General features: G+C 47.6%; 2 protein-coding genes across 4 annotated transcripts; one reads left to right on the top strand and one right to left on the bottom strand.

Annotated features, from left to right (window-relative positions):
• Positions 1 to 4,066: 4,066 nt before the first annotated feature.
• man2a1 (mannosidase, alpha, class 2A, member 1) lies at positions 4,067 to 35,792 on the bottom strand. 3 transcript variants are annotated; one of them, XM_055225634.1, is made up of 26 exons: positions 35,641 to 35,792; positions 34,218 to 34,333; positions 32,253 to 32,519; positions 31,879 to 32,023; positions 31,710 to 31,797; positions 31,058 to 31,141; positions 30,827 to 30,954; positions 30,229 to 30,402; positions 29,962 to 30,062; positions 29,395 to 29,483; positions 28,610 to 28,787; positions 28,325 to 28,387; positions 28,011 to 28,138; positions 25,254 to 25,436; positions 20,683 to 20,791; positions 20,253 to 20,320; positions 19,075 to 19,243; positions 14,714 to 14,929; positions 14,213 to 14,338; positions 13,562 to 13,676; positions 12,085 to 12,218; positions 10,591 to 10,753; positions 9,441 to 9,553; positions 7,598 to 7,795; positions 5,899 to 6,009; positions 4,067 to 5,345 (listed from the first exon to the last, which is right to left on the bottom strand). In XM_055225634.1, exons 2-26 carry the CDS (start codon positions 34,329 to 34,331, stop codon positions 5,181 to 5,183), a joined length of 3,429 nt encoding a protein of 1,142 aa, XP_055081609.1. In that variant the 5' UTR covers positions 34,332 to 34,333; positions 35,641 to 35,792; the 3' UTR covers positions 4,067 to 5,180. The 3 variants fall into 3 exon arrangements, with proteins under 3 accessions (XP_055081609.1, XP_055081610.1, XP_033832094.2); XM_055225635.1 differs by lacking the exon at positions 35,641 to 35,792 and having other exon boundaries at positions 34,218 to 34,356; XM_033976203.2 differs by lacking the exon at positions 34,218 to 34,333 and having other exon boundaries at positions 4,068 to 5,345.
• Positions 35,793 to 35,871: 79 nt separating this feature from the next.
• LOC129456689 (band 4.1-like protein 4) lies at positions 35,872 to 39,462 on the top strand. Its single transcript, XM_055225596.1, has 4 exons — positions 35,872 to 35,997; positions 36,865 to 36,965; positions 37,776 to 37,880; positions 39,376 to 39,462. Exons 1-4 carry the CDS (start codon positions 35,940 to 35,942, stop codon positions 39,460 to 39,462), a joined length of 351 nt encoding a protein of 116 aa, XP_055081571.1. The 5' UTR covers positions 35,872 to 35,939.
• Positions 39,463 to 64,568: the final 25,106 nt, after the last annotated feature.

Genomic DNA, 64,568 nt, shown 5'->3' with positions numbered 1-64,568 from the left:
GACAAAGGGCAGCCCTGGCGGAGTCCAACATGCACCGGGAACAGGTCTGACTTATTGCCGGCAATGCGAACACAGCTCCTGCTCTGGTCATACAGGGACCGGACAGCCCTTAGCAAAGGGCCCCGGACCCCATACTCCCGGAGCAGTCCCCAAAGGACACCACGAGGGACACGGTGGAATGCCTTCTCCAAATCTACAAAACACACGTGGACTGGTTGGGCAAACTCCCATGAACCCTCAAGGACCCGATGGAGAGTATAGAGCTGGTCCAGTGTTCCACGACCGGGACGAAAACCACACTTCTCCTCCTGAATCCGAGGTTCGACTATCGGTCAGATTCTCCTCTCCAGTACCCTGGAGTAGACCTTACCGGGAAGGCTGAGGAGTGTGATTCCCCTGTAATTGGAACACACCCTCCGGTCCCCCTTCTTATACAGAGGGACCACCACCCCGGTCTGCCACTCCAGTGGTACTGTCCCCGACCGCCACGCGATGTTGCAGAGACGTGTCAGCCAAAACAGTCCCACAACATCCAGAGACTTGAGGTACTCGGGACGGATCTCGTCCACCCCCGGAGCCTTGCCACTGAGGAGCTTGCTAATGTCTTAACGGGTGAGTGTAGCGGACCAAAGGATGCAGACTCGGGGAATATTTACAGGATTTATTGTAAGGATAGGACAAGTACAAACAGCGGGTGATCCGGAGGTGAGCAGGTGAGCAGGAACACAGGAAACACAGGGACCGGGGAACTGAAGGGACCACAGGACGACAGGCAGACCAGACGGGCGTAGGGCAGAGCAGGCAGGAGACATCCAGGACCGGAGCACGACAAAAACACAGGGACGACAGGAACGCAGGCAGGAAAGACGTGACATGACAAAGATCCCGCTCCGAGTCTCTTCTCCTTTTATGCACAGCAGGTGTGTTGATTGCACTGATGGGCTGCAGGTGCGCGCAGGAGGAGCCAGGAGCCCAGCCCAGATCTGGCAGGTGAGGGAGGGAAAGAGCAGGACAGGAGTAAAACCAGGAGCGGACAGTGCGGATCATGACAGCTAACCACCTCGGTGACTTCAGCCAGGGTGATGGACGAGTCCGCCTCCAGGTCCCCAGTCTCTGCTTCCTCCTCGGAAGACATGACGGGGGCATTGAGGAGATCCTCAAAGTATTCCTTCCACCGCCCGACAACATCCCCAGTCGAGGTCAGCAGCCTCTCCACCCGCACTGTAAACAGAGTTGGTGAAGCACTGCTTCCCCCTCCTGAGGCGTCTGACGGTTTGCCAGAATTACTTTGAGGCCGTCCGATAGTCCTTCTCCATGGCCTCCCTGAACTCCTCCCAACCCCGAGTTTTTGCCTCTGCGACCGCACGAGCCACGGCACACTTGGCCCACTTGGCCCGCCGGTACTCATCGGCTGCCTCAGGAGTCCCACGAGCCAACAAGGCTCGATAGGACTCCTTCTTCAGCTTGACGGCATCCCTTACTTCCGGTGTCCACCACCGGGTTCGGGGATTGCCGCCGCGACAAGCACCACAGACCTTACGACCACAGCTACGAGCAGCCGCATTGACAATAGAGGTAGAGAACATGGCCCACTCGGAGTCCATGTCTTCAGCCTCCCCCGGGATCAGGGAGAAGTTCTCCCGGAGGTGTGAGTTGAAGACCCCCCTGACAGAGGGCTCTGCCAGGTGTTCCCAACAGACCCTTACAATACACTTGGGTCTGCCAGGTCTGTCCGGCTTCCTCCTCCGCCAGCGGATCCAACTCACCACCAGGTGGTGATCGGTTGACAGCTCAGCCCCTCTCTTCACCCGAGTGTCCAAGACACGCGGTCGGAGGTCAGATGACACGACACGACGTCGATCATCGACCTCCGACCTAGAGTGTCCTGGTGCCACGTGCACTGATGGACCTTGTGCTCGAACATGGTGTTTGTTATGGACAAACTGTGACTAGCACAGAAGTCCAATAACAAAACAACGCTCGGGTTCAGATCAGGGAGGCTGTTCTTCCCAATCATGCCCCTCCAGGTGTCACTGTTGTTACCCACATGGGCGTTGAAGTCCCCCAGGAGAACAACGGAGTCCCCGGTTGGTGCACTGTCTAGTACCCCTCCCAGGGACTCCAAGAAGGCCGGGTACTTTGCACTGCTGCTTGGCCCGTAGGCCGACACAACAGTGAGAGACCTGTCCCCGACCTGAAGGCGCAGGGACGCGACCCTCTCGTTCACCGGAGTGAACCCCAACACGAAGCGGCTGAGCTGTGGGGCAATGAGCAAGCCCACACCAGCTCGCCGCCTCTTCCCACGGGCAATGCCAGAGAAATGGAGAGTCCAGCCCCTCTCAAGAAGTTGGGTTCCAAAGCCCAAGCTGTGCGTGGAGGCGAGGCCGACTATATCTAGTCGGTAACGCTCAACCTCCCACACAAGCTCCGGCTCCTTCCCCCCCAGTGAGGTGACATTCCATGTCCCCAGAGCTAGTCTCCATGTCCAGAGATCCGGTCATCGAGGCCCCCGCCTTCGACTGCCGCCCAGATCTTCAAGCACCGGCCCCTTACGGATCCTCTCGCGGGTGGTGGGTCCACATGAGGATGGCCCCACGTCACTCCTTCGGGCTGAGCCCGGCCAGGCCCCGTGGGGAAAGGCCCGGCCACCAGGCGCTCACTGTCGAACACCCACCCCAGGCCTGGCTCCAGGGTGGGGCCCCGGTGACGCCGGTCCGGGCGACGTAAACGGCCTTGTTTTTACACTCGTCATAAGGGGCTTCTGAACCGCTCTTCATCTGACCCGTCAGTATCCAAGTTATAGTTTCCCCAAATACTTAGTTTCTTTTTTTTTGCCATTATTTTGAGTATTATTATTTTAAAGTAACATTACATAGGCTTGTCACAATAGTTACTATATCACCTTATTGTTCATTACATCTAGAGCTGGAACCATCATTTTTGGGGGTCAGTCTATACTGTGGGTCCTCTTTCTTTGTAGTGTAGACTATTTATAATTTTTCTGTACTACGATTAGATTTGAACTGTTTAATAAATCACCTCTACGACTCATTATAGATACAAACTATTAAAGTGTTTCATTCTGCAATTTTCAGCATTTTTTAAACATATAATTTTGTTTTAGGGTTATTGAGTTAGTTTCAATATTATCATGTATCATCTATATTTATTTAAGCAATATATCACACTTGGATTTTTGTTATCATGACAGACCTAACTCTTACTTAATTCCCATTTTTGCCTGTTCTACCCCCCTCTGTTCATAGTACAGTACAGTCTGCCTTATCTGCAGCTGACATGTTTAACTCTCATGCCTGGTAGTGCCTTTTTCCTCCTAATACATTGGCCAAAATCAGCCAGTTTGATCCTGATTGGCTCGTTTCTACACACCCAGATACTTTCCAACATGACACGAGTGTGAATTATGCCTTTGAGCCCCAGAGCCTGTAAAGCTGTGGCCGTCTGTAAAAAATTTAAACAAGATTTAAAGAAAACATTCTGTCTCAGGATCTTTATGTGTTTTAACCAGTTCTCACCTGTTGGACCTCCTCCTTGCCTGGTCTTCCTCCTCCTCGCCTGGCCCTCCTCCGCCCCCCTCCCTCATCCTCGCCTGGCCGATTTTTCTTGTTTTGTCTGATTTTCCTGTTGTTTGATTTTCCTGTTTGTTTTTGTGTGTAGGCAGCACGGTGGCTGAGTGGCTCATGTCTCACAGCAGAAGGTTTGGTTGATCCCCGGGTCGCCCAGGCCTTTCTGTGTGGAGTTTTGCATGTTTCTCCTCGTGTCTGGATGGGTTTCCTCCGGGTACTCCGGTTTCCCCCATCAACCAAAACATGAACACCCTTCGAGACAACTGTTGTTGTGATTTTGGGCATTACAAAAATAAAATGAATTGAATTGAATTCACTCCTACAACGATTTGTCCAGTTGACAGATTTAAACTTTGTCTTTTGCTATGGATCAGACCTGGATGACTGACGGTTTACACACACATACATATATATATATATATACATTATTAATTATTTAAAAATTCTACAGAAAATCGAGGAGCCACAAATTAAAATCCTTTATTGAATTTAAAAAGAGCACAGTAGAAACATGTACAGAGATAAACAGAACGATTCCTTCACATTTAAACCTTCTCCTCATAGAAGAGGGCAGTGTAACAGTGGCTTCAACTCATCCGACACTGGGAGCTTTAGGCTCGGCTCAGGTTTTACTCCAGATGCCCTGGTCTGTCAGTTGGACTGACAGGGCTGTGTGAGGTTTGAAACGGTTATCCCCTGGTGAGAGGGGGTGTAGTGGCAAACCTTACAGGTTATGCCACTAAGAGAAGACAGTGGCTAAGGTGAACAAAGTCCCCGGGGAGCATTCAGGCCATAGACATATATATATATGTAAATATATATATATATTATATATATAAATATATATAAAAGGGACATAGCTAACCTGTTAGCCGTGTTTCTAAAAGGAAGTGAGCATGGGAGCAACTCAACTCTGGCCCCAATTCACTTTCTGTGTAAAAAACTGTAGACCTGACCTAAATATTTTGTTTTTAACCCACTCTACATGATCTTGAGGTTTTTATTTAACTATTTTGTCCTCCAAATCAAGATATGAATTAGTAACAGACCAATCGGGCACCTTTTTTCCCAGAGGTTGCTCCCGCTAGCATTAGCAACAGGTTTGATTGACAGTGTTGCTAAAGGAAGGGCAGGAAAGCACTGGCTTTCTTTGATATTTTCCTGTAGTGGTTTGTGAAAAAGATAATCACACAGTGAATATACTGTGTCCAGCTCAGTGCTCTCTGAAGCCCTCTCTGATTGGCTGTAGTGCTGAGGGACACTGCCCATTTCCACAGTGTAACAGAACGTCTCATTGGAAATGAATAGAGCAGCGACATCTCCTCCTTGTGTCCAGCCCATAACGGGAATGGACTAGAGACAGGTCAATATGAGATTCATTAACCCAAACCCGGTAATAAGAACACCCCACCCCACTCTTCATTTTAAAAACTTCTACATAAAAACATATTTTTATAAATACATTCTCTCAGGAGACATTCTCGTGTTAAAGCATTTAAAGTCTGAACTGTCTCACGTCACATTCATGCCTGTGGTCACCTCACACTCGCTTCTAATTGGTCCTCTCCCTGATACTGGTCTCTGATTGGTTGCTCACTGCAGCTGCACTCTGAAAGCGCGGATTTCCATTGGTGGGATTTTGTGCACATACTCCTGTTGCTGGGCAGATACTGGCTGGTCATCCAATTGCAGCAGAGTGAGTCCAGACTGACGCAGCGAGCGCAGATGGAGCGGCGCCAGGACCTGGGACAAGTTTATCTGAGAACAACAAAAAGGTTTTATAAAAAAATGTTTTATACTGACTTTAACGCTCCAGGTAAACCCCCTGTGAGACAGGTGTAAATGAAAGACAGGCTACAATCACTGCCCGATTTGCCCCTTTTTAATAACATGTGTAGCTATTTTAAGAGTGTTTGTCCCGTGTTCTGCAGTCACACATCTCGCCTGGCACTCCCTTTCCTCACCTGGCTGGATGACCCAGTGCCTGGCTGGAGTGGCTCTGGCCCTGCTGTGGACGGGCCTCCCTCTGGCTCTTAGTTAAGCGGCTCTGGCCCTTAGTTGAGCGGCTCTGGCCCTTTCTGGCCCTGTTCTGTGGTCACACATGTGTTTGTCCTGTGTTCTGTGGTCACACATGTGTTTGTCCTGTGTTCTGTGGTCACACATGTGTTTGGCCTGTGTTCTGTAGTCTCAGGTGTGTCAGATCTAAGTTTGACTCTTTCTAACTTAGACAACGACAGCTCCTATCACATCTCACTCAGCTTTGAGCTAAGCCAGATGCCCTAACCTAACCTTGCTAAAAGAGAAAAAGTACCTCCTCGTGCACACTCCATGTGCATTTGGGCTCCGGGTCCGGGGCAGAGCTGCAGTCAAAGCCCTTCCTGTGCAACAGCAGAGCTACTTCCTGCGACGGACTTCCTGCTTCCTGTGTCACATGATAAGAACAGTCAGGATCATAACCATAATGAAAGCATGAGAGCCTTAGAGAGTGAACATGAGAGCCTTATGGACACCCTGATGCCCGCAGGGTGTCCAGTTTACGTCTAAAGTCTATGGTGGACACGTGTCTAGGCCACCCTGTGTATCTGCTGCGCGTTTTCAAGCGTCAGAGTGGCGGCAACCTAATATTGATGCCGCACGTCTTGAGCGTTCATGCGGTGGACCCTCTGTTTGCTCATTGGATGCTCTGTTCATGGGCTGGACACTCTGTTCACACACTGGATGCTTGGTTATGGCATTGGATGCTCTGTTCTCTTGTTGGACGCTCTGTTTCTTTAGTTGGATGCTCTGTTCGCTCGTTGAGTGGCTCTGGCTCTTAATTGAGTGGCTCTGGCTCTTAACTGATGCACATTAGTCGTGGACACATCTGCAGCTGTTCCTCCATGGGAGTGGATCTCTCCTTCACTGTGGTTCTCCTCGAGGTTTCTCTTTTTCTCCACTGTTTTTTTTTTTTTTTTGGTTTTTCCTTGCTGAAAAGGAGGGTCTAAGGACAGGGGGCGCTCTGGGACAGTGGTTCCTGCAGGAGGAGGGTCTAAGGACAGGGGGCGCTCTAGGACACATCTCCATTTACTTGTTTTCTGTTGATTAATTTGCTTGTCTGTTTCTCTTTCATTGTTGATTTTCTAACTTTCTGTTGGTTAAATTAATTTTCATGTTCAGCCAAAAAGCGGCAACTGCTGTTGTGATTTTGGGCTTTACAAAAATTAATTGAGTTGAATTGAATTTTTTCATCCTTGTAGTTGCTGGAGTTATGATGTTTGAAGCCCTTAAAATGACACATTCTATAGGGGTATATTTAGACTCATTGACCTTGTTAAAAGAGGTACGTAAAGTATACATATACTATACTACTACACTATTATTATTATTATTATTATTATTCAAAAAATCTTATAAAACACATACAGGAAGGGTCGGCCTGGGCTTTCTAAAAAAAATGTATTAAAAATTTTGTCAAAAACACTAATGAGACAAAAGAGGACACATTGACTTTAGTGATGAAACTTTCAGATGAGACTTTTCTCATTGACATGTGACAGAGTTTCATCATAAAAATAAACATGGATCATGAACATGGATCATGAACATGGGTTTGATGAAAGAGCAGCTCAGCCCGCGCCGAATCCTCTATTTAAAAGGACACGTGATTAATACAGATCCAATCAGGCCGTAAATACGACGCCTTCGGTGCTCGCTGTGGTCGCTCTGTGCTTCCCTCGCGTTAAACGCCGCTCATTCTTCACACTTGTTGTTAATGCTTAAAAGCCCCTTCGCCGCGTTCGCACCGCTGTATCCGCTTTAAACGTGGAAAATGCTTCGCCCACTTGATGAAATGTGGACAACGCTTCACTCGCTCGATGAACCGTGGAGAATGTTCGCCTGTGCAATGAAACATGGAAAATGCTTGGCCTGCTCGATGAAACGTGGAAAACGCTTCACTCGCTCGATGAAACGTGGAAAACGTGGGAAGTACTAACCTTAAACATCTCATGTTCACGCTAAAAGGATCTCACCTGTTGATTCTCCAGGGTTCTCATGTTGAGGAGGTGCAAGTCACATGGGAGGGAGGAGTCAATGGCGATGAAGGGGCGGAGCTGGGGTGGGTGGGCAGAGATTCCAGGTGTTGCCATGGTCACGGCAGGGTGAGTGATTGACAGCGAGCTCAGGTGAGAGAGCAGCGACAGGTGAGACCCCCAGGGTACACCCACTTCCTGTAGGAGACAAGGAGAGAGGAGACAAGGACATAAGGGAAGAGGAGACATTGAGAAAGGAGATGAGGAGAGAGAAGAGGGGACGAGGAGACGAGGAGAGAGGAGACATGGTTAGGAGTCTTTATCTTCAGGTTTTCAGATGCTCTGACGTTTCAACAGGTTTAAACTCAAATGATCCAGAGTCACAGAGTCCCCCACACTTAGATCTAGTGTAGACCTAAACCAGGTCTAAACCAGGTCTAAACCAGGTCTACACCAGGTCTACACCAGGTCTAAACCAGGTCTACACCAGGTCTACACCAGGTCTACACCAGGTCTACACCAGGTCTACACCAGGTCTACACCAGGTCTACACCAGGTCTTAGACCCACTCTCAGACCTGGTGTAGACCTAGTTTAGACTTGGTTTAGTCCTGGTTTAGTCCACGTTTAGTCCACATTTAGTCCTGGTTTAGACTCATATTTAGACCTGTTTTAGACCTGGTTTAGCTCTAGTTTCAGCCTGGTTTAGACTCACATTTAGACCTAGTTTAGTCCTGGTTTAGTCCTGGTTTAGACCTGGTTTAGTCCTGGTTTAGTCCTGGTTTAGTCCTGGTTTAGTCCTGGTTTAGTCCTAGTTTAGACCTGGTGTAGACCTGGTGTAGACCTGGTTTAGTCCTGGTTTAGTCCTGGTTTAGACCTGGTGTAGACCTGGTTTAGTCCAGGTTTAGTCCAGGTTTAGTCCAGGTTTAGTCCAGGTTTAGACCGGGTTTAGACCTGGTTTAGACCTGGTTTAGACCTGGTTTAGACCTAGTTTAGTCCTGGTTTAGTTCTGGTTTAGTCCTTGTTTAGTCCTGGTTTAGTCCTGGTTTAGTCCTGGCTTAGACCTGGTTTAGATTTGGTGTAGACCTAGTTCAGTCCTGGTTTAGACCTGGTTTATTCCTGGTTTAGTCCTGGTTTAGACTTGGTGTAGACCTAGTTTAGTCCTGGTTTAGACCTGGTTTGGACCTAGTTTAGTCCTGGTTTGGTCCTGGTTTAGTCCTGGTTTAGTCCTGGTTTAGATCTGGTGTAGACCTGGTGTAGACCTGGTGTAGACCCAGTTTAGTCCTGGTTTAGTCCCGGTTTAGTCCCGGTTTAGTCCCGGTTTAGATCTGGTTTAGACTTGGTGTAGACCTAATTTAGTCCTGGTTTAGACCTGGTTTAGAGTTGGTGTAGACCTGGTTTAGTCCTGGTTTAGTCCTGGTTTAGACCTGATTTAGACTTGGTGTAGACCTAGTTTAGTCCTGGTTTAGACCTGGTTTAGAGTTGGTGTAGACCTGGTTTAGAGTTGGTGTAGACCTGCTTTAGTCCTGGTTTAGACTTGGTGTAGACCTAGTTTAGTCCTAGTTTAGTCCTGGTTTAGTTCTGGTTTAGTCCTGGTTTAGGCCCACACTTAGACGCAAAGCAGCAAAAGTCCAGACCAGGAAATAGTGTTAAAAAGAAAACACAGGCTGTGTCTGAAAGTCCCCACTCTCCCTACAGGGGGCGCTATTTTGGGCTCATACATTTTTAATGGTGACGGGGGATATGTGGTAGGGGGCGGAGGTAGGTGGTATCTACAGCAGCAGATGGAACAAACTCTGGGTTAGGGGTGGGGTTAGGTGGTAGGGGGCGGGGTTAGGTGGTACCTCTAGCAGCAGATGGAACAGACTCTGTGTGAGCTTGTTATCTGTCACGCCTTGGCCCAGTCCTCGATTATCGTCCTGCTGCAGCCTGCGGTCCAACACCACCTCCAGGACTCCTGCAGAGAAAGACCTGGTTTAGTCCTGGTTTAGACCTGGTTAAGACCTGTTTAAGACCTGGTTTAGACCTGGTTTAGTCCTGGTCAAGACCTGGTCTAGGCCTGGTCTAGGCCTGGTTTAGACTTGATTTACTCCTTTTAACTCCTGGTTTAGCCAGGAGCCCTAACCTTGGTTTAGTCCTGCTTTAGACCTGATTTAATCTTGGTTTAGTCCTGGTTTAGCCCTGATTTAGTCCTGGTTTAGATCTCATTTTGTCCTGGTTTAGTACTGGTTTAGTTCTGGTTTAGACCTGATTTAGTCCTGATTTAGTCCTGATTTAGCCCTGGTTAGGAGCTGGTTTAGAGCCGGTTTAGATCAGATTTAGTTCTGTTTAGTCCTGGTTTAGTCCTGATCTAGACCCAGTTTAGACCTGGTTTAGACCTGGTCTAGACCCAGTTTAGTCCTGGTTTAGAGCTGGTCTGTACCAAGTTAAGTCCTGGTTTAGACCTGGTTTAGTCCTGGTCTAGACCCAGTTTAGACCTGGTTTAGTCCTGGTCTAGACCCAGTTTAGTCCTGGTTTAGACCTGGTTTAGTACTGATCTAGACCCAGTTTAGTCCTGGTTTAGACCTGGTTTAGTACTGATCTAGACCCAGTTTAGTCCTGGTTTAGACCTGGTTTAGTCCTGGTCTAGACCCGGTTTAGTCCTGGTCTAGACCTGGTTTAGTCCTGGTTTAGACCTGGTTTAGTCCTGGTCTAGACCCAGTTTAGTCCTGGTCTAGACCTGGTTTAGTCCTGGTTTAGACCTGGTTTAGTCCTGGTCTAGACCCAGTTTAGTCCTGGTCTAGACCCAGTTTAGTCCTGGTTTAGACCTGGTTTAGTGCTGATCTAAACCCAGTTTAGTCCTGGTTTAGACCTGGTTTAGTCCTGGTCTAGACCCAGTTTAGTCCTGGTTTAGACCTGGTTTAGTGCTGATCTAGACCCAGTTTAGTCCTGGTTTAGACCTGGTTTAGTCCTGGTCTAGACCCAGTTTAGTCCTGGTTTAGACCTGGTCTGTACCTGGCTTTAGTGCAGCCACAGCTTGGCTCTGTGCTGACAGGAGGGTGAGTCTGCTCCGGCTCTGGTCTCTGGTCTGTTCCTCGTCTTGGAGAAAAGCTGCTGAGGTCATGGGGTAGAAATTCGCCTGAAGAGGAAGTTTACTGAGAGTCCGTCTCTGCAGCATCTGAAACACAAAAAGAAATCAGGTTTTCAGGAGTTTTATTTTAATTTACTTTGTTTGAAACACTATCAAAACACTGCCCTGACCCACTACCCCATTTAGGGTTAACTCTAACCTAAGGGAGGTCAGAGAGGAGGTCATAGAGGTCATGAAGGAGGTTAGAGAAGAGGTCATGGAGGTCACAGAGGAGGTTATAAAGGAGGTCAGAGAGGAGGTCAGAGAGGTCATAGAGGTCATGAAGGAGGTTAGAGAAGAGGTCATAGAGGAGGTCATAGAGGAGGTTATAAAGGAGGTCATAGAGGAGGTCATAAAGGAGGTCAGAGAGGTCATAGAGGTCATGAAGGAGGTTAGAGAAGAGGTCATGGAGGTCATAGAGGAGGTTATAAAGGAGGTCATAGAGGAGGTCATAAAGGAGGTCAGAGAGGTCATGGAGGTCATGAAGGAGGTTAGAGAAGAGGTCATGGCGGTCATAGAGGAGGTTATAAAGGAGGTCATAGAGGAGGTCATAAAGGAGGTCAGAGAGGTCATAGAGGTCATGAAGGAGGTTAGAGAAGAGGTCATGGCGGTCATAGAGGAGGTCATAAAGGAGGTCATAGAGGAGGTTATAGAGGTCATCTTTGAAACACTGCCCTGACCCACTACTCCATTTAGAGGGAGATCATAGAGGAGGTCGTGGAGGAGGTCAAAAATTAGGTCATGGAGGAGGTTATAAAGCTCTAGAGGAGATCATGGAGAAGGTCATGGAGGCAGTCATGAAGGAGGTCATGGAGTAGGTCATAGAGGAGGTCTGGAAGGAGGTCAGAAAGGAGGTCATAGACGTCAGGAGATCATAGAGGAGGTCATAGAGGTCATAGAGAAGATTATAGAGGAGGTCATGGAGGCGGTCATGGAGGTCATGGGAGAGGTAATAAAGAAGGTCATGGAGGAGGTCATAGAGGTCATCATCAAAACAGTACCCTGATCCACTAGCCCATTCAGAGTTAACCCAAAGCCAAGGGAGGTCAGAGAGGGTCATAGGGGTCATGGAGGAGGTCATGAAGGAGGTTAGAGATGAGGTCATGGAGATCATGGAGGAGGTTATAGAGCTCTAGTGGAAATCATGGAGAAGGTCATGGAGTAGGTCATAGAGGAGGTCCTGGGATTAGGGAGGACCTGGAGATGTGGAAATTCTCTGATTTGTTTGTTCAACTTTTCTTGTTTGATCAAACCTAAGCACTATTACACGTTTATTTACTTTAATATATGTTTGAGCTGGTTAAGAGATGTGTTCAAAACTGAGCCATACTGTTAGCCATTAGCTGTTAGCCATTAGTTGCTAGCTATTAGCCACTAACCTGGAAGCCGTTGAGGTCAGAGAAGAAGCGGTTCCCATTGGAGATGTCGGTGACCAATCGCATTACGAGTTCCCTGTTAAATTCTGACCTGATGTCCACAGTGTTCTGGATCTGCATCGACCTGCCCTCGTGCCCTATAGCAAGATACTTCACAGGATAAATATGTGAACACTACCCTCGTGCTTTAGTGCAAGACACACTGCAGGTTAAAGACAGGATATTTACTTCTATGGGGTATGGGCTGGAGTCAAGGTGCAGTTCAGGTCCCCAGCCATCGTGGTCATTTCTGTCCTTTAGTGTCTTAGTCTGCACATATTGCACATCCCTGTGTATAAAAATGGCCACTCCTCTACTCTTACTGTTAAAATCTGAGTGAAACACGGAGTGATCAAGATCCTTCTTCACACTTGACACATCCGACTCCAAGGCAGTGATAACGTCTGAATGTTCACTGACTCCAGTTTGTGCATCCAGCCTCAGATCAATCTTCCCAACTGCATTGCGTAGTTCCACTTGTGTCTTGCTTTTTCATCTATTTTGTCAAACAACTCTTGATTAAGTGCAGTGATTGCATTAAGAACTTGTTGGTCACTGCTGCGTCCTCATCTGGGCAGGCTGGGCCAGGTATGTTAGCATTAGCATTAGCATTGCGCTATTTCCAAAGCGAAATATTTGTTAAAAGAAAATATCTGTGTGGAGCTAGACAAGACACGACTTTACATGGTGCTGCCTCACTGGAAGTTCTCCTGTCCATGTTAAAGAGGCTCCACAGTCTCTACATTTAAGACCAGACGTAAAACGTTTGACTGAGCTCATGTCCAGGACAGTTAAGAGCAGAAATAAAACCAGCAGTTTAAGTTAAGCTGCCTCATGAGCAGCTTTGGGGGAAGTATGGAGACCTGAGACTATCCTCTGTTTCCTCCTATTTTCTGTCAACAACATTCACTATTCAGTTCACCTGGAGTTTGTTCATTGCTGTTCACTCCCCTCTGGGGAGTACAACTGTTTCGGATGCCCTCCCGCTGACCACGCGGTGATGACTGGACCCTAAATGTCCTCCTGTGCCCTGATCCTGTTCTGTGGACCCGGACCCTCCCTTGCCTGGCTGGATGAGCCGGTGCCCGGCCGGGTGAGCCGGTGCCTGGCTGGAGTGGCTACCGTCCTGTCGCGGGTGGACCCCTCTCTGGCCCTTATTTTAGTGGCTCTGGCTCTTAGTTGAGTGGCTCTTTACAAAAATAAATTGAATTGAACTGTAAGGAGGGTTTGAATAGGGCTCAAGAGAGATCGCTAGATTACTCAAACATGGATGACAGCTAAAACCTCTTCATGTTTTTGATGAGGGAGCCAGATTTGTGAAATACCCCCCTCTTTAATGTTTTTCTTTTTGAGGCGACGTCTCAGGTTCGGGAGGCCCCTGCCTTCTCTGGTGTGATTCAAAGGGACTGGAATGCCAGGGTTTTCAAAGTAAAAGCCTCACCTTTAATGTGAAAGAGCCGCACTGTGTGAGTGACGTGTTGGAAACAGGAAGTAATGTCAGAGAACACCGGACCAACAGAAACCCGCACCACCGGAGGCTGCGACCAATCATACGGCTGCAAACATGAATATCAATGAGACAAATGCTAGCTAGCTTGTGAATGAAGTGTTATTTGAGAGGGACTTGTGTAACAGCACAGATCAGATAAATCAGCTCTTTATGGTCAGATTGTGTTAAAATAAACCTTAAGTTAACAGAGCTTCAGACAGAGCAGTACCTACTGTTAGCATCACACCATCAGAGAATGTTGATGACATCAGCTGCAAAGTGCAAACTGGAGAAAAATAATGGTCTAATAATACTCCATTTTATTAAAGGTCCATATGATTATTTTCTGATCTATTCAAACACTGTTTCCTCATCACAGACCTGGAGGTGTGTTTTGTTGTGGACAGACTAATAATAATGTGATAAACGTGTTTGTGAGGAGCATGAGAACACAGATCTCACATGCTCCATGTGATAAACGTGTTTGTGAGGAGCATGAGAACACAGATCTCACATGCTCCATGTGATAAACGTGTTTGTGAGGAGCATGAGAACACAGATCTCACATGCTCCATGTGACAGGAGCTTTGAGGAGCAGCTCACCTTTGACCCCTCATCTCCCGGGAGAAACAGGTACGCTCCGCTCTTGTCCCTGTGGTCGCTCCTCGTGCCGTACCACAGGAACTGCACCTGCACCTGACGCACCTGTCCGGAGGGGAGGCGGAGCTTCTGCACAGGTGAGACAGACGGAGGAGGAGGAGAGTGAGACAAAAGGAGGAGAGGAGAGAGAGAGTCAGAGGGAGGGGAGGAGAGAGAGAGAGTCAGAGGGAGGAGAGGAGAGAGGGAGTGAGTCAGAGGGAGGAGAGGAGAGAGGGAGGGGTGGAGAGAGAGAGTGAGTCAGGGAGGAGAGTAGAGAGGGAGGAGAGTGAGAGAGAGAGAGAGTCAGAGGGAGAGGAGAGTAGAGAGGGAGGAGAGAGTAGAGAGGGAGGAGGGGAGAGAGAGAGTTGCCACCAACAGAAATGAGACTTATGAAAACACCAAACAGGACTCTACGTCCTGATTGGTCCAATAGAAGCACAGGTGAAAGGGGGCGGAGCTGCTCACCTGCATGAGTCCCGAGGGGGCGGAGCCAAACACTTCCAGGTGAGAGTTTCTGATGCTCAGGTCGGACTCAGTCTGGACCGGACTCACAGAGAACCCGGCTGCCTGGAACTCAGACCCCAAAACCCTGTACTGAGACCTGGGAGCGGGGCCAGAGGAAGATGTGGTCACATGGTACACGGAGAGGGAAAGGGGGGGCAGGTCCACCACGAACGAGAGCTGCAAATCATCATGACAACGACACATCAACAAACAACCAGAACCAAACCAGGACCAAACCAGGACTAAAACAGGACTAAACCAGGACCAAACCAGGACTAAACCAGGACTAAACCAGGACTAAACCAGGACCAAACCAGGACTAAAACAGGACTAAACCAGGACCAAACCAGGACTAAACCAGGACCAAACCAGGACCAAAACAGGACTAAACCAGGAACAAACCAGGACTAAAACAGGACTAAACCAGGACCAAACCAGGACTAAAACAGGACTAAACCAGGACCAAACCAGGACTAAACCAGGACCAAACCAGGACTAAAACAGGACTAAACCAGGACCAAACCAGGACTAAACCAGGACCAAACCAGGACTAAACCAGGACTAAACCAGGACCAAACCAGGACTAAAACAGGACTAAACCAGGACCAAACCAGGACTAAACCAGGACCAAACCAGGACTAAAACAGGACTAAACCAGGACCAAACCAGGACTAAAACAGGACTAAAGCAGGACCAAACCAGGACTAAAACAGGACTAAACCAGGACCAAACCAGGACTAAACCAGGACCAAACCAGGACTAAACCAGGACCACACCAGGACTAAAAGAGGACCAAACCAGGACTAAACCAGGACCAAACCAGGACTAAAACAGGACTAAAGCAGGACCAAACCAGGACTAAAACAGGACTAAACCAGGACTAAACCAGGACCAAACCAGGACTAAACCAGGACTAAACCAGGACCAAACCAGGACTAAAACAGGACTAAACCAGGACTAAACCAGGACCAAACCAGGACTAAACCAGGACCAAACCAGGACTAAACCAGGACCACACCAGGACTAAAAGAGGACCAAACCAGGACTAAACCAGGACCAAACCAGGACTAAAACAGGACTAAAGCAGGACCAAACCAGGACTAAAACAGGACTAAACCAGGACTAAACCAGGACCAAACCAGGACTAAACCAGGACTAAACCAGGACCAAACCAGGACTAAAACAGGACTAAACCAGGACTAAACCAGGACCAAACCAGGACTAAACCAGGACCAAACCAGGACTAAAACAGGACTAAACCAGGACCAAACCAGGACTAAACCAGGACCAAACCAGGACTAAACCAGGACCAAACCAGGACTAAAACAGGACTAAACCAGGACCAAACCAGGACTAAAACAGGACTAAAGCAGGACCAAACCAGGACTAAAACAGGACTAAACCAGGACCAAACCAGGACTAAACCAGGACCAAACCAGGACTAAAACAGGACTAAACCAGGACCAAACCAGGACTAAACCAGGACCAAACCAGGACTAAAACAGGACTAAACCAGGACCAAACCAGGACTAAAACAGGACTAAAACAGGACTAAACCAGGACCAAACCAGGACTAAAACAGGACTAAACCAGGACTAAACCAGGACCAAACCAGGACTAAACCAGGACCAAACCAGGACTAAAACAGGACTAAACCAGGACCAAACCAGGACTAAACCAGGACCAAACCAGGACTAAACCAGGACCAAACCAGGACTAAACCAGGACCAAACCAGGACTAAACCAGGACCAAACCAGGACTAAAACAGGACTAAACCAGGACCAAACCAGGACTAAACCAGGACCAAACCAGGACTAAAACAGGACTAAACCAGGACCAAACCAGGACTAAAACAGGACTAAAGCAGGACCAAACCAGGACTAAAACAGGACTAAACCAGGACCAAACCAGGACTAAACCAGGACCAAACCAGGACTAAAACAGGACTAAACCAGGACCAAACCAGGACTAAACCAGGACTAAACCAGGACCAAACCAGGACTAAACCAGGACTAAACCAGGACCAAACCAGGACTAAAACAGGACTAAACCAGGACTAAACCAGGACCAAACCAGGACTAAAACAGGACTAAACCAGGACCAAACCAGGACTAAACCAGGACTAAACCAGGACTAAACCAGGACCAAACCAGGACTAAACCAGGACTAAACCAGGACCAAACCAGCACTAAAACAGGACTAAACCAGGACCAAACCAGGACTAAACCAGGACCAAAACAGGACAAAACCAGGACCAAACCAGGACTAAACCAGGACCAAACCAGGACTAAAACAGGACTAAAACAGGACTAAAACAGGACTAAACCAGGACTAAACCAGGACTAAAACAGGACCAAACCAGGACTAAACCAGGACCAAACCAGGACTAAAACAGGACTAAACCAGGACCAAACCAGGACTAAAACAGGACTAAACCAGGACCAAACCAGGACTAAACCAGTACTAAAACAGGACTAAACCAGGACCAAACCAGGACTAAAACAGGACTAAACCAGGACCAAACCAGGACTAAACCAGGACTAAACCAGGACTAAACCAGGACTAAACCAGGACTAAACCAGGACCAAACCAGGACTAAAACAGGACTAAACCAGGACCAAACCAGGACTAAAACAGGACTAAACCAGGACCAAACCAGGACTAAACCAGGACTAAACCAGGACCAAACCAGGACTAAACCAGGACCAAACCAGGACTAAAACAGGACTAAACCAGGACCAAACCAGGACTAAACCAGGACCAAACCAGGACTAAAACAGGACTAAACCAGGACCAAACCAGGACTAAACCAGGACTAAACCAGGACTAAACCAGGACCAAACCAGGACTAAAACAGGACTAAACCAGGACCAAACCAGGACTAAACCAGGACTAAACCAGGACCAAACCAGGACTAAAACAGGACTAAACCAGGACCAAACCAGGACTAAACCAGGACCAAAACAGGACTAAACCAGGACCAAACCAGGACTAAAACAGGACTAAACCAGGACCAAACCAGGACTAAACCAGGACCAAACCAGGAGTAAAACAGGACTAAACCAGGACCAAACCAGGACTAAACCAGGACCAAACCAGGACTAAACCAGGACCAAACCAGGACTAAACCAGGACTAAACCAGGACCAAACCAGGACTAAAACAGGACTAAAGCAGGACCAAACCAGGACTAAAACAGGACTAAACCAGGACCAAACCAGGACTAAACCAGGACTAAACCAGGACTAAACCAGGACTAAACCAGGACCAAACCAGGACTAAACCAGGACTAAACCAGGACCAAACCAGGACTAAACCAGGACCAAACCAGGACTAAACCAGGACCAAACCAGGACTAAAACAGGACTAAACCAGGACCAAACCAGGACTAAACCAGGACCAAACCAGGACTAAAACAGGACTAAACCAGGACCAAACCAGGACTAAACCAGGACCAAACCAGGACTAAAACAGGACTAAACCAGGACCAAACCAGGACTAAACCAGGACCAAACCAGGACTAAAACAGGACTAAACCAGGACCAAACCAGGACTAAAACAGGACTAAAGCAGGACCAAACCAGGACTAAAACAGGACTAAACCAGGACCAAACCAGGACTAAACCAGGACCAAACCAGGACTAAAACAGGACTAAACCAGGACCAAACCAGGACTAAACCAGGACCAAAACAGGACAAAACCAGGACCAAACCAGGACTAAACCAGGACCAAACCAGGACTAAAACAGGACTAAAACAGGACTAAACCAGGACTAAACCAGGACTAAACCAGGACCAAACCAGGACTAAAAGAGGACCAAACCAGGACCAAACCAGGCCCAAAAGGGGACCAAACCAGGACTAAAACAGGACCAACCCAGGACTAAACCAGGACTAAAACAGGACTAAACCAGGACTAAAACAGAACTAAACCAGGACCAAACCAGGACCAACCCAGGACTAAACCAGGACTAAACTAGGACTAAACCAGGACCAACCCAGGACTAAACCATGACTAAACCATGACTAAACAGGACCAAACCAGGACCAACCCAGGACTAAACCAGGACTAAACTAGGACTAAACCAGGACCAAACCAGGACTAAAAGAGGACCAAACCAGGACTAAAACAGGACCAAACCAAGACCAAACCAGGACTAAACCAGGACCAAAAGAGGACCAAACCAGGACTAAAAGAGGACCAAACCAGGACTAAAACAGGACCAAACCAAGACTAAACCAAGACTAAACCAGGACCAAACCAGGACTAAAATAGGACCAAATCAGGACTAAACCAAGACTAAACCAGGGGTATTGTTTACCTGAAAGGTGCTGCTGGAGGCTTGTGTTGGCTCCTCCCACACAGCAGAGATCTGTGCTGTGATTGGCCGGTTTGTTTGCGCTTCTACGACAGTGACATCAGGTGTATCCACAGTAATGGTCACGACGGTCATGCGGCGCTGTTCAAGCGGATTGTACACGACAATCGTCCTGAAACACAGAAAGTTTAACAAGACCAGGACCAGACCAGGACCAGACCAGGACCAGACCAGGGCCAGAACAGAACCAGAACCAGACCAGGACCAGACCAGAACCAGACCAGAACCAGACCAGGAGCAGACCAGAACCAGACCTGGACCAGACCAGGGCCAGAACAGAACCAGACCAGAACCAGACCAGGAGCAGACCAGAACCAGACCTGGACCAGACCAGGGCCAGAACAGAACCAGAACCAGACCAGGCCCAGACCAGAACCAGACCAGAACCAGACCAGGACCAGTGTGACCGGTGGACTTCTGCGTTGTGTTGTAAGGGTTAGGGTTAGGGTTAGGGTTACTTTTGAACCTTTAATCTCTTCCCAGTACGGGTTTGCAAAGGGTAACAACAACATACCTGTTCAATAAAAAGTATAAAACTTTATGAACACGTGCCGCTACACATTGGTCCAGCCCACACTATACAACAAAAGACAATAGAGAATATCAACATCTTCCCGCACTTGCTCACATTAACAAACAAAAACAACGAAACGACACAGGAGATCAATATTAACTTAAATACAAATAAAATATAACCACAGATGTATACAAAGATAAAGACAATTAAAAGAGGACACTTGGGATTACAATGAATGACTGACCTCTTCCCAATACGGGTTTGCAAAGGGAAGAGGCGGGAGTCAAACCCCAAATTTATACCAGGAGCAAGGCGAGGGACACACAAAGAAGAAAGAAAAACAAAGAAGAAGCGGCTGGAGGACCAAGGCTGCACATAAAATCAAAACACCAGGTATGGACAAAACTGTGACAAACAAAAGCAGTATTTTGTGTAATTATACATTAATTATACATATATATGAACCGGTTACACCAGACCAGGACCAGACCAGGAGCAGACCAGGACCAGACCTGGACCAGACCAGAACCAGACCAGAACCGGACAAGATCAGGACCAGGCCAGGACCTGAGAAGATCTGTGTGTGCAGTAGGGGGCACTGTACCTGGGCGTGTCACTGACTTTGATGGTGGTTTTCTGAGGCAGAGCATCGTGAGCTGCAATGACCTCATCCTGAAAACAAACAATAATAACAATAATAATGATAATAAATAATATAAAACACAGGGTTTATTTCGCTCTTTTTTTCTTCATAAACAGTAATCAACCTGAGGAGGACGACGCTCTGGGTCATATGTCGCATTGAACACGTCACTTTTTATTGATTTGAAAAGCTGCAGTGAGTCCAGCAGTTCCAGAGGGCGGAGCTGGCGTGGGCTCGGCCCTCAGGACTAAACCAGTACTAAATCGGACCAAAACCTGGACTAAACCAGGACTAACCCAGGACTAACCCATCTGAATATGAATGGATGTTTTTTACCTTATTTCTAAATGTTTATCTGCAGTGGAAAGAGACACAGCCAATCGGAGCTCACCGTCTGCAGGAGGGGCTGTGATGGGTTGAACTGGCTTTTGTCAGACAGAAGCAGGAAGTGGGCGGAGCTCTGGATCACCTGTCGCAGGTTCAGGATGGAGCTCAAGAGTCTAAACAACAAACACACTTTGTACGATGATGTAAAAATGAATAAAACCCTAACTCAAAACAGCAGAGCTAACAGATAAAAGCTAACAGCAAACGGATAAAAGCTAACAGCTAACAGCGAACGGGCCAACAGCTAACAGCTAATGGATTAAAGCTAACAGATAACAGCTAACATCTAATGGATAAAATCTAACAGTTAATGGATGAAAGCAAACATATAACAGCTAACAGCCAATGGATAAATGCTAACAGATAACAGCTAACTGATAAAAGCTAACAGCTAACAGAAAACAGTTAACAGCTAACATCTTATGGAAAAAAGCAAACATATAACAGCTAACAGCCAATGGATAAAAGCAAACTGCAATGACTGCAATGTTCCTACAAGAAAGTCCGCTTTCTCTCAATCTGCCTTCTCTTTTAAAGCCATCAAGGAATGGAACGGGCTTCCAGAAAATCTTAAGAACATAGCAGATTATCACAGCTTTTCAGGGGCTGTCAAAAACTGGCTTCTTGACCATCAGTCCTGCTCACACTAACTATACCAGACGGGTATTCGGCCATCAGATGTTACCCTCGTGGGTACCATCTGATGGCCACTAGATTACCAGATCATGAGTGTTATTATACTGTCTTAGTGTCATATTACTGTCTTGTTTACATTTATAATACCAATAAGGTACAGAGCTATCAGATGCTACCCTCGTGGGTATCATCTGATAGCGACTACACCGTATTTATTCTGATATCTGTTGCATATGTCTTGCACTTTAATAACTTGTAATTTGCACTATGTATTGAAAATTTTGCACAACTGTACATTGTTTTTTGTATTGCACTTTTTATATGTGAATTGTTTTTTAATGTTCGTGACACCCAGGACTACAGAGCTACAGCTAAATCTGGTGCAGCCATCTTTTTAATGTATCTGCACATTGTCCTTCAAATAAAATAAATAAAATAAAATAAACAAACAGATAATGGATAAAAGCTAACAGCTAATGGATAAAAGCTAACAGATAACAGCTAACGGATAAAACTCTGGACTCATGTTTGAGATTGATCCAACCAAACTCTTGAATATAAAGTGAATATAAAGTGTTTTACTGATAAATACTCAAAAACTGTGTTTAATCTGTTCATAAAGGTCAGAAAACAGACACAGAACACGGGACAAACACGGTTAAAACAGTCACAATTGAAACCAGAAGTTTACATACACTATATAAAAAGACACATTTGCTTTTTTTCTCTATGTCTGACATAAAATCAGACTTTTCCTGTTTTAGGTCAGTTAGGATTAACAAGACTTTCTTCAGAGTCTTAAGTTTACATACATTTCATTAGTATTTGGTTTCATTCCCTTTAAACTGTAAGACTTGGGTGAAATATTTTGTCTCATTCGTCCAGACAGAACTGGGATAACTGAGACAAGTTTGTGTCCGTCTCACTCACACAGGCCTTTTCAGGTCGGATCATACATTTTCATTTTACATTTTCACTGAGATCGGGGCATTGACTTTGTTATCCTTAAGCCTCTTTGTTATCCTTAAGCCTCTTTGTCACCTGTTTGGCCGTATGCTTCAGGTCATTGTCCATTTGAAGACACATTTGTTGCTTTAACTTCCTGCTGATGTGTTGAGATGTTGCTTCAGTTTTTCCACATAATGTTCTTTCCTCCTGATGCATCTGTTTTGTGAAGTGCACCAGTCCCTCCTGCAGCAAAACAACCCCACGACATGATGCAGTCACCCCCGTGTTTCACAGTTAGAATGGTTTTCTCAGGCTTCCCCCTTTTTCCTCCATACGTAACAATGCTCTGGCCAAACAGTTCAAGTTTGGACCAAAGGACATGTCTCCAAAAATGAAGCTCTTTGTCCCTGTGCATTTACAAACTGTACTGTGTTTTTTCTGTTTCTTTTGGAGTCATGTCTTCTTCCTGCAGAGTGTCCTTTTTTCTGTTTCTTTTGGAGTCATGTCTTCTTCCTGCAGAGTGTCCTTTTTTCTGTTTCTTTTGGAGTCATGTCTTCTTCCTGCAGAGTGTCCTTTTTTCTGTTTCTTTTGGAGTCATGTCTTCTTCCTGCAGAGTGTCCTTTTTTCTGTTTCTTTTGGAGTCATGTCTTCTTCCTGCAGAGTGTCCTTTTTTCTGTTTCTTTTGGAGTCATGTCTTCTTCCTGCAGAGTGTCCTTTTTTCTGTTTCTTTTGGAGTCATGTCTTCTTCCTGCAGAGTGTCCTTTTTTCTGTTTCTTTTGGAGTCATGTCTTCTTCCTGCAGAGTGTCCTTTTTTCTGTTTCTTTTGGAGTCATGTCTTCTTCCTGCAGAGTGTCCTTTTTTCTGTTTCTTTTGGAGTCATGTCTTCTTCCTGCAGATTGTCCTTTCAGTCCATGTCCTCAGTCCTCGTTTCACTGTGGATAATGACACACTCTTACAGCTTCAGCAGCTTCTTCACCAGGTCTTTTTCTTTTTTTCTTGTGTTGATCATTTCCGACCAAAGCTCGTTCGTCTCTGGGACACGTGTCCTTCCTGAGCGGTGTGACGCTGGACAGTCCCATGGTCTTTATACTTGTGTTTAATTGAACAGATGAACGTGGCTCCTTCAGGCGGAAACTGCACCGAGGATGAACCAGACTTGAGCAGGTCCACAGTTCACTTCATGATATTATTTATTTTGATCATGGGGTTCATGATGTTACACAAAGAAGCAGAGTGTTTCAGGAGTGTTTCAGGTGAGCTTCAGACACATCCACAGGTGTGTCTCTAATTAACTCAAATGTGTCAATAAACCAATCAGAAGCTTCCAAAGACATGACATCATCATCTGGGTTTTCCCAAATTGTTTAAATGAATAGTGTCATGATGCCTGCATTGTCTGTCTCCCTGTGTGCTTTCCCCCTCCCCTACCTGTCTGAATCCGGAGCTGGGCGGAGTTCCTACTCCTCCCGTGCGCACCTGGAGAGCATTAGCACAATCATCACCACCTGCTGTTGAGTATATGAGGGCTCGGCAGATGACACTCGGAGCCAGATCGTCCGCGTGTAAACGTGAATGTTCCAGCTCAAATTTGTATCCCATTACCTGCCTACTCGTGTCTTACTGGATTTTGCTGTTTCCCAGATTCCTGCTTCCTCGCTCGCTCCTGCTCCTGACCCTGCGCTCCAGCTCCGGTACAGTCCACCCCTCGTCTTCGTCTGGTCCTGGTGTTCCCCGTTTCCGCTCAACACTCCGCACGCCTGGTTCGCCTCCCGTGTGTTTAATGAATATTGACTCTTATTATTTCACAAACTGTTAATAAACACTGTAAAATTGCCCCGAGTCTGCATTCCTTGGTCCGCTCCTGTACCTGCCGTTATGACAAATAGTTATCTTACTGTATATACATTTCTGACTGAAAGTCATGATAAAAAGTCTAAAGACTTAGCAGATAGAAATAATATTGTTAATTCTAACCTAAAACAGGAAAAGTTTAGTCTGATTTTATGTCAGACAGTGAGAAAAAAAAAAGCAAACGTGTTTTTTTATATAGTGTATGTGAACTTCTGGTTTCACCTGTACACATGTGACCGCAGAACACGGGACAAACATGTTTAAAACTGTTACACACGTGTACACTTGTTTTTGGTCACTATGAGGGCCCTCTGGTGGTTGTCAAACAGAACATGATTTAAGTACAGATGTGTTTGTGTTTCAGTAAATGCAGCAACTGTTTGGAAATGTTTGAAAATGAGGCACTCTGTGTTAGCACAGTTAGCATCACAGTATAAATACAGGAATTAATACAAACTCTAACGCTAAGGCTAATGTCAATGCTAATTCGAAGGCTAATGTTAAAGCTAAGGTGAATGAAAAAACTTAGGTTAATGCTAAAGATAAGGCTAAAGTTACTGTCAAATCTGATGACATAATCTGATTATTGCTATTTCTAAAAATAAATAAAAAAACACTAAGGATAATGCTAATGTTAAAGCTAAGGCAAATGTTAAGGCTACTGCTAATGGTAATGTTAGGGCTTATGCTAATGGAAACGTTAAGGCTCATGCTAATGCTAATGTTAGATGTAAACAGTGCTAGCACTGACGTCATACCTGAGGCGTCTGTGGGTGGCTCCTTTAGAAGCATGAAACACATTTAAACAGAAATTTTTCAGTCTGAACCACTTAAGTATTAAATACTACTATTACTCTATTACTTACTGCAGTACTACCATAACTGTAGTACTTTACTGCAGTATTACTTTTACTGTAGTACTTTACTGCAGTACTATTACTATAGTATTTTTGCACTACTAGTACTATAGTAGTAGTATTGTACTACTGCTATGCAGTGCAGTGGTAGTAGTGGTAATAGTAGCAGTAGTAGTACTCATATTTGTAGTACTAGTAGAACTAGTATTGGTAGTTAACTGTAATTGTAGAAGTAGTAGCAGTTGTTGTAAAAGTAGTAGTAGCAGTAGCACTAGTAAAGTACCTGTTTCCATAGTCTTGCACCACTGCGTCTCGAGCAGTCCCCGTCACGGCGTCGTGATGCTGGAAAAGGGCTAAGTTCCGCCTCCCTGAGGTCAGGTGACTGAACAGCTCCTTCCCCGGAAACATGGTACTTTGGAGATGCCTTGACTCCGTGAGAGCCAGTGAGAAGAGGATCTCAGCTCCTCTGAGAAAAACAAAACCAGTCCAGAGATACTGTCCAGAAAACTCTCTAGAAATGTCAAACTGTTTAAATGTGTAGTGTCAAACAGACATATGCACCATGTCATTATATATATATATATATATATATATATATATATATATATATATATATATATATATATTATATATATATATATATATATATATATATATATATACACATACATACATACATACATACATACATACATACATAAAATCTCATCCTGCTCGGGTCCTCTACCAGAGGCCCCAGAGCTTGAGGGTTCTACAGTATCTTTGCTGTTGCTGCTCTTTTCTGGACTGAGATGTCTGATGTTTTTCCTGGAATCTACTGGAGCCACTCCACCATTTTGGGGGGCACCACTGATGCCTTCACCTTCCAGGCCTTCTCCAGCTCTTCTTTGAGCCCCTGGTATTTCTCTGGTTTCTCATGTTCCTTTTCCTGATGTTCACTTGGTACTGCAATGTCCATCACAACAGCATTACTCTGTTGTTTATCCACCACCACAGCCTGTATCTGGAAGTCCTATAGAATCTTGGTTCCTAGAGGTGTTTCCCACCTTGATCTTGAGGTCTCCAGTCCGTACTCTGCACAGATGTCTCACTCTGGCTCCACTTGATTATGTCGCTCCATGTTTGCTTTCCCTGTAGCATCTTACACCCTGTGCTGGATTGTCTCAGGGACCTCTTTGCACCTTGGGTCTTGCGACTGTTCGGTTCAGTCGACCAGGAGCTGGGGTTTGGCTCCCCTGGTGTCTTTGCCGATGCCATTCTTGCTGTGCTCATGTACTGATCCATGTGCCCACTTAGTTGCGATAACCTTAATCCGATAGTTGAATGGAACTGTAGCCTTTGAGGGATCCTTCTTCTCCTCCAGGCATTATCACGGCTAAGATAAGTGGGCACATGGATCAATACATGACCACAGCACAGAAGGACATCGGCAAAGCCACCAGGGGAGCCAAACACCAGCTCCTGGTCAACTGAACAGTCACCCGAGACTGCAGAACCCGTGAGACCAACCTGTGCACTGCCTGGATTGATACAAGAAAGTCTACGACTCAATGCCACACACCTGGATCACTGAATGGAGCTGTACAACATCCACAGGACTCTAAGAGCCTTCAGCTCCAGGAGGTTGTGGAAAACCACCCTTGAGGCCAATGGTCATTTGCACAAGTGACCATCAAATGTGGCATATACCAAGGAGACGCACTGTCCTCACTGCTGTTCTGCAGAGTCTGAACCTCCTCAGCCAAATCATCAACAAGACAGAATATGGACACGACTCAGGAACAGGACGACCATCAGTCACCTCCTCTACATGGACGACATCAAACTGTACGCTAAGAATGAGACATCGACTCACTGATCCACACCACCAGGATCTACACCACCAGGATCTACACCACCAGGATCTACACCACCAGGATCTAGTGCAAGTGCAGCCGGATGGTGACAAGGGGGGGAAGGTTGTTCACACAGAAGGGGTCTCCCTCCCAGAAGGAACAATAACAGACACTGAGGACAGTTACAAGGACCTTTGTGTCCCACAAGCAAATGGCAAGCAGAAACCAGCCACGGCCAAATACCTCAGACGAGTAAGACAAGTCCTAAGGAGTCAGCTCAATGGAACAAGACCCAGGCCATAAACAGCTACGCCCTGTCAGTAATCAGATACCAGCAGGAATCATCAGCCAAAGGAGGAGATACAGACCAGCACCGTGAGACTGTATGAGAGTCGTAAAGAAGGAGGCCGAGGACTAGTGAGTGTGAGAGCCACTGTCCATAAGTACATCAAGAACAAGGCCCTAGCAGATGATGAGCTCAGTGTCTCAGACAGTCAAGCGCACCATTGTGGTGGCTGATAAACAAAAGAGCAAAGCAGTTGTGGTGGACATCGCAGAACATCAGGAAAAAGGAACATGAGAAACTAGAGAAATACCAGTGGCTCAAACAAGAGCTGGAGAAGGTCTGGAAGGTGAAGGCCTCAGTGGTGCCTTGGGGTAGTGACCCCCAAACTGGAGGAATGGCTGCAGCAGATCCCAAGAAAATCATCAGACATCTCAGTCCAGATATCCCGAGGACCTGAGCATGGAAAACGAGGATGAGACCACCCACGGAGAGTGAGGATACGCTTTGACCCTGCCCCACACATGTGGTATCTGATCATTTCTGCATTCTTTCTCTTCATTTGTATGTGTGTGCGGCGGCCTGGCTATGAGCGTCACAATTCAATTCAATTCAATTCATTTATTTTTGTAACGCCCAAAATCACAGCAACAGTTGTCTGAAGGGCGTTCATGTTTTGGTTGATGGGGGAAACCGGAGTACCCGGAGGAAACCCATCCAGACACGAGGAGAAACATGAAAAACTCCACACAGAAAGGCCTGGGCGACCCGGGGATCAAACCAAACCCTCTTGCTGTGAGGCATGAGTGTTGCCACTCAGCCACCGTGCTGCCTACACACAAAAACAACAATAGACACAAACGTACAGATGCAGCGGGTGATCACAGCAGAGCCAATCGTGACAACACCTGTAGTACAGTACCTGAGCGTGGCCTCCAGAGTGCGGTCCAGTCTCTTGTAGAAGGGTCTGGAGGTGTAGTATCCGCTCCAATAATGATCGTCTCTGTCGGCGTATGTGAAGAAGTCTCCACCCACAGCTGGAAGATGCTCCTGCACAAGACGTATGCCTCATCTACAGTCCTAAGATGTGTGGGTATGTGTGCATGTGTGTGTAATGTGTGTGTCCGTGTGTGCATTTATATATATATATATATATATATATATATATATATATATATATATATATATATATATGTACGTGTGTGTAAAATCCTGTGTCTTTGTTTGAGCACAGACCTGAGACGAGTCCAGATGCCGGTGCAGGGCCTTGAAGTAGTCCGCCAGAGTCCCGAACTGGGCCTAGACGATGACTACAGTTAGATCAGAACTAAATCCGGACTAAACCTGCAATAGACTGAACTCAGACTAAACCCAGTCTAAACGTAAACTGAACCGGGGTCTAAACCCGGTCTAAACCCAGTCTAAACCCGGACAAAACCAAGACTAAACCCGGTCTAAACCCAGACTAAACCCAGTCTAAACCTGGAGTAAACCTGGACTAAACCAGGACTAAACTCTGACCTTGACGTGCAGCTCGGGGCTCTGGTTCATGTAGTCAAACAGACGTTGGTAGTTACTGAACTGGTTTTGCCACTCGCTTTTGTCCACGAAGCGAAAGTCATCTCCCAGAGGAACCAACAGAACCGGAGTCCGAAACAGTCTGGACTTCTGCCGGTACTGGTCCAGGAGCAGCAGGGCCCTGGGTCAAAGAGCAGGTGTCAGGGAGTGAAAGGGTCAGAGGTCACAGGTCAGAGGGTTATAGACGTCATTCCTCTGTTTCAGTCAGACCCATGTCCTGTAAATATCTCTGTACATAGCTAATGCGCTAGCCGCCGCATTCCAAATAGTGAAGCATGGGCGCGATTTCAGACTCATTCTGGTCTTAAATGTTCGTATTAACCCTCTACATGATCCTGGGGTTTTTATTTCACTATTGTGTCTGTAAATCAAGATATGAACATTAACAACAGACAAATCAGGCACATGGAGCAAAAATCTGGGGGGTATTGGCTGTTCTAGAGGCTAGGGCCCCCTCCTGGTCCCGCCCCTGTGTTTCTCATCTGTTTAGTCCGGTTCATCTTCTCAGTGTTTAATCCAGGTCCATGAATAGTTTTTAACAAAAAAAACTGGTTCAAAGAATAAAAGTCATTGCAGAAGATGGCGTTGCCCCGGTGATCAGGGTGTGCAGGACGAGCTCTGACTCAAATGAGGGAATCACAAGAGGGTTGGAACAAGGTCCGGTGAGGGATCAGGGACGGGTTTGGGGTCAGGGGTCATAGGTTCATAGGGTCAGGGGTCAGACTCACCTCTCTTTGACGTTCTCAGGGCTGATCGGCTGAGGAGCAATTCTCCAGGGACAGAACACTCTACCTCCAGGTAAACGATGGAAATCAAACTGCAGAGAAACATGGAGGAGTTAGTCCTGGTTTAGTCCTGGTTCAGTCCTGGTTTGGTCCTGGTTTAGTCCTAGTTTAGTCCTGGTTTAGTCCTGTTTTAGTCCTGGTTTAGACCTGTTTCAGTCCTGGTTTAGTCCTAGTTTAGTCCTAGTTTAGTCCTGGTTTAGTCCTGGTTTAGTCCTGGTTTAGTCCTGGTTTAGTCCTGGTTTAGTCCTGGTTTAGTCCCGTTTCAGTCCTGTTTCAGTCCTGTTTCAATCCTGTGTCAGTCCTGTTTCAGTCCGGGTTTTGTCCTGGTTTAGTCCTGGCTCAGTTTCTGGTTAAGATCGAGTTTAGTTCTGGGTTTAGTTCCGAGTTTAGTTCCGAGTTTAGTTCTGGGTTTAGTTCCGAGTTTAGTTCTGGGTTTAGTTCCGGGTTTAGTTCCGGGTTTAGTTCCGGGTTTAGTTCCGGGTTTAGTTCCGGGTTTAGTTCCGGGTTTACCTGGCAGCAGACTGCAGGGTTGGGGCCGCAGGTGTGAGGGACGTCGTAGCTGTAGAACGGCATCATGTGACAGGTGATGTCATCAGTGATGGGGGCGTGGTCTGGAGGAAAAGATTAGTATTAGCACAACACAAAAGAACGAATACACCCCCTCAGTCCACTTTATACAGACTATGGTCTCACTGACTGTAGTCCTGGTTTCGATCTGGTCTAGTCCTGGTCTAGTCCTGGTTTCGATCTGGTCTAGTCCTGGTCTAGTCGTCTTACCCCAGGGCTGTCTCCAGTTGAACTCCAGGAGGTGCTGTTGTGCGAAATGTTTCTTGACGCTGTAGTGAACTCTCTGGATAACCTGATTCTTTAGCCCCGCCCCCTTCAGCAGGTACGACATCGAGGGGGAGTGGCCAAACGGGTCAATGGCCCAACCATTGGCCGGCTTCACACCTGGAAACAAAAGCCGCCAAAACCAGTTTAGATCCACACGAAGACCCCATGCAAAACCTTCACCTGTAAAGTGAAGCAGTTGCTAAAACTAAATCAAGCTTGTGAACACTGAAGTAATTTAATTGTGTATTTTTTAATGCTGTAATAATGTGTTGCATGTCTGTCAATACTTTTGTCTGTTTTGATGTGAGGGACCAGGCCTGTAAATTAGCCTTTGGCTAGATGACTTATGGACATGGCATCGGTTACTGTTTTAAAATGTGGCAATGCTCTCTGTTCTGTCCCTTTTAAATAGACATTCATTCATTCACAGACTCCTCTAAACCTGGTCTAGTCCTGGTCCCAGTCCAGTCCAGGTCCAGGCCCAGCCCAGTCCCGGTCCAGTCCTGGTCCAGTCCTGGTCCAGTCCTGGTCCCTGTCTTACCCAGGTTAGTCTGGACCCACTGGTGTCCCTCGATGAGTTGGTCGAGCAGAGCGTAGTAGTGAGAGTTTGCTTCGTCGGCCATGACCCAGCCCCCGGTCACCAGCTCCAGACGCTGCTCCATCAGCAGCCTGAAGGGGGCGCCACAGGGTAAGAAGGAGGGCAGGGGAGGTGGGGCAGAGGCAGAGGGGCAAAGGGGTGAGTAAGAGGGGCAGGGTAGGGGGCGTGTCTTACTTTTTGACCGTTGCCCTTTTCTGGGCGTCGATGTCGTTCCACCATTTTGAGAAATAACTGACTTCAGCCCAGATCATGGTCCTCCTGAAACAGAACAAATAAAAGTACTATGAATACTACTACAAATACTACTATGAATACTACTGTGAATATTAGCACTTCTTAAATATTATGAATACTTGTGTGAGTACTTGTGTGAGTACTTGTGTGAGTATTTGTGTGAGTACTTGTGTGAGTACTTGTGTGAGTACTTGTGTGAGTACTTGTGTGAGTACTTGTGTGAGTACTTGTGTGAGTACCTGTGTGAGTACTTGTGTGAGTACTTGTGTGAGTACCTGTGTGAGTACCTGTGTGAGTACCTGTGTGAGTACTTGTGTGAGTACCTGTGTGAGTACCTGTGTGAGTACTTCTGTGAGTACCTGTGTGAGTACTTGTGTGAGTACCTGTGTGAGTACTTGTGTGAGTACTTGTGTGAGTACCTATGTGAGTACCTGTGTGAGTACCTGTGTGAGTACTTGTGTGAGTACCTGTGTGAGTACCTGTGTGAGTACTTGTGTGAGTACCTGTGTGAGTACCAGTGTGAGTACCTGTGTGAGTAGTTGTGTGAGTACCTGTGTGAGTACCAGTGTGAGTACATGTGTGAGTACCTCACCTCGGGTCCTCGGTCAGCGCTTGGACCATGTTGTCCAGAATGTGCCTGGTCTGGTCGTGATAATACAGATCGAACGTCTTCCGCCAACCTGAAAGAGAACGGGTACGGGCTAACCACTCTGCCACTGGAGTCTAACCCACAACCTCGCTGTGAGAGGGAGCAGACAGACCTGGGTCGTTGTGTGAGTGCGGCACCAGAAACACCTGCAGCGATTGGTTGTTCCACTCGTCGCCACGGTAATGGATGGGAAAGCCTTGTTTCCAGGCGCCGCCATCGGGATTATCGAAGGGCAACAGGTCGTACACGTCCAGCATCTGAGAAGACACACGGGGAGGGCATCTGACACACGGAGAGGGCATCTGACACACGGGGAGGGCATCTGACACACAGGGAGGGCATCTGACACACAGGGAGGGCATCTGACACACGAGGAGGGCATCTGACACACGGGGAGGGCATCTGACACACGAGGAGGGCATCTGACACACAGGGAGGGCATCTGACACACAGGAAGGGCATCTGACACACAGGTTGTTGACTCACCTGAACTTCAGCTCCGCCCCTCTGCTCTTCACCCATTGGACAGCCTGGCAGCGGCCCTTTGGCCCCACCTGTCTCTGCTCCGCCCATCTGTGCTCCGCTCACCTGTGTCCCGCCCCTCCGTACTCCGCCCCTCTGTGTCCCGCCCCTCCGTGCTCCGCCCCCTCTCTCCCATGATGCTTTGAGGGAGTGCTCGAGGTCAGACACCAGGAGGTTGTTGGTTCTGAGCATCTGTTCCAGATGTTCCATCCTGAGCTGCAGCAGCTGGAGCTGAAACACAAACACACAAACATACAAACACAGAGACGCACAAACACACAACCACAGAGACACAGAGACACACAAACACACAACCACAGAGACACACAACCACAGAGACACACAAACACACAACCACAGAGACACACAAACACACAACCACAGAGACACACAAACACACAACCACAGAGACACACAACCACAGAGACACACAAACACACAACCACAGAGACACACAAACACACAACCACAGAGACACACAAACACACAACCACAGAGACACACAACCAGAGACACAGAGACACACAAACACACAACCACAGACACAGAGACACACAACCACAGAGATACACAAACACACAACCACAGAGACACACAAACACACACAGCATAAAAAAGATAATAAAGATTTATTCATGTTACATAAAAGGATGTGACTTGAATAATACAGAGGACTGTCATGTAACACTTAGACCAGGACTAAACCAGGTCTAAACCAGGTCTAAACCAGGTCTAAACCAGGACTAAACCAGGACTAAACCAGGTCTAAACCAGGTCTAAACCAGGTCTAAACCAGGACTAAACCAGGACTAAACCAGGTCTAAACCAGGACTAAACCAGGTCTAAACCAGGTCTAAACCAGGTCTAAACCAGGTCTAAACCAGGACTAAACCAGGTCTAAACCAGGACTAAACCAGGTCTAAACCAGGACTAAACCAGGTCTAAACCAGGTCTAAACCAGGTCTAAACCTGGTCTAAACCAGGTCTAAACCAGGTCTAAACCAGGTCTAAACCAGGTCTAAACCTGGTCTAAACCAGGTCTAAACCAGGTCTAAACCAGGTCTAAACCAGGACTAAACCAGGTCTAAACCAGGACTAAACCAGGTCTAAACCAGGTCTAAACCAGGTCTAAACCAGGACTAAACCAGGACTAAACCAGGACTAAACCAGGTCTAAACCAGGACTAAACCAGGTCTAAACCAGGTCTAAACCAGGTCTAAACCAGGACTAAACCAGGTCTAAACCAGGACTAAACCAGGTCTAAACCAGGTCTAAACCAGGACTAAACCAGGTCTAAACCAGGTCTAAACCAGGTCTAAACCTGGTCTAAACCAGGTCTAAACCAGGTCTAAACCAGGTCTAAACCTGGTCTAAACCAGGTCTAAACCAGGTCTAAACCAGGTCTAAACCAGGACTAAACCAGGTCTAAACCAGGACTAAACCAGGTCTAAACCAGGTCTAAACCAGGTCTAAACCAGGACTAAACCAGGTCTAAACCAGGACTAAACCAGGACTAAACCAGGACTAAACCAGGTCTAAACCAGGACTAAACCAGGTCTAAACCAGGTCTAAACCAGGTCTAAACCAGGACTAAACCAGGTCTAAACCAGGACTAAACCAGGTCTAAACCAGGTCTAAACCAGGACTAAACCAGGTCTAAACCAGGTCTAAACCAGGTCTAAACCTGGTCTAAACCAGGTCTAAACCAGGTCTAAACCAGGTCTAAACCAGGTCTAAACCAGGACTAAACCAGGTCTAAACCAGGACTAAACCAGGTCTAAACCAGGTCTAAACCAGGTCTAAACCAGGTCTACATCAGTGGCTCTGACTAGAGGTTAATATTTCACGTTTGTGATTTGATCAAACTTTATGTGATCGATACAAAACTGATTTTTAGATTAAATTTTTGTGACGTGAGACGGTTCTGACCTGTGCAGACTCCTGCTCTCCGATTGGCTGCAGCTGCTCCAGTGACCTGTATATAATCACCACGGCGACACAAAAGACCACACCCACCAGGGGGAGCGTGCAGCCTCGCTTCATCACTGACAACAAAACACAAACATTATCACTACGGATGCCCTCCCATCCTCCCCATGTGTCAGATGCCCTCCCTGTGTGTCAGATGCCCTCCCTGTGTGTCAGATGCCCTCCCCGTGTGTCAGATGCTCTCCCCGTGTGTCAGATGCCCTCCCCGTGTGTCAGATGCCCTCCCCGTGTGTCAGATGCTCTCCCCGTGTGTCAGATGCCCTCCCCCTGCGTAAGATGCCCTCCCCCTGTGTCAGATGCCCTCCCCCTGTGTCAGATGCCCTCCCCGTGTGTAAGGACCTGCTGGAAACAGGAAACAGAGTCTGCTGTTTCTTTTCCGCTTGAGGTCAAAGTTAATTTAAAACGACATTTTGGTCAAACTCACGTTTATGACGACTTTCACTTAATATTAAATATATTTATAATATTAATAATATAAAACACAAAAGCAGCTAACAAACTCAAGCACAAAATAAATGAGTCAATAAGACCTGGACCCGGTCTGGACCTGGTCTGGTCCTGGTATAGTCCTGGTCTAGTCCTGGTTTGGTCTTGTTTGTCTGGTCTTTTTCCGGGTTTGACTTGGACCAGGTGGAGTTTCTGAGAAAAAACCTGTTCAACAGGAATCACACCGACAACCTCAAACCTGAAACTGCCCAGAAACCAGAGTCTGACGCTGCGTCCGACGCACTGAGACTTTGAACAAATCAAATCAAAACACTTCATTTGACCTCTGTCAAAAAGCCCGGATGTGAACGGATTTAAAGCAGATGCACGTGCGTCTAATGTAACTGTTATTATTATTATAATGACGTACTATGACGTCATGTGTGTGTCCATATTAAGTTTCCACAGAGCAGAGAGTTTATAAGTCTGTCGTGCGCTGTAATAAGGATTAAAAAACTCTTTGTTTTTTGTGACGTTTGGGCAGAGCGCGTGAGTTTATAGAGTAGAGCGCGCAGGTGTCCTCGTGCTCAGGTGTCCTCGTGCGCTGGTGTCCTGACTCGTGCGCAGGTGTCCTGACTCGTGCGCAGGTGTCCTGACTCGTGCGCAGACGTCCCTGACCCTTCCGCGTGCGTCTGGACAGGTAAAGTGTTTTTATGGCGTCACGTTGGAGAGACGCGGGACGTCGCGGAAACGCAGCGCGGCTCTGAAGCGGCTCTGAAGCGGCTCTGAAGCGGCTCTGAAGCGGCTCTGAAGCGGCTCCGGCGCGGCTCTTTCGCTTTGAGCCGCTTTGATTTCGTGCGTAAAGAAGCGTAATAAAGCCACCTGTGACTCACCTGTGACTCACCTGTGACTTACCTGTGGCTCACCTGTGGCTCACCTGTAACTTCTGCGTGCACAGCCCGTCCTGTGCGCTCCCGCTCCGCCGGCGCGCACTCGCAGATCACGTGCCTAAAGCTTTATTCTGCAGTATTCCGCGTTTCTTCGGAGTTCTTGTTTTTTCCGCGTCTTCGGGCACGCGCACAGACTTCTGCTGCACGATATGCCGCTCAGATGGCGCATGCGCACTTCCTCTGTTTACATCCGCTCTTTGCGCTGATTCAGACTTCCGCAGGTCACGAGCGCACGTCTCCTTCACAATAAGAGCACCGGAAGTGCACGAGACATGGGTGCGTCTCCATGGAAACGACACAACAAGATCAAAAAGGGATCAAAGAGAGGATCAAAGCACCGACAGGTGAGAATAAAAACAGCCCAGTCCTGGTTTGGTCCTGGTTTGGACCTGGTTTGGTCCTGGTTCGGTCCTGGTTTAGACTTGGTTTAGTCCTGGTTTAGTCCTGGTTTAGTCCTGGTTTGGTCCTGGTTCGGTCCTGGTTTAGACTTGGTTTAGTCCTGGTTTAGTCCTGGTTTAGTCCTGGTTTGGTCCTGGTTCGGTCCTGGTTTAGACTTGGTTTAGTCCTGGTTTAGTCCTGGTTTGGTCCTAGTTTAGTCCTGGTTTAGTCCTGGTTTAGTCCTGATTTAGTCCTGGTTGAGTCCTGGTTTAGTCCTGGTTTGGTCCTAGTTTAGTCCTGGTTTAGTCCTGATTTAGTCCTGGTTTAGTCCTGGTTTAGTCCTGGTTTAGTCCTGGTTTAGTCCAGGTTTAGACCTGGTTTGTGTCTCTGACCCATTCATGATATTTTTACTCTAACAACCATTTAGAGAAAAAAAATGACAAAAGAAATTGTGATTTACTCCTGTCTGCTCCTCTCTGCTCCTCTCTGCTCCTCTCTGCTCCTGTCTGCTCCTCTCTGCTCCTGTCTGCTCCTCTCTGCTCCTCTCTGCTCCTGTCTGCTCCTCTCTGCTCCTGTCTGCTCCTCTCTGCTCCTGTCTGCTCCTGTCTGCTCCTCTCTGCTCCTGTCTGCTCCTGTCTGCTCCTCTCTGCTCCTGTCTGCTCCTCTCTGCTCCTCTCTGCTCCTGTCTGCTCCTCTCTGCTCCTCTCTGCTCCTGTCTGCTCCTGTCTGCTCCTCTCTGCTCCTGTCTGCTCCTGTCTGCTCCTCTCTGCTCCTCTCTGCTCCTGTCTAAATTGTTGTATTAAAGTGTTTTGCATTCTCTGTTTTCTGCCTAGTGACCATGGCGTGTTTCCGTGGTAACAGGAAGGAGTTTTATGGAGAAGTCACCCTATTGGACGAGAGCCGTCTGAGCTTGAGCGCCGACAGCGGCCTGAAGGTGACGCTCTTTCTACTCCCAAAAATAAAATCCAAAAGACTTTTGTGTTCATGGCTTTAAATATTTATTTTGGTTTTCATGTCCGAACAGCGTTGTATTATAAGGCCTAGAGAGGACATGGGGTTCGTTGCCATGATGAATCTGGCGGCCATCTTGTGAGTGGAGCAAGAGCAAAGTTCTGATGTAAAATAGGAACAGAAAGTCCATCCAGAAAATGCATGTGTGTGTGTGTGTGTGTGTATGCAGGGGTGTGGGGGTGTGTGTGTGTTTGAGTGTTTTCATAATGTGTGTGTTTGGGTGTGTTTGAGTGTCCTCATATTGTGTGTGTGTTTGTGATTTAGAGTCCTCATAATGTGTGTGTGTTGGAGAGTGTGTGGGAGTGCGTGTTTCAGTGTCCTCAAAATGTGTGTGTTTGAGTGTCCTCATATTGTGTGTGTGTGTGTTAGTCCTCATAATGCAAGACTCCGGATCATGAAGATAAAAACACTGCTCTGTTGCTGCAGAACATTCATTTGGTAGAACATGGTCATTAAATAAAGTACAAATACAAAAAGCCTAATCATCGATGTCTTAAAGGGAACAGTCAAATGATGAGTACGAGGAGTATGAGGAACATTTTGTATGACTGGTTACCATGACGACCCTCTCCCGAGTTTCTTATTTATATCTCATTGGTTTGAACAGTTTGCGCTCATTCATGTGACTGTCTCTGGATTATTGTTACGTGCTACTGGAGATTTGCACTAGATGCCCGTTCACTTGTATGCTTGTTACAGGGGCGGAGTCTAACCTGCTCTGTTTCCACGGCAGCAATCATCGAGGGCGGGACAGCTGCTGCGACAGGTGTGTTCTCACCTGGGCCTGGACCAGAGCCAGTTCTTTGGACTCAAGATCTACGACAACCGACAGCAGATGGTACAAAACATCAATTCTGGCCTAGTCCAGCCTGGTTTAGACCTGGTTTAGTCCTGGTTTAGACCTGGTTTAGACCTGGTTTAGTCCTGGTTTAGACCTGGTTTAGACCTGGTTTAGTCCTGTTTAGACCTGGTTTAGTCCTGGTTTAGACCTGGTTTAGACCTGGTTTACACCTGGTTTAGTCCTGGTCTAGACCTGGTTTAGACCTGGTTTAGACCTGGTTTAGTCCTGGTCTAGACCTGTTTTAGACTTGGTTTAGTCCTGGTCTAGACCTGGTTTAGACCTGGTTTAGAGCTAGTTTAGTCCTGGTCTAGACCTGGTTTAGACCTGGTTTAGAGCTAGTTTAGTCCTGGTCTAGACCTGGTTTAGTCCTGGTCTAGACCCGGTTTAGACCTGGTTTAGTCCTGGTCTAAACCTGGTTTAGTCCTGGTTTAGTCCTGGTTTAGACCTGGTTTAGACCTGGTTTAGACCTGGTTTAGTCCTGGTCTAGACCTGGTTTAGACCTGGTTTAGTCCTGGTCTAGACCTGGTTTAGTCCTGGTTTAGTCCTGGTTTAGACCTGGTTTAGACCTGGTTTAGTCCTGGTCTAGACCTGGTTTAGACCTGGTTTAGTCCTGGTCTAGACCTGGTTTAGACTTGGTTTGGAGCTAGTTTAGTCCTGATTTAGTCCTGGTTTAGTCCTGGTTTAGACCTGGTTTAGTCCTGGTTTAGACCTGATTTAGTCCTGGTTTAGACCTGGTTTAGTCCTGGTCTAGACCTGGTTTAGACCTGGTTTAGTCCTGGTCTAGACCTGGTTTAGACCTGGTTTAGAGCTAGTTAAGACCTGGTTTACTCCTGGTCTAGACCTGGTTTAGTCCTGGTCTAGACCTGGTTTAGACCTGGTTTAGAGCTAGTTTACTCCTGATTTAGTCCTGGTTTAGTCCTGTTTAGACCTGGTTTAGTCCTGGTTTAGACCTGGTTTAGTCCTGGTCTAGACCTGGTTTAGACCTGGTTTGGAGCTAGTTTAGTCCTGATTTAGTCCTGGTTTAGTCCTGGTTTAGACCTGGTTTAGTCTTGGTTTAGACCTGATTTAGTCCTGGTTTAGACCTGGTTTAGTCCTGGTCTAGACCTGGTTTAGACCTGGTTTAGTCCTGGTCTAGACCTGGTTTAGACCTGGTTTAGAGCTAGTTTAGACCTGGTTTAGACCTGGATTAGTCCTGGTTTAGACCTGGTTTAGTCCTGGTCTAGTCCTGGTTTAGACCTGGTTTAGTCCTGGTCTAGTCCTGGTTTAGACCTGGTTTAGTCCTGGTCTAGACCTGGTTTAGAGCTAGTTTAGTCCTGATTTAGTCCTGGTTTAGTCCTGTTTAGACCTGGTTTAGTCCTGGTTTAGTCCTGGTGTAGACCTGGTTTAGACCTGGTTTAGTCCTGGCTTAGTCCTGGTCGAGACCTGGTCTAGTCCTGGTGTAGACCTGGTTTAGACCGGTTTTAGATCTGATTTAGTCCTGATTCTTTTCTAGGTCTGGTTGGACCCAGACAAGACTCTGTCACAGCATCCTGAGCTCTGTAAGTCTAACACATGGGGAGGGAGGGCATCTGACTCATAGGGAGGGCATCTGACTCTCTGTGTGTCCCAGATGGGCCTCCGTACTTGTTCTTTTTCGCTGTGAAGTTTTACACAGAGGAGCCGCACAAACTGCAGCCGAGCACCAGGTCAGTCTGAAGTACAAATACTACTAATGAAGTACAAGTACTGCTACTGTAGTACAAATACTACTACTGAAGTACAAGTACTACTACTGAAGTACAAGTGCTACTACTGAAGGACAAGTACTTTTGTGCAGTAGTATTGTGTAGTACTTGCAGAACTGTGTAGTACTTGTAGTAATATGTAGTACTTTGTACTTTTCAGGTTTCAGTTTTTTCTGCAGTTGCAGCAAGACATTGACTCAGGCCATATGCCCCTCCCCCCACACATCAGGCCTCGCCTACAGGCGCTACGGCTACAAGGTACTGTACTACAAATACTAAAAATACTGTTGTACTACAAGTACTATGAATACTGTGCAAACTGTGAATACTACAAGTACTACCACTATCACTACTGCTACACTATAAATAATGGAGATGGGTGGTTTTCTGACCCTGACACACCTGACCCTGACACACCAGACCCTGACACACCTGACCCTGACCCACCTGACCCTGACACACCAGACCCTGACACACCAGACCATGACACACCAGAACCTGACACACCTGACCATGACCCTGACACACCTAACCCTTACACACCTGACCCTGACACACCAGACCCCGACACACCTGAACCTGACCCACCTGACCCTGACACACCTGACAATGACACACCTGAACCTGACACACCTGACCCTGACACACCTGACCCTGACACACTTGACCCTGACACACCTGACCCTGACACACTTGACCCTGACACACCTGACCCTGACACACCTGAACCTGACACACCTGACTCTGACACATGACCATGATAGACCTGACCCTGACACACCTGACCCTGACACACCTGACCATGACCCTGACACACTTGACCCTGACACACCTGACCCTGACACACCTGAATCTGACACACCTGACTCTGACACACCTGACCCTGACAGACCTGACCCTGACAGACCTGACCCTAACACACCTGAACCTGACACACCTGACCATGACACACCTGACCCTGACACACCTGATCCTGACACACCTGACCCTGACACACCTGACCCTGACAGACCTGACCCTAACACACCTGAACCTGACACACCTGAACGTGACACACCTGACCATGACCCTGACACACCTGACCCTGACACACTTGATCCTGACACACCTGATCCTGACACACCTGAACGTGACACACCTGACCATGACCCTGACACACCTGACCCTGACACACCTGATCCTGACACACCTGAACCTGACACACCTGACCATGACACACCTGACCCTGACACACTTGGCCCTAACAGATATAACCCAGAGATGACCCAGATATGACCCGGATAGTTTGATAATTAGTCTTTTAACATTGTCTCCAGGACCTGACAGTTGTTTATTTTTTAAATGATTAGTTTGTTTTTCTCAGGGGAGAGGGGAGATTATGACGAGGAGCAGTGGGCGGAGTCTGAACTGAACCAGGAAGTGAGCACCATTTACAAAGCCCTGAGGTGTGTGTTAAACCTGTGTAATGTGTAATACATGTGTGTGTACTTGTGTGTGTGAGACTTCCCTCACCCCAGACACGTCCTCCAGCTCCTCCGGTGGGACCTCAAGGTGTTCCCAGGCCAGAGAGACATAATCCCTTCAGCGTGTCCTAGGTCTTCCCCAGGGCCTCCTTCCGGTGGGACCTGCCCACAACACCTCCTCAGGGAGGTGTCCAGGAGGCATCCAGAATAGATGCCCGAGCCACCTCAGCAACTCCTCTCGATGTGGAAGAGCAGCGGCTCTATTCTGAGCTCCTCCCCTATGACTAAGCTCCTCACCCTATCTCTAAGGGTGCACCCAACCAAACTGCAGAGGAAACCCATTACAGCCGCTTGTATTTGTGATCTTGTCCTTTTGGTCATTACCCAGAGCTCATAATCATAGGTGAGGGTAGGAACATAGATTGACTGGCAAATCGAGAGCTTTGCCTTTGGACTCAGCTCCTTCTTCACCACAACAGATGATACAGCGACAACATCACTGCAGACGCTGATCCAACTGTCAATCTTACGCTCCGTCACTCGTGAACAAGACCCCGAGATACTTGAAATCCCCCACTTGAGACAGAGACTCCACCCATCCGGAGAGGGCCTTTTTCTGGTTGAGACCCATGGCCTCGAATTTGGAGGAGCTGATTCTCATCCCAGCTGCTTCACACTTGGCTGCACGCCTCCCCAGTGCTGCAGGTCCTAGCTTGATGAAGTATCAGGACAACATCATCTGCAAACAGCAGATGATCTCTCGCCCCTCCAACCCCTGGCTGTGCCTAGAAATTCCATAAAAATGAACAGAAACAGTGACAAAGGGCAGCCCTGGTGGAGTCCAACATGCACTGGGAATAGGTTTGACTTACTGCTGGCAATGCGAACACAGCTCCTGCTCCAGTCATACAAGTAACGGACAGCCCTTAGCAAGGAGGAAGCAGGGACACAGTCTCTGCTTCCTCCTTAGAAGATATGATGGTGGGTTTGAGAAGATCTTCAAAGTATCCCCTCCACCGTCTGACAACATACCCAGTCGAGGTCAGCAGCTCTCCACCCGCACTGTAAACAGTCTTGGTGAAGTACTGCTTCCCCCTCCTGAGGCATTGGACGGTTTGCCAGAATCTCTTTGAGGCATCTGAAAATACTCCTCCGTGGCCCCTCCGAACTCCTCCCAACCCAGTGTTTTTGCCTCTTCAACTACACGAGCCGTGGCACGCTTGGCCCACCAGTACTCCTCAGTTATCTCACGAGTACCACAAGCCAACAAGGCTCAAAAGGACTCCTTTTTCAGCCTGATGGCAGACCTTATGACCACAGCTATGAGCAGCTGCGTCGACAATAGAGGCAGAGAATATGGCCCACTCAGAATCCATGTCCCCAGCCTCCCCCGGAATCAGGGTGAAGCTCTCCCAGAGGTGTGAGTTGAAGACCCTCCTTAAAAAAGGCCCCCCAGATGTTCCCAACAGGCCCTCACGATACTCTTGGGCCTGCCAGGTCTGTCCGGGTTCCTCCTCCGCCAGCGGATCTAACTCACTACCAGCTGGAGATTGGTTGACAGCTCAGCCCCTCTCTCACCCGAGTGTCCAAGACAAGCACCTGGAGGTCAGATGACATGACAACAAAGTCGATCATCGACCTCTGACTTAGGGTGTCCTGGTGCCATGTGCACTGATGGACCTTGTGCTCTAACATGGTGTTTGTTATGGACAAACTGTGGCTAGGACAGAAGTCCAATAACAGAACACTGCTCGGATTCAGATTAGGAAGGCCGTTCTTCAAAATCACGTACCTCCAGGTGTCACTGTCGCTGCCCACGTGGGCGTTGAAGTCCCCCAGGAGAACAACGGACCCTGGTTTGTGCACTGTCTAGTACCCTTCCCAGGGACTCCCAGAAGACCGGGTACTCTGCACTGCTGTTTGGACCATAGGCCGACACGACGGTGAGAAACTTGTCCTCGACTCAAGTTTCGCGACCCTCTCGTTCACCGGGGTGAACTCCAAACAAGGCAGCTGAGCTGTGGAGCAATAAGCCCACACCATCTGGTCGCTCCCTCTGTGTCATGTACATACTGTGTGTGTGTGTGTTATACCTGTGTCATGTACGGGGTGTGTGTGTGTGTGTGTGTGTTATACCTGTGTCATGTACATACTGTGTGTGTGTGTGGGGTGTGTGTGTGTGTGTGTGTGTGTGTTATACCTCTGTCATGTACATACTGTGTGTGTGTGTTATACCTGTCATGTACATACTGTGTGTGTGTGTGTGTTATACCTGTGTCATGTACATGCTGTGTGTGTGTGTGTTATACCTGTGTCATGTACATACTGTGTGTGTGTGTTATACCTGTGTCATGTACATACTGTGTGTGTGTGTGTGTGTGTTATACCTGTGTCATGTACATACTGTGTGTGTGTGTGTTATACCTGTGTCATGTACGGGGTGTGTGTGTGTGTGTGTGTGTGTGTTATACCTGTGTCATGTACATACTGTGTGTGTGTGTGGGGTGTGTGTGTGTGTGTGTTATACCTCTGTCATGTACATACTGTGTGTGTGTGTTATACCTGTCATGTACATACTGTGTGTGTGTGTTATACCTGTGTCATGTACATGCTGTGTGTGTGTGTGTGTGTTATACCTGTGTCATGTACATGCTGTGTGTGTGTGTGTGTGTGTGTTATACCTGTGTCATGTACATACTGTGTGTGTGTGTTATACCTGTGTCATGTACATACTGTGTGTGTGTTATACCTGTGTCATGTACATGCTGTGTGTGTGTGTGTTATACCTGTGTCATGTACATACTGTGTGTGTGTGTTATACCTGTGTCATGTACATACTGTGTGTGTGTGTGTGTGTGTTATACCTGTGTCATGTACATACTGTGTGTGTGCTATACCTGTGTCATGTACATACTGTGTGTGTGTGTGTGTGTGTGTGTGTGTGTGTGTGTGTGTTATACCTGTGTCATGTACGGGGTGTGTGTGTGTGTGTGTGTGTTATACCTGTGTCATGTACATACTGTGTGTGTGTGTGTTATACCTGTGTCATGTACATACTGTGTGTGTGTGTGTTATACCTGTGTCATGTACATACTGTGTGTGTGTGTTATACCTGTGTCATGTACATACTGTGTGTGTGTTATACCTGTGTCATGTACATACTGTGTGTGTGTTATACCTGTGTCATGTACATACTGTGTGTGTTGCAGAGGTGTGTGTCGCTCTGAGGCTCAGACTCTGTTCTTGTCTCTGTGCTGCTCCCTCCCTCTGTACGGAGTCTCACTGTTCCCAGTGCATGTGAGTACTACAGGAATACAGCTACTACTACTACTACTACTGCCGATACTACTACTGCTACTATAGAAACTACAGCTACTACTACTACTAGAGATACTACTACTACTGCAGATACTACTACTGCTACTACAGAAACTACAGCTACTACTACTACTGCAGATACTACTACTGCTACTACAGAAACTACAGCTGCTACTACTACTAGAGATACTACTACTACTGCAGATACTACTACTACTACAAACACTACAGCTACTACTACTACTACTAGAGATACTACTACTACTGCAGATACTACTACTGCTACTACAAACACTACCGCTACTACTACTACTAGCAATACTACTACTACTGCAGATACTACTACTGCTACTACAAACACTACAGCTACTACTACTAATAGAGATACTACTACTGCTACTACAGATAGTACAGATTCTACAGCTACTGCCAACATAACTCATTCTTCATAAATCTAATCTAAATTGTATCAGAAATATACTTTATACCATGAAAAGAAAAAGATCAAGGCCAGTTACGTCGCCCGGACTGGCGTTACCGGGGCCCCACCCTGGAGCCAGGCCTGGGGTGGGTGCTCGGCAGCGAGTGCCTGGTGGCCGGGCCTTTCCCCACGGGGCCCGGTCGGGCCCAGCCCGAAGGAACGACATGGGGCTGTCCTCCCGTGGACCCACCACCTGCGGGAGGAGCCATGCGGGGCGGGTGCAAAGAGATCCGGGCGGCAGTCGAAGGTGAGGACCTCGACGACCGGATCTCCGGACATGGAGACCAGCTCTGGGGACGTGGAACGTCACCTCGCTGGGGGGGAAGGAGCCTGAGCTTGTGCGGGAGGTTGAGCGTTACCGGCTAGATATAGTCGGCCTCACCTCCACGCACAGCTCGGGCTCTGGAACCCAACTTCTTGAGAGGGGTTGGACTCTCCATTTCTCTGGCGTTGCCCGCGGGGAGCGGCGGCGAGCTGGTGTGGGCTCATTGCCCCACAGCTCAGCCGCTGCGTGTTGGGGTTCACTCCGGTGAACGAGAGGGTCGCGTCCCTGCGCCTTCGGGTCGGGGACAGGTCTCTCACTGTTGTGTCGGCCTACGGGCCAAACAGCAGTGCAGAGTACCCGGCCTTCTTGGAGTCCCTGGGAGGGGTACTAGACAGTGCACCAACCGGGGACTCCGTTGTTCTCCTGGGGGACTTCAACGCCCATGTGGGTAACGACAGTGACAATTGGAGGGGCGTGATTGGGAGGAACGGCCTCCCCGATCTGAACCCGAGCGGTGTTTTGTTATTGGACTTCTGTGCTAGTCACAGCTTGTCCATAACAAACACCATGTTCGAGCACAAGGGTGTCCATCGGTGCACGTGGAACCAGGACACTCTAGGTCGGAGGTCGATGATCGACTTTGTTGTCGTGTCATCTGACCTCTGACCGCGTGTCTTGGACACTCGGGTGAAGAGAGGGGCTGAGCTGTCAACTGATCACCACCTGGTGGTGAGTTGGATCCGCTGGCGGAGGAGCAAGTCGGACAGACCTGGCAGGCCCAAGCGCATTGTGAGGGTCTGCTGGGAACGTCTGGTGGAGCCCTCTGTCAGGGGGGTCTTCAACTTCCACCTCCGGGAGAACTTCTCCCTGATCCCGGGGGAGGTTGGAGACATAGACTCTGAGTGGGCCATGTTCTCCACCTCTATTGTCGATGCGGCTGCTCGTAGCTGTGGTCATAAGGTCTGTGGTGCTTGTCGTGGCGGCAATCCCCGAACCCGGTGGTGGACACCGGAAGTAAGGGATGCCGTCAAGCTGAAGAAGGAGTCCTATCGAGCCTTGTTGGCTCGTGGGACTCCTGAGGCAGCTGATGAGTACCGGCGGGCCAAGCGTGTGCCGCGGCTCGGGCAGTCACAGAGGCAAAAACTCGGGGTTGGGAGGAGTTCGGGGAGGCCATGGAGGAGGACTCTCGGACGGCCTCAAAGAGATTCTGGCAAACCGTCCGACGCCTCAGGAGGGGGAAGCAGTGCTTCACCAACACTGTTTACAGTGCGGGTGGAGAGCTGCTGACCTCGACTGGGGATGTTGTCGGGCGGTGGAAGGAATACTTTGAGGATCTCCTCAATCCCACTGTCACGTCTTCCGAGGAGGAAGCAGAAGCTGGGGACCCGGTGGCGGACTCGTCCATCACCCTGGCTGAAGTCACTGAGGTGGTTGGCAAGCTCCTCGGTGGCAAGGCTCCGGGGGTGGACGAGATCCGTCCTGAGTACCTCAAGTCTCTGGATGTTGTGGGGCTGTCTTGGCTGACACGTCTCTGCAACATCGCGTGGCGGTCGGGGACAGTACCTGTGGAATGGCAGACCGGGGTGGTGGTCCCTCTGTACAAGAAGGGGGACTGGAGGGTGTGTTCCAATTACAGGGTAATCACACTCCTCAGCCTTCCCAGTAAGGTCTATTCCAGGGTGCTGGAGAGGAGAATCCAACCAATAGTCGAACCTCGGATTCAGGAGGAGCAGTGCGGTTTTCGTCCTGGTCGTGGAACACTGGACCAGCTCTATACTCTTCATCGGGTCCCCGAGGGCTCATGGGAGTATGCCCAACCAGTCCACATGTGTTTTGTGGATCTGGAGAAGGCATTCGACCGTGTCCCTCGTGGTGTCCTTTGGGGGGTGCTCTGGGAGTATGGGGTCCGGGGCTCTTTGCTAAGGGCTGTCCGGTCCCTGTATGACCAGAGCAGGAGCTGTGTTCACATTGCCGGCAGTAAGTCAGACCTGTTCCCGGTGCATGTTGGACTCCCCCAGGGCTGCCCTTTGTCACCGGTTCTGTTCATTATATTTATGGACAGAATTTCTAGGCGCAGCCAGGGGCCGGAGGGGGCCTGGTTTGGGAACCACAGGATTTCATCTCTGCTGTTTGCAGATGATGTTGTCCTGATGCTTCTTCGAGCCAGGACCTGCAGCACTGGGGCGGTTTGCAGCCGAGTGTGAAGCGGCTGGGATGAGAATCAGCTCCTCCAAATCCGAGGCCATGGTTCTCGACCGGAAAAAGGTGGTTTGCTCTCTCCGGGTGGGTGGTGAGTCTCTGCCCCAAGTGGAGGAGTTCAAGTATCTCGGGGTCTTGTTCACGAGCGAGGGAAGGATGGAGCGGGAGATTGACAGGCAGATCGGTGCAGCGTCTGCAGTGATGCGGTTGCTGTATCGGTCCGTTGTGGTAAAGAAGGAGCTGAGCCCAAAGGCAAAGCTCTCGATTTACCTCAATCTACGTTCCTACCCTCACCTATGGTCATGAGCTCTGGGTAATGACCGAAAGGACAAGATCGCGGATACAAGTGGCTGAAATGGGCATCCTCCGCAGAGTGGCCGGGCGCACCCTTAGGGATAGGGTGAGGAGCTCGGTCACACGGGAGGAGCTCGGAGTAGAGCCACTGCTCTTACATGTTGAGAGGAGCAGCTGAGGCTCAGGCATCTGCTCAGGATGCCTCCTGGACGCCTCCCTAGGAAGGTGTTCTGGGCATGTCCCACCGGGAGGAGGCCCCGGGGAAGACCCAGGACACGCTGGAGGGACTATGTCTCTCTGGCCTGGGAACGCCTTGGGGTCCCACCGGAGGAGCTGGAGGACATGTCCGGGGTGAGGGAAGTCTGGGAGTCCCTGCTTAGACTGCTGCCCCCGCGACCCGGCTCCGGATAAGCGGAAGAAAATGGATGGATGGATGGATGGACTTTATTTTTTATACTTTACCATGAGGTCGAAGAAGCATATTTAGTGTTCAGAAGAGGCTAAAGCTAGAGCTAGAGCTAAAGATAGAGCTAAAGATAGAGCTTGCACTAAAACTAGAACTACAGATAGAGCTAAACCTAAAGCTAAAGATGGAGCTAAAGCTACAGCTAAAGATAGAGCTAAAGCTAGAGAAAGCTAAAGATAGAGCTAGAGGTAAATCTAAATCTAAATCTAGAGCCATAGCCTGTATAAAGAAGTGAGTGTGGTGTCACCACAGCGTTCGGCTCCAGTTAAATGAAGCTCATCGAGGCTAGCAGTTATAGCATCAAATTTGAAGCAGAGTTCCATATTAAGAATTCTTATCACAAGTATCATAGCAACCAAAGAGCCAATCCAGAGCGAGGCTTAGTCTGACAGCAGCAGTTACAGAGAGAGGGGCCACAGTTTTTCAATGGACCGGAAGAGCGCCCATGCGCGCTCCCTGTTTGGAACGCGGCAGCTAACGGGTTAACTATGTCCATTTATATATGCAGTATGAGCTAGCAGGTTAGCTATGTCCATTTATATATACAGTATGATCTAGCAGGTTAGCTATGCCCATTTATAGCAAAAGCAAAAGATGAAGTTTAAATCACTCTTCAAAGGAGTGGTTAGTGTCTTTGAGATGTAGATGAACAGCAGATTGTGGTCCTGAGCTGCCCTCTCTCGTGTTGGTTCATTCTCTTAGTGTGTGTTTAGTGTGTGTTTAGTGTGTGTTTAGTGTGTGTTTAGTTTGTGTTTACGCTCACTGCACTCTTCACTTCACTGAATGGAGGAGACACATTACTTTATTTGTATCTCGGGGTTTTGTCCTTTGGTTGAACCATTTTTTGTCTCAAAGTGTTTGTAGGTTTGAAAAAGACAGGAATCTCATATTGTCTGAAAATTCTCTGAAGTTTTTCAGAATCTGATCTTAGAAAGAAAGGTGTAACTATTCTTTACACAGCGGGTGTTTCTGAAAAACTTTGTATCTTATCTTTTCTTTGTCTGTTAAACTGAAACAAAGTCTCCCATGATGCTTTTCAGGGACAGAACCAGAGCAAGTATTTCCTGGGCCCGACCCCAGGGGGCATTGTCATCTACAAGGGACGCACTCTGGTCGGAAAGTACTTATGGTACTGCAGTTTATACATGGGATGTACTACGTGTTCCTCAGAGTACTTCAGGGTACCTCAGACTATTCCAGAGTACCTCAGAGTATTTCAGAGTACTTCAGAGTAGCTCAGACTATTTCAGAGTATTTAAGAGTACTTCAGAGTACCTCATAGTACCTCAGGGTATTTCAAAGTTCTTCAGAGTACCTCAGACTATTTCAGAGTACGTCAGAGTATTTTGGAGTACCTCAGAGTTTTCAGAGTGCTTTAGAGTACGTCAGAGTACCTCAGAGTACCTCTGTGTTTCAGGCCGAGGATAACTAAGCTCCGCTTTAAGCAGCAGAGGCTGGAGCTCAGCGTCATCAGCAGAAACGTGAGTTTATTTTAATCTTTCAGATTTTATTTAAATGTTTGCTACTTTGATTTGATTTGTTTAAAACAAACATCGGGTTGTTCCATTGGTTAAAACAAAAACACACAGACATACGTCTATAGATGTCTGTAGATGTCTGTAGAAGGCTGTAGATGTCTGTAGAAGGCTGTAGATGTCTGTAGACGTCTGTAGATGTCTGTAGAAGTCTGTAGAAGGCTGTAGAAGTCTGTAGATGTCTGTAGATGTCTGTAGAAGGCTGTAGAAGTCTGTAGATGTCTGTAGACGTCTGTAGATGTCTGTAGACATCTGTAGATGTCTGTAGAAGTCTGTAGATGTCTGTAGAAGGCTGTAGATGTCTGTAGATGTCTGTAGAAGTCTGTAGATGTCTGTAGATGTCTGTAGAAGGCTGTAGATGTCTGTAGAAGTCTGTAGAACTCTGTAGATGTCTGTAGAAGGCTGTAGATGTCTGTAGAAGTCTGTAGATGTCTGTAGGAGTCTGTAGATGTCTGTAGGAGTCTGTAGATGTCTGTAGATGTCTGTAGACGTCTGTAGATGTCTGTAGAAGTCTGTAGATGTCTGTAGAGGTCTGTAGATGTCTGTAGGAGTCTGTAGATGTCTGTAGAAGGCTGTAGATGTCTGTAGAAGGCTGTAGAAGTTTGTAGAAGTCTGTAGATGTCTGCATATGTCTGTAGATGTCTGTAGATGTCTGTAGAAGGCTGTAGATGTCTGTAGACATCTGTAGATGTCTGTAGAAGGCTGTAGATGTCTGTAGACGTCTGTAGATGTCTGTAGATGTCTAGAAGTCTGTAGATGTCTGTAGAAGTCTGTAGAAGTCTGTAGATGTCTGTAGAAGTTTGTAGATGTCTGTAGATGTCTGTAGATGTCTGTAGAAGTCTGTAGAAGTCTGTAGATGTCTGTAGATGTCTGTAGATGTCCGTAGATGTCCGTAGACGTCCGTAGAAGGCTGTAGAAGTCTGTAGAAGTCTGTAGATGTCTGTAGATGTCCGTAGATGTGTGTAGACGTCTGTAGATGTTTGTAGAAGGCTGTAGAAGTCTGTAGATGCCTGTAGATGTCTGTAGACGTCCGTAGATGTCTGTAGATGTCTGTAGACGTCTGTAGATGTCTGTAGAAGGCTGTAGATGTCAGTAGATGTCTGTAGATGTCCGTAGATGTCTGTAGATGTCTGTAGAAGTCTGTAGATGTCTGTAGATGTCTGTAGAAGGCTGTAGAAGTTTGTAGATGTCTGTAGAAGGCTGTAGAAGTTTGTAGATGTCTGTAGAAGTCTGTAGATGTCTGTAGATGTCTGTAGAAGTCTGTAGATGACTGTAGAAGTCTGTAGAAGTTTGTAGATGTCTGTAGAAGGCTGTAGATGTCTGTAGATGTCTGTAGAAGTCTGTAGATGACTGTAGAAGTCTGTAGAAGTTTGTAGATGTCTGTAGAAGGCTGTAGATGTCTGTGGCTCATTCAGTCCAGTGCCCCACAGAGATCAATGTGCACAATGTTTTATCACATTTGTTTATTTCTTTGACTCTTTGTGTTAGGGTTATTGTTTATTTATTTTCATTTCTCAGTTTGTTTGTTTATTTGTTTATTCCTGTTCTTGTTTATCTGTCACAGGGCACTGGCTCCTCATTCCTCTTCCTCTGCTCGTCTCGCTCCGACTCCAAACGCCTCTGGACCTACTGCGTCCAACACCACAACTTCTACAGGTCCCACCACAGTCTAGTTCTGGTTTAGTCCTGGTTTAGACCTGGTTAAGTCCTGGTTTAGACCTGGTTTAGTCCTGGTTCTGTCCTGGTTTAGACCTGGTTTAGACCTGGTTAAGTCCTGGTTTAGACCTGGTTTAGACCTGGTTTAGTCCTGGTTTAGACCTGGTTTAGACCTGGTTTAGTCCTGGTTTAGACCTGGTTTAGACCTGGTTAAGTCCTGATTTAGTCCTGGTTTAGACCTGGTTTAGACCTGGTTTAGGCCTGGTTTAGACCTGGTTTAGTCCTGGTTTAGACCTGGTTTAGACCTGGTTAAGTCCTGGTTTAGACCTGGTTTTCTTGCAGGTTGCAGAGGGGAGGCGCTTCTATTAAAGTGAAAACGTCATCAAGTCTGAGATCATTGGTCCTGCCGCGTTTCAGCTCCACCAATCACAGACGAGCCTCCGATGAACGGACCAGTCACAGATCAACTCCTCCGGACACAGACTCGAAATGGGCCAATCACAGAGGAGCGTCTGGTTGCACCTGTCCTGAATCCACCAATAACAGAGTTTCATGCAACACCACAGGTTTGTTTCTTTATTTCCTCTATCCATCCATTTTCTTCCGCTTATCCAGGGTCGGGTCACGGGGGCAGGAGTCTAAGCAGGGACTCCCAGACTTCCTGCACCCCAGACATGTCCTCTAGCTCCTCCGGTGGGACCCTAAGACGTTCCCAGGCCAGAGAGACATAGGATGTCCTGAGTCTTCCCCGGGGCTTCCGCCTGGTGGAACATGCCCAGAACACCCTCCCCAGGGAGGCGTACAAGAGGCGTCCAAGAGGCGTCCAAGAGGCGTCCAAGAGGCGTCCAAGAGGCGCCCAAGAGGCGCCCAAGAGGCGTCCAAGAGGCGTCCAAGAGGCGTCCAAGAGACGTCCAAGAGGCGTCCAAGAGACGTACAAGAGGCGTCCAAGAGGCGTCCAAGAGACGTACAAGAGGCGTCCAAGAGACATCCAAGAGGCGTCCAAGAGACGTACAAGAGGCGTCCAAGAGGCGTCCAAGAGACGTACAAGAGGCGTCCAAGAGGCGTCCCTAGCAGATGCCCGAGCCACCTCAGCTGCTGAACAATGACAGTACTGAATAATGATAACAGCAGCAGGATGTGGTGTGCATGTTCCATGTATTGTGACAAAAGTATGAAAAAAGACGTTTGTACAATATTAAAAAAGTGCACTGTTCATTTTGGTAAGCTCGGCTCAAAAGAGTTCAGAGCAGTCCGCTGTAATAATCCATACTACAAAGAGTCCAGTTTAGCGGCAGAAGAAATGATGCGAGGTAAAGAGTTTGAGAGTATGTGTCTGTGTTGGAGTAAGTGGAGTGAACTGGTGTTGGCTGCAGGATGTCCTACTACATCAGCAGTATCGTTCATGTAGTAGTAGTACTCTGTTGAACATTGGCAGTTCAGGACCTCGCTGTCCCATACAATCCAATCCAAGCAAGTAGAAGAAGAGGAAGAAGAAGAAAGAACCTGGCCAGTTTCTCTGATTAATAAGCACACGAGTCGTACACACACTTCCGTCCATCTCCCCACTGGTGCTCGTTTATTCTCTTTACACGAGGTCATGTTTCCGCACGGGGAAAACCCGAGGTATATTGAGATTTTGGATATCTGTGTAAACCCTCAGTCATCCAGATCCGATCCATAGCAAAAGACGAAGTTAAAATCCGTCAACTGGATAAGAGTGAAGACGTTTGGCTGCTCATCCAAGCCACTTCTTCAGTTCTGGTCAGATATAAGGCAGTGTCCACCAGCAGCATTCTGACCAGAACTGAAGAAATGACTTGGATGAGCAGCCAAACGTCTTCACTCTTACAACGATTTGTCCAGTTGACAGATTTTATCTTCGTCTTTTGCTATTTAGTAACGGAGCTTACAGGTAGAGTGTTATATACGGCAAGTGTAAAATGTAGATAATAATTTTATTAATAGATTAGATTTTATAGCCTGGGTCACATAGAGCCGTGAGCAGACGATCATTTCCACATCTCAGACATAAATGTGTGAGATTATTATTAGTCCATAAAGATCAGTCCAACTTGATCTTTATTTATGACACAAATCAAGTTTATCAGAGTCACACGACCCGAGTCACACGACCCGAGTCACAACGCCCGAGTCACACGACCCGAGTCACAACGCCCGAGTCACACGGCCCGAGTCACACGGCCCGAGTCACACGGCCCAAGACACACGGCCCGAGTCACACAACCCGAGTCACACGGCCCGAGTCACACGGCCCGAGTCACACGGCCCGAGACACACGGCCCGAGTCACACAACCCGAGTCACACAGCCCGAGTCACACGGCCCGAGACACACGGCCCGAGTCACACGACCTGAGTCACACGACCCCAGTCACACGGCCCGAGTCACACGACTCCAGTCGGCCCGAGTCACACGGCCCGAGTCACACGGCCCGAGACACACGGCCCGAGTCACAAGACCCGAGTCACACAACCCGAGTCACACGACCCCAGTCACAATGCCCGAGTCACACGGCCCGAATCACACGACCCGAGTCACACGGCCCGAGTCACACGGCCCGAGTCACACGGCCCGAGACACACGGCCCGAGTCACACGACCCGAGTCACACGACCCCAGTCACACGGCCCGAGTCACACGACCCCAGTCGGCCCGAGTCACACGGCCCGAGTCACATGGCCCGAGACACACGGCCCGAGTCACAAGACCCGAGTCACACGACCCGAGTCACACGACCCCAGTCACAACGCCCGAGTCACACGGCCCGAGTCACACGGCCCGAGTCACACGACCCGAGTCACACGCCCGAGTCACACGGCCCGAGTCACACGGCCCGAGTCACACGACCCGAGTCACACGGCCCGAGTCACACGACCCCAGTCACAATGCCCGAGTCACACGGCCCGAGTCACACGGCCCGAGTCACACGGCCCGAGTCACACAGCCCGAGTCACACGGCTCGAGTCACACGACCCGAGTCACACGGCCCGAGTCAAACGACCCGAGTCACACGACCCGAGTCAAACGACCCGAGTCACACGGCCCGAGTCACACAACCCGAGTGTAGTGATCTGAGAGTGAATCTGTGAATGAGATTTTATAGAGTCTGATGAAGAATGAGGGGTTATGTACAGAGGGAGGGGCTATGTACAGAGGGAGGGGCTATGTACAGAGGGAGGGGCTTTGTACAGAGGGAGGGGCTTTGTACAGAGGGAGGGGCTATAGCGTGAGGGAGGAGTTAGGGACTGAGGGAGACTTTCAGACACAGCCAATGTTTTTATTTAATTTAATGGAACTTGTGACGTGTGTTTTCAGATACTAACCTGTGGGAGCAGACAGCGCCCCCTGCAGTCTCCAGGTGAGTGTGTGTCCCTGTGTTTAAATTTAGGTCTTTGGATCAGATCTGGTTTTATTTTGATAAATCTGGGTTTGGAATGTTTCTTTGTAGTTGTTTCCACATGGTTCCCATCAGTCTCCGCCTTCTTTGAGAAAACACCTTCCATAAGCCCCATGAATCACAACTTCCTCAAACTAAACAGCGACAAAACAGACTTCATCATCAACATCACCAAATCCTCACAACACTTCACCCTCCACTTTGACAACACCACACTCTCTCCATCCTCACTCATCCGTAACCTCAGTGTGCTCCTCGACCCCACTCTTTCATTTGAACCCCACGTTAAGCACATAACCCGGACTGCATTCTTTCACCTCAAAAACATAGCCCGTCTCCGCCCATCACTCACCTTCTCTGCCGCTGAAACTCTCATCCACGCATTCATCACATCCAGAATCGACTACTGCAATAGCATCCTCTATGGTCCACCATCCAAAACCCTCAACAGACTACAGTACATTCAGAACTCCACCGCCCGCCTCCTCACCCACACCCGCTCACATGGACACATCACTCCTGTCCTCCACAAGCTCCACTGGCTCCCCGTCCCTCAGCGCATCCATTTCAAAATCCTCCTCATCACATTCAAATCTCTCCACAACCTGGCCCCTCCTCACAGACCTGCTCCACCTCCACACTCCATCTCGATCCCTCCGCTCCTCCAGCTCCAACCTCCTGTCCCTGCCCTGTAGGACCAAGCTCCGAACCTGGGGGGACAGAGCCTTCTCCATCGCTGCCCCCACCCTCTGGAACTCATTGCCCAAACTCCTCCGTGACCTCTGACCTCCCCACCTTCAAAAAAGAACTCAAAACTCACCTGTTCAAAATTGCTTTTAATGTTTGATTTTATGTTGTAAATTTTGTGATATTTTATTCTTGTATGTGAAGCGACTTTGAGTATCTTGAAAAGCACTATATAAATAAAATGTATTATTATTATTATTAAAAACTACAGGTGTAAATAGTACAGGTGTAAAAAGTACAGGTGTAAATAGTACAGGTGTAAATAGTACAGGTGTAAAAAGTACGCGTGTAAATAATACAGGTGTAAAAAGTACAGGTGTAAATAGTACAGGTGTAAAAAGTACAGGTGTAAATAATACAGGTGTAAAAAGTACAGGTGTAAAAAGTACAGGTGTAAATAGTACAGGTGTAAAAAGTACAGGTGTAAAAAGTACAGGTATAAAAAAGTACAGGTGTAAATAGTACAGGTGTAAAAAGTACAAGTGTAAATAGTACAGGTGTAAAAAGTACAAGTGTAAATAGTACAGGTGTAAGTAGTACAGGTGTAAGTAGTACAGGTGTAAATAGTACAGGTGTAAATAATACAGGTGTAAATAGTACAGGTGTAAATAGTACAGGTGTAAAACGTACAGGTGTAAAACGTACAGGTGTAAATAGTACAGGTGTAAATAATACAGGTGTAAATAGTACAGGTGTAAATAGTACAGGTGTAAATAGTACAGGTGTAAGTAGTACAGGTGTAAATAGTACAGGTGTAAGTAGTACAGGTGTAAAAAGTACAGGTGTAAATAGTACAGGTGTAAGTAGTACAGGTGTAAAAAGTACAGGTGTAAAAAGTACAGGTGTAAATAGCACAGGTGTAAATAGCACAAGTGTAAATAGTACAGGTGTAAATAGCACAGGTGTAAATAGTACAGGTGTAAGTAGTACAGGTGTAAATAGTACAGGTGTAAATAGTACAGGTGTAAGTAGTACAGGTGTAAGTAGTACAGGTGTAAAAAGTACAGGTGTAAATAGTACAGGTGTAAGTAGTACAGGTGTAAATAGTACAGGTGTAAATAGTACAGGTGTAAATAATACAGGTGTAAGTAGTACAGGTGTAAGTAGTACAGGTGTAAATAGTACAGGTGTAAATAGCACAGGTGTAAATAGCACAGGTGTAAATAGCACAGGTGTAAATAGTACAGGTGTAAATAGTACAGGTGTAAGTAGTACAGGTGTAAAAAGTACAGGTGTAAATAGTACAGGTGTAAATAGTACAGGTGTAAATAGTACAGGTGTAAATAGCACAGGTGTAAATAGCACAGGTGTAAATAGTACAGGTGTAAGTAGTACAGGTGTAAATAGTACAGGTGTAAATAGTACAGGTGTAAATAGTACAGGTGTAAATAGCACAGGTGTAAATAGCACAGGTGTAAATAGTACAGGTGTAAGTAGTACAGGTGTAAATAGTACAGGTGTAAATAGTGTGCTATAGTTTTAGGCTGTTTGTTTCCATGATTCTTCAGTTATGTCACTTTGTCTTTCTCTTCTACAGGTGTGTGGGCAGGGCTTCCTCTTCAGGGGGCAGTACCACATTTGCACAAAGGGCCGAGGATTCTCCTCAAAGCAGTGTACCCTGGGAAAGCAGCTCTCAGTCCAGGTTAGACCCAAACCTGGTTCGGACTTGGTTTGGTCCTGGTTTAGACCTGGTTTAGTCTGGCTTTAGTCTTAGTCCTGTTGTAAGCCGCCATGTTTGTTTTAACGTACCTTGCCTGTCTTTGATTCGTTAATCCATCTGTAAATCAGATGTGGTTTTTGGCGTTCCAGGTGAGCTACTGACACCTGTCGCCATAAGAGCATCCGCAAGCAGCAATGAAGGGCACCGACACTGCAACCACAAAACATCCCCACTACTGCACCAGCCATAAAACATAGAGCGTCAGGGGCAGACCGTGGACTGTATATATAAATGGACAATGCTAACATGCTAGCCGGTTCCAAACAGGAGGTGATCATGGGCTCCATCGACTCTGGCTCCAATTCACTTTCTATTGTAAAACTATAGCTCCTCTCTCTGTCTCTGCTGCTTCAGACTCATTTTGGTCTTAAATGTTCGTATTAACCCTCTACATGATCCTGGGTTTTTTATTTCACTAGTGTGTCTGTAAATCAAGATATGAACATTAATAACAGACAAATCAAGCACCTTCTTTCCCCGAGATCACTCCCGGTAGCGTTGCCAACGGGTTTGATTGACCGTGTAAAAAGGTGAGAGATCCTCAGGTGTGTCTGTTTACATCCACACAGCGAGGATCAGGCTGAAGCGGCTGCAGATCAGTGATAGTTAATATGACCCTGCTTCTTGTCATTTCAGACCTGCCATCTGCGCATTGAAAACATTTATCTGAAATTTTCTTAATGTAATTTTCAGAAAGAAAGAATGATTATATTTTTCATGACCCGCAGGAGCCCCATTTCATTTTCATTTTTATGGGTCAGCACCAGTGTAACAGGCTTTTTTTGTCTTAATTAAATTTATTTCTCTTTTTTTTGCAGAGGAATGTTCAGCCCCCAGTTTCCTGTGAGTTCCACCGCTCCAGAGCGCCCCCACAGGTCACTGTCACACAGCGTCATCTGAGAACTGACTTAAATAAACACATTCAATATATTTATGTTTAAGACACATCCTGATCCTTAAACAATAAGACACATTTAAGCCATGATCCTGATGTTTGTGTGAACGCACCAATTCTGAGATGTGTGGGTCAGTATGTGACTCTTTGGGCTAAGAAGCACCACCTGCTGAATCTGAAAAACTGTTCTAAACTGTTCTACACTGTGTTAAACTGTTATAAACTGTACTATCCATCCATCCATTTTCTTCCGCTTTATCCGGGGCCGGGTCACAGAGGCAGCAGTTTCAGCAGGGAGGCCCAGACTTTCCTCTCCACACACACACTTCCTCCAGCTCTTCTGGGAGGATCCCAAGGTGTTCCCAGGCCAGCCGAGAGACATAGTCCCTCCAGCGTGTCTTGGGTCTTCCCCGGGGCCTCCTCCCGGTGGAACGTGCTCGTGCCAGGAGGCATCCTGAATAGATGCCCGAGCCACCTCAACTGGCTCCTCTCGACGTGGAGGAGCTCCTCAATATCTCTAAGAGAGCGCGCAGCCACCCTGCGGAGGAAACCCATTTTGGGCCTCTTCGCAATCTTGTCCTTTTTGTCATGAAGCAGAGCTCATAATCGTAGGTGAGGGCAGGAACGTAGATTGATGGTAAATCAAGAGCTTTGCCTTTTGACTTAGCTCCTTCTTTACCACAACGGTCCAATAGAGCAACCGCATCACTGCACCAATCCAACTCTCAATCTAACGCTCCATCCTTCCCTCACAAGACCCCAAGGTACTTGAATTCCTCCACTTGAGGCAGAGACTCACCACCCACAGTGCTTTCACCAGTGTTGGTGAAGGATATGGGAGAAGCTCTTCTGGAGGTGTGAGTTGAAGATCCCGCTGACAGAGGGCTCCACCAGATGTTCCCAACAGACCCTCACGATGCTGTCCAGCTTCCTCCTCCAGTGAATCCAACTCACCACCAGGTGGTGATCAGTTGACAGCTCTGTCTCTTTCTTCACTCGAGTGTCCAAGACACGTGGCCGAAGGTCAGATGACACGACGACAAAGTTGATCATCGACCTCTGACCTGGAGTGTCCTGGTGTCACGTGCTCTGACAGACTCCCTTGTGTTTGAACATGGTGTTTGTTATGGACAAACTGTGGCTAGCACAGAAGTCTAATAACAAAACACCACTCGGGTTCAGATCGGGGAGGCCGTTCTTCCAGATCACGCCCCTCCAGGTGTCACTGGCGTTCCCCACATGGCCGTTGAAGTCCCCCAGGAGAACAACGGAGTCCCCAGTTGGTGCACTGTCTAGTACCCCTCTCAGGGACTCCCAGAAGTCCGTGTACTCTGCACTGCTGTTTGGCCCGTAGGCCGACACAACAGTGAGAGACCTGCCCCCGACCCGAAGGCGCAGGGATACCACCCACCCGCCCACCAGGGCGAACCCCAACACCCAGTGGCCGAGCCATGGGGCAATGAGCCCACACCAGCTCACCACCGCCCCGCATGGGCAACGCCAGAGAAATGGATGGTCCAACCCCTCCCCCAAGGAGCCAGGCACCAGAGCCGGAGGTGAGCCCGACCATATCCAATCGGCACCTCCCAACTCCCCGCACGAGCCCAGGCTCCCTCCAGCCCAGTGAGGTGACAGTCCACGTCGCCACAGCCAGATGCTGCGGGTGGTGAGCCCACAGGACAGGCAGACCCACGTCGTCCTTTCGAGCTGAGCCCGGCCGGGCGCCATGGGCAAAGGCCCAGCCAACAGGTGCTCGCATTCAAGCCCCAACCCCAGGCCTGGCTCCAGGGTGGGGCCCCGGCCACGCCATGCCGGGCGACGTCACGATCCTTGATATATTTCTCTTCATATGGGTATTGGGTAAACTGTGCAAAATTGTTCTAAACTGTGCTAAACTGTTCTAAAAGTGTCTCTGATTGGTCCTACAGCTCTCATCTCTTGTCTCTTGGTCGCAGACGCAGCAGGAGTCTGGATGAGGAGCAGCCAATTGGGGCGCAGCGATGGAGACCCCGTTCCCATGGCAACAGCAGTAGTGAATCAGAGTGGAGCGAGCAGCGGCGAAGACGTAAACACCGCTGGTCTGAGCTAATGCTAATGAGTTATTATGATGAAAGTACAGTTGATTATTTCTGATTGACCATCTTTGTTGTCATAGTGGCTCCCATGGCAACCGCACCCCTGACTCTGCCCACCGCCGCCACAAGAATCGAACGTGAGATTATTAAACCTCTCAAAATTTCACAAAAACATTTATGTAATGTAAAAGTTTGACAAGTTTTCAGAAACAGTTTGATATTGAAAAGACCTCAGCCTCTGCTTCGTGCTAACACTTATGTCCTAAAAGCTACATGCTAAAAGCTACATGCTAAAAGCTACATGCTAACTATTATCCATAACACAAAAAGCTCATTTAAAACCCCAAAAATTCAGTGAATTTTAAAAATGTTTGTGGTATATAAAGTTTCAGAAACAAATTTGAATAAAAGTACAGGTCTTGTGTCTTTAGCTTTCCAACTTCTATTATTGTCGTAGTTTACGGGAAAAATTAAGAGGAAATTTACTCCTGGAACCTAGAGTAAATTGCTGAGCTCCATTATTTAAATAAATATATAAATAAAGTCTCTGTTTCAGCCCCAACGTCGCCGTTTGGAAGCACATTCAGTGAGTAATATCTAATATCACAATGACAAAATACTATTAGAGTATTATTATTATTATTATTATTATTATTATTATTATTATTATTATTATTATTATTATATCACATTTTAAGAGAGAATATATAAATATTTAAAGCTCACTGTAAGTTCTGTGTAATGCAGGACCTTAAATAATATTATGGTCTGTCTCAGGAGGGAGCTGCAGGAGCCCAAAGAGCCTCTGCAGCGCCACACGGAGGAAATCCCCTTCACTGCAGTCAGGTCAGAATCATCTAAAACTGTAAAAACTATGACTATATACTGTATAACTACTATAACTAATAAAAAACATATTTCTATGAGAAAAAAGTCGAAATATATCGACTCACACACTTGCACAATAATCTGTGTTCAGCGTGAGCCAGCAGCCAATCAGAGCACGGCGTTCGGCCCGGGGGAGGAGACAGCGGCCGTGGGCGTCGGCCTCAGAGCTGCAGTGAGTTCTGATTGGTTCACTTATGACTAGTACAAAAATAATCTCGCAGTAAAATGTGATGATGTCACTTCCTGTCAGGGCGGAGCTGGTCCCTCCTCTTCCTGTGACAACAGCGGCAGATACTTCTGTGGACAATAGGTGGCGACGTGAAGAATTTCTGTAAATCAATCACAAAATGTACAAATTGTTTTAGATTTAAAGTCCCGCTGTGTAACTTTTCAGCCAAAACATGGACTAGAATAAAACCAGGTTTCCTCATGTTTGTGTTTATTGAAACATAAAAACATGAAAACCTGTGAACGGGCTCGCATCTCCACAAACCTGACTCTACTTTGCCCTGTAGCTTGTTTCTATGGAAATGCTGTTCCTTTGGCTATAATATTCCACAGTATGACATTAAACTCATCCATCTCCAGAATGAGAATTTTCCAGAGTGTGTTTTTTTTCCACCTCCATGGAAACATGCAGGTGTTTTTGCTTCTGTATTGTCTGATTTTATTTTTATTTATCTGCCATTAATTATATTTAATAAAAGTCTGTTTTTGTTTGTGAAATGCTTAAATGAAATGTTTATTTCCCTTAAAAAGTGTCACCTGTCACACTGACACACTCACCTGTCACACTGACACACTCACCTGTCACACTGACACACTCACCTGTCACACTGACACACACACCTGTCACACTGACACACACACCTGTCACACTGACACACTCACCTGTCACACTGACACACACACCTGTCACACTGACACACTCACCTGTCACACTGACACACTCACCTGTCACACTGACACACTCACCTGTCACACTGACACACACACCTGTCACACTGACACACTCACCTGTCACACTGACACACACACCTGTCACACTGACACACTCACCTGTCACACTGACACACTCACCTGTCACACTGACACACTCACCTGTCACACTGACACACACACCTGTCACACTGACACACTCACCTGTCACACTGACACACACACCTGTCACACTGACACACTCACCTGTCACACTGACACACTGACACACTCACCTGTCACACTGACACACGCACCTGTCACACTGACACACACACCTGTCACACTGACACACTCACCTGTCACACTGACACACACACCTGTCACACTGACACACTGACACACTCACCTGTCACACTGACACACACACCTGTCACACTGACACACTCACCTGTCACACTGACACACTCACCTGTCACACTGACACACTCACCTGTCACACTGACACACTGACACACTCACCTGTCACACTGACACACGCACCTGTCACACTGACACACACACCTGTCACACTGACACACTCACCTGTCACACTGACACACACACCTGTCACACTGACACACTCACCTGTCACACTGACACACACACCTGTCACACTGACACACTCACCTGTCACACTGACACACACACCTGTCACACTGACACACTGACACACTCACCTGTCACACTGACACACACACCTGTCACACTGACACACTCACCTGTCACACTGACACACTCACCTGTCACACTGACACACTCACCTGTCACACTGACACACACACCTGTCACACTGACACACTCACCTGTCACACTGACACACACACCTGTCACACTGACACACTCACCTGTCACACTGACACACACACCTGTCACACTGACACACTGACACACTCACCTGTCACACTGACACACTCACCTGTCACACTGACACACTCACCTGTCACACTGACACACACACCTGTCACACTGACACACTCACCTGTCACACTGACACACACACCTGTCACACTGACACACTCACCTGTCACACTGACACACTGACACACTCACCTGTCACACTGACACACGCACCTGTCACACTGACACACACACCTGTCACACTGACACACTCACCTGTCACACTGACACACACACCTGTCACACTGACACACTGACACACTCACCTGTCACACTGACACACACACCTGTCACACTGACACACTCACCTGTCACACTGACACACTCACCTGTCACACTGACACACTCACCTGTCACACTGACACACTGACACACTCACCTGTCACACTGACACACGCACCTGTCACACTGACACACACACCTGTCACACTGACACACTCACCTGTCACACTGACACACACACCTGTCACACTGACACACTCACCTGTCACACTGACACACACACCTGTCACACTGACACACTCACCTGTCACACTGACACACACACCTGTCACACTGACACACTGACACACTCACCTGTCACACTGACACACACACCTGTCACACTGACACACTCACCTGTCACACTGACACACTCACCTGTCACACTGACACACTCACCTGTCACACTGACACACTCACCTGTCACACTGACACACACACCTGTCACACTGACACACTCACCTGTCACACTGACACACACACCTGTCACACTGACACACTCACCTGTCACACTGACACACACACCTGTCACACTGACACACTGACACACTCACCTGTCACACTGACACACTCACCTGTCACACTGACACACTCACCTGTCACACTGACACACACACCTGTCACACTGACACACGCACCTGTCACACTGACACACGCACCTGTGGACCACGCTGCGTGCGTAATATACCGCGCGCACGTGTCACGTGACTAGATGGTGCGTTCACTGACAGAAAATGACAGGAAATACAAATACCTCAGTTTAAGTACATTTTTACGTTATGTTTTAATGTTTTAATGTTCTAAAGTCTCACAGAGCTCACCAGGGGGCGCTGTTCTCATTGTTTTGAATGGACTGAAGCAAAAAAAAAACAACAAAAAAAAAAACTGCATTACCCACAATCCCCCGGGGCAAGTTTCTGTCAAACCGGTTTGTCCCATAAATACTCCACACTGCACACAGAGCTGTACTAGTACTACTCTAAACTGTAGTACTCTGTTGTACTCATATATACTGTGCAGTACTGTATAGTACTCAAACATAATCTGCAATCCTGTGTAGTACTCAGATATAATGTGCAGTAGTAGTACTCAGATATAATGTGCAGTAGTAGTACTCAGATATAATGTGCAATAGTAGTACTCAGATATAATGTGCAGTAGTAGTACTCAGATATAATGTGCAGTAGTAGTACTCAGATATAATGTGCAGTAGTAGTACTCAGATATAATGTGCAGTAGTAGTACTCAGATATAATGTGCAGTAGTAGTACTCAGATATAATGTGCAGTAGTAGTACTCAGATATAATGTGCAGTAGTAGTACTCAGATATAATGTGCAGTAGTAGTACTCAGATATAATGTGCAGTAGTAGTACTCAGATATAATGTGCAGTAGTAGTACTCAGATATAATGTGCAGTAGTAGT

Source organism: Periophthalmus magnuspinnatus, chromosome 12, assembly GCF_009829125.3.
Source record: "Periophthalmus magnuspinnatus isolate fPerMag1 chromosome 12, fPerMag1.2.pri, whole genome shotgun sequence".
NCBI lineage: Eukaryota > Metazoa > Chordata > Actinopteri > Gobiiformes > Gobiidae > Periophthalmus > Periophthalmus magnuspinnatus.
The sequence above is the reverse complement of the archived record's forward strand: the minus strand, read 5'-3'. Positions and strand labels throughout refer to the sequence as shown.

What these genes read in the sequence shown, in the direction of transcription:
- LOC129456689 (XM_055225596.1), top strand. Translation starts at nt 35,940, where the DNA reads ATGGAAACGACACAACAAGATCAAAAAGGGATCAAAGAGAGGATCAAA. An exon ending in GAGGATCAAAGCACCGACAG is followed by an intron (nt 35,998 to 36,864) that starts GTGAGAATAAAA and finishes TTTTCTGCCTAG; the next exon opens with TGACCATGGCGTGTTTCCGT. An exon ending in GCGCCGACAGCGGCCTGAAG is followed by an intron (nt 36,966 to 37,775) that starts GTGACGCTCTTT and finishes TTTCCACGGCAG; the next exon opens with CAATCATCGAGGGCGGGACA.
- man2a1 (XM_055225634.1), bottom strand. Translation starts at nt 34,331, where the DNA reads ATGAAGCGAGGCTGCACGCTCCCCCTGGTGGGTGTGGTCTTTTGTGTC. An exon ending in AAAAGGGCAACGGTCAAAAA is followed by an intron (nt 30,955 to 31,057) that starts GTAAGACACGCC and finishes CGCCCCCTTCAG; the next exon opens with GCTGCTGATGGAGCAGCGTC. An exon ending in ACTCTGGAGGCCACGCTCAG is followed by an intron (nt 25,437 to 28,010) that starts GTACTGTACTAC and finishes TGTTTTTCTCAG; the next exon opens with AGGAGCTGAGATCCTCTTCT.